At 36.7% G+C, this 72,089-nt stretch overlaps 1 protein-coding gene, 1 long non-coding RNA gene and 1 pseudogene across 3 annotated transcripts in view; 1 reads left to right on the top strand and 2 right to left on the bottom strand.

Moving 5' to 3' along the window:
* The window catches only part of LOC311070489 (uncharacterized protein), a 13,207-nt gene extending 5,046 nt beyond the window's left edge, over positions 1-8,161 (bottom strand). The window contains exons 1-3 of the mRNA XM_084094369.1: positions 8,099-8,161; positions 7,203-7,330; positions 1-3,258 (exon numbers count right to left, since the gene is read on the bottom strand). The exon at positions 1-3,258 is cut by the window's left edge and continues 5,046 nt beyond it. Coding sequence (XP_083950495.1) covers positions 1,478-3,258; positions 7,203-7,330; positions 8,099-8,142 — 1,953 coding nt within the window. The 5' untranslated portion in view covers positions 8,143-8,161 and the 3' untranslated portion in view covers positions 1-1,477. The remainder of the gene's footprint in view (positions 3,259-7,202; positions 7,331-8,098) is intronic.
* Positions 8,162-35,128: 26,967 nt separating this feature from the next.
* Positions 35,129-60,415, top strand: LOC311070493 (interferon-induced GTP-binding protein Mx2-like; annotated as a pseudogene). Its single transcript, XR_014609530.1, has 14 exons — positions 35,129-35,254; positions 46,106-46,302; positions 46,442-46,581; positions 47,969-48,123; positions 48,218-48,356; positions 48,441-48,639; positions 49,688-49,766; positions 58,500-58,622; positions 58,917-59,049; positions 59,186-59,341; positions 59,517-59,593; positions 59,683-59,925; positions 60,014-60,252; positions 60,352-60,415. The product of XR_014609530.1 is annotated as an interferon-induced GTP-binding protein Mx2-like (transcript).
* LOC311070495 lies at positions 39,213-42,015 on the bottom strand. Its single transcript, XR_014603675.1, has 6 exons — positions 41,877-42,015; positions 41,610-41,642; positions 41,358-41,425; positions 41,038-41,093; positions 40,726-40,807; positions 39,213-39,262 (listed from the first exon to the last, which is right to left on the bottom strand). It is a non-coding gene; the product is annotated as an uncharacterized lncRNA (long non-coding RNA).
* Positions 60,416-72,089: the final 11,674 nt, after the last annotated feature.

Raw genomic sequence — 72,089 nt, 5'->3', positions numbered from 1 at the left:
GTCGAAGACATGACAGCTACTCTGTGGCGGAGCAATAGAGAAGCTGTCGTCTTCGTCACCCTCCTCTTCCGGTCCGCCAAAGGAAAAGCTGATTGGTCTAGTTTTGGTTTGCGATCTCTAACCCAGAATAAAATCTGCTCTGGAGCAGGGGCATAGATGGGCATAGAAATGTGTGTATGTAATTTTCTACACACAGGGATTTATAAAGAAAAATTAACTAGGCATAAATATTTGCGGACTCTCTACAGTACACACACTCTTTTATTGATGGATTGAAGTAATATCGAAGAATAATTTTAAACTCAGTTTTCCATTTGAACCTTTCCATTTCCACATTTAGATGAAATATACCACTCTTATTAAAGGGGTTAAGCACTGAATTTTATGAAATAATTATCCAGAAGTTAAAAAAAATTTAAATGAACTTTAATGGAAGTATTTGTAGTGGATGCTTTTGAACACATTTCCTGTGGCATGCTGTGATTTAATGTTGTAACTACAGCGAGGACTGCTTGGTGCAATTCATTTCAAATGAGTTTTTGTTCATCGTGAGCTCATCACTGTATTATGAAAAGAAAAAGATTCACAATAGTGTGCCTTAGGACAAAAAAAGTTTCAGAGCCACTAACTGTATTAAAGGTGCAATGTGTGATATTTCTGAGGATCTATTGACAGAAATGCAATATAAGATCCATAACTATGTTTTCAGTGGTGTATAAAGGCCTTACTTAATGAACCGTTATGTTTGTATTACCTTAGAATGAGTCATTTATATCTACATAACCGCGGCCACCCCCTTCTATGAAGGTCGACATATCGTGACGTCATGTTTCTACCGTAGCCGACAGCGAACAAACAGCGCGTTTCGTCACTAACTTGAATGAGAAGCAGCAGAAAAAGACGCAGCAGAATACTCAGGTTGTCCCTTACTCTGCAAACGTGGAGAAAAACATGCTGTCTGAATGACACCTCGGACATCGTAACATTAGCTATTTCCCCTTACCTAGCTGCTTTGATGCTCTTATCTAACTAGCATGGAAACAGGCTATGGTAAAGTCAGTGAATAAAAGACTAACACAATGATGAACAAGTAAAAATAATCGCAATAACATGTGGTTTTACTGAATAATTAAGTAAATATAATTTCATATAAAATATAATATACAGAAACCTCATTGCTTGACTTGCTACTCTCTGCTGACTCAGACGACGACATCTTCCGATCCTACGTCGGCCACCGTAGCTTCTCATTCGAGTTTGCAATTTGAAGGATTGGCCTTGAGTGACTGACTGTTTGCAATTCGCAAATCTCACCACTAGATGCCGCTAAAAATCACACACTGCACCTTTAAAGCAGATGATGAGGTGCAGCCACGAGAGTTCATATATACATGACAAAAAAAGTCTCAAGGCAAAGTTATAAAGAGGTGAAGAATGCAAATGGTCATGAATGTACACTATTATATCTGTCCCTCATTCAGCTGTTACGTGAACGTAGCCTTAGTTTCACACAGATACGCGTTTTCTGGTGCCATTTTAAATGACCAAGCCATTTAAATCTCTTTCCACACAAAGAACAAAAATAACGTCTGACATCTGCATGACTTTTCAGATGTATCTGTAAGTGTGATGGCAAAATAATTTTTTTATTACACTTATCACATTCAAATGGTCTTTCTTCAGAGTGAATGTGCAGGTGATTTTTGAAATTGCTCCTTTTTGTAGACTTCAGACTTTTGTAGACTTTTGTAGACTTTTTGTCACATTTAGAGCCCTGTGATTTCTTTCTAGAATGAGTTTGCAAATGACGCTTCAGGTCTCTTCGATATGTGAAACTCTTCTTGCACTGAACACATGTAAAAGGTTTCTCTCCAGTGTGACGTCTCATGTGAACCTGAAGGCTTGTGTTCTGATTGAAACTCTTTCCACAGTAAGAGCATGTGAAAGGCTTCTCTCCAGTGTGAATTCTCATGTGAACCTTAAGGTATCCTTTAAATCTGAAAGTCTTTCCACACTGCTGGCACTTCTCACCAGTGTGAATTATTATGTGCTTGTCAAGGCGTTTCTTGTCTGGGAATCTCCTTCCACAATGAGAACATTGCTCTCCTGAGTGAATCTTCATATGTAAATTAAGGCCACAGTGACGTCTAAAACATTTTCCACACTCAACACACACGAATGGCTTCTCTCCTGTGTGAGTTGTCATGTGATTCTTAAGATTTCCTTTTTGTGTGAAGCTCTTCCCACACAGTTCGCAGGTGTAAGGCTTCTCTCCAGTGTGAACTCTCATGTGTGCATTAAGGGTTGATTTATTATTGAAACTCTTTCCACACTGATCACATGTGAATGGTGTTTCACCAGTGTGAACTATCATGTGTGAATGAAGAGATGATTTATGATTGAAACTCTTCCCACACTGATCACATGTGAATGGTGTTTCTCCAGTGTGAATTCTCATGTGAATCTGAAGAGTTCCTTTTCGTGCAAAGCTCTTCCCACACTGTTCGCAGGTGAACGGGCTTTCTCCAGTGTGTCTTCTCATGTGCGAAACAAGGAGTGCTTTATGTGTGAAACTTTTGCCACACTCTTTGCATTTGTAAGGCTTCTCTCCAGTGTGAAGTGTCATGTGTCTCGTGAGGCTATCTTTATTGCAGAAACTCTTTTCACACTGATTACATGTAAAACGGTTGTCCCCTGAGTGAATCCTCATGTGGTTTTTAAGGCTTACTTTAAGTTTGAAACTCTTTCCACACTGGTCACATGCGAAAGGCTTTTCTCCAGTGTGAATGTTTATGTGGGAATTAAGGACGTGCTTCTGTGAAAAACTCTTTCCACACTGGTCACATGCGAAAGGCTTCTCTCTAGTGTGGGTTCTCATGTGGGAATTAAGGCTTCCTTTGTGAATAAAACTTTTTTCACACTGTTCGCATTTGTAAGGCTTCTCTCCATTGTGAATTCTCATGTGGAGTCCAAGGTCATGTTTTTGATTGAAACTCTTTCCACACTGTTGGCAGGTGAAAAGCTTCTCTCCATTGTGAATTCCCATGTGGGCTCGAAGGCTGTCATGTTGTTTGAAACTCTTTCCACACTGAAAGCAGGTGAAAAAGCTTCCAGTTCCTGTCTTCGGAGCTCTTTTTCGTGAGAAACTTGTTTTAGTCTGTATGGATTTTTCTCTATTTCTGACATCATGCTTCTCATATCGTTCTTTCTCTTCGATTTCATTCAGTTCTTGACTCTCCTCTTTCAGTGTCATCAGGTCTAAAGCAAAAAAAGACAAGTTAACCCCAGTTTACCATCAAAACCAACAACATGCTGTTAGATCTTTTGAAAACAGACCACAACATTCTTTTGAATGAGAATTATGCTGGCATTTGTCGACAAACGTTAGCATGGTTTAGGTCTCATCTATCTGATCTTTACCAGCTTGCTTGTGTAAGCGGAGAGACATCTCATCGAACAAAAGTATGATTATTATATGAACATTATTAAATTTCATGCTATGCTTATGACACTCAGTTTTACAATTCCTCACAACATGACCAAACTGCACAACTTAGCAGTTTGCAGCGATTATTATTGATATTAGTGCTACATCAAGTAACTGTTAAAGCTACACTGTGTAGGATTTTCTCCCATCTAGCGGTGAAATTGTATATGACTACCAACTGAATATTACATTCTAGCCCCTCCCATTCCGAGGGCGTTTTAACTCCTACGGTGGCCGTATTATTTCAAATCTGCCGGCAGTCATGAGTAATCTCCCCCTCGCATTCGTCACGGTGCCACTGAGTGTAAAAACGCGAAATGCGAAGCTTGAATTTCCAGGTATGTCCCTCTTTGTCTAATGTATTTTCAAGATGGATGCGCAACATGGCTGCCGCCATTCGAGTGACTCGCTCGTATGTATTCTAAATTGCAGATTATACACTTACGAGAATACTTAATTAGTTGGTTGAAGTGATTACACATTAATGAGAATGTATAATTTATAATTATAAAATATGTTTTTTGCTAAAAATCAACTTAAAATATTACACAGTGTAGCTTTAATAGTTACTTGATAACTACAAATTTATTTTTAAAAAAATTTGATAATGAAAATAATCGCCAATACATTTTATTGTTGATTAATCATGTCTGCATGCAGTGCATGGGAAAATAATAATACTGCAATAATACAGACCAAAATAGACAGTTGAGATCCTAAGTTTACATACACCTGCCTATTTTAACAATAGACATCATAAATTTTTTTTTTAAAATTAGTCCTGCCCTGAATAAGATACTTCACATTACAGACAAAATAGTTAGTGAATTTACATAAATTACCCAGTTCAAAAGTTTAAATATGTTTGATTCTTAAAATTGTATGTTGTTAAATGGATGATCCATGACTGTTTGTATTTTTGTGATAGCTATTCTGGAGTCCCTTGTTTGTCCAGTGTAGTTAAACTGCCCACTGTTTTTTCAAAAAGTTTCTTAATATATGCTAAGGACTACTGTGGTTCATATTTTTACTTGCCCTGCCCAAATTTTCACTGGCCCCACCAGTGCTACCCAAAACAAGGTGATAAATAACTAAAACAAAACAGACATAGTTATTGTTTTAATTGTTTTTGATCAAGTAACCTTAATAAATAAGATTATGACACCAAAAACTACTAACCTAACTCATACATTTTACATTTTGTTAAAAGACGGTCAGTAATTAAATACAATAAATAATCAAATAACAAGCAATAACACAAATAAATAAAAACAAACATATAATTTAAATAAACAGTGCTTTTCAGATTAAACTAGATTTTCATTCACAGAAAATGGAAATGAAATGTAAAATGTTTATTTCTTGTTTACGTTCACCTAAAGGGATAGTTCACCCAAAAATGAAAATTAGCCCATTATTTACTCACCCTAAAGTCATCCTAGGTGTTATGACATTATTCTTTCAGACGAATACAATCGGAGTTATATTAAAAAATGTATTATACTAAATATAATATATTAAAAACGAAACACAAAAGAGAGTAATAAAAAATGACCCACTATTTTAACATTTACAGCGTGTGAGCTTGAGAGTGTGCGTAGTGTGCATGAGTGCAAGGCTGCATGCTTGTGAGTGCGTGCACGAGTCGAATGTGAGTGTGTGTGAACGTTATTGTAACTTAAGTACACTTGACAGTTTCAATGTCATTCTGAGTTACTAGTGTTTGTTCCATCTTAATGGTCCTGTCATCTGCGGTGTTCATACTTAAGTTTTGTTTGATGTTTGCTACATTCAGGAAGTGTACTTACTATATGTGAAATGCTTTTATCTTGTACAAAATGTTTTTTCTGCTTGTCTGTACATAGTATGCTTTATTAATGAGGTGTGTAATGTCATTGGAACTGGTTTTGTCTGGTTGTGTTAGAACATTAAGCCACGTTAAGCTTTTTTTTTTCATGTTAAGCATTTTAGAATTTAGAATTTATAATGACTTGAGAAAGCTTAAGATGCCCAAACGTTTTGATTTTTTGATAACAACATTGCTTCCATAGGAAAAACAAACTTTTTTTAAAAAAACATAAAAATGACATGTAATGTCTAGCATTTTTTCAGTTTCACAATCCATCTTAATGCCCAGGTATTCTTCATTTACTGCGTTCCTCTTCGTCTCACACACAGTTGTATCCACACAGCTTTCAAAAGAAAACTGTTTGAATGAGCATGGATGGACGAGTTCAACACATGCGCAGTACAACTGCTTTTTCAACATTCACCTTGTGCATACGCTGTTGTACACGCACCGTTGAACACGGACAGCCAAAGTATAATTTGGGCCTTATTTCGCAGAAATATACAGAATAGAAGCTATTTTCTGTGAAAGTGCATTAACTTCTGATTCATTAGAAAAATAGCCTAGGTAAACAACTGGAAGAATAACCAAATGCAGTAAATGGTAAAATAATTTGCACTACAAACCAGTGTGTTTATGATTACGATAATAATTTAAATATGAAAACAGTTTGTAATATCAATCAGCACAACGGACGGTTTTTGTACAGCTGTGGTTGAGACCAGAAGGCTTGACACATTTAAGTTACAAATGGCTGTATCTGCTCTTACGCTAAAAATCAGGGGGGTAATCGAGCTCTCGAATAGCGTACCACCCCCGGGGGCCCCCATTGGCTAACAAGCCATCACCTGCTGTTAGCATTCCATTGACTCCCATTCATTTTGCCGTCACTTTGACAGCGAATAACTTCACATCTGAGGCGTTTAAAGACTCCATTTGTCCATTGTTTATTTCTAAAGAAACACGACAATGCATAAAAGGCTCCATTACCTTGTATCTTACGTTATGGCCCCGTAGAAGCAGTTTTTGTAAAAGTAGGCTAACGATTGCATCATAACTACGCGACTCTCAGGAAATTACCGTATAGACAGGAAGAGAAGCTCGCAGTCAATCGGGGGGACGTGGAGCCATAAAGTCCGATAAAGTCAAGGGAGAAGCCCATAGAGAGTCATAAAGTTGCTCTTGCTCCTAGCTCATGTCTCTGCAAGATTCGGAAGGGAATGATTCAGATATCGCTTGGCACAGCTACTAGAAGACTTACAACTGTCAGACAGGTTGCTCACGTCACATCCACGTCGTCAAGCTCAGTTTGAGTCTGCGCAGTACGCTCAGCCATCAGGAAGTGAGTGCTTCTAATTTGCTTCACTTTTCTCCGCTGAATCCTATGGGGTCGCTGTGTCCACTTTATATACTGTCTATGCTAAAAATAAGGTAAATACAGACACGAGAAAAGCCCTCTAGCGTCTATTTGCCAACATTGCTTGTAACTCACTGCTTTCGATTAGAAACCTTTGTCATCAAAAGACATCTAAAGTGTTTTTCTCAAATTATCTTGATAATTTTGCACACCTAAGATGTATTGATATGATGTACTGATTTATGCATTTAATTATTTGTTATATATACGTTCCTGAATGTGAATTTTGTTAGCTTCCATGTGCATCACACAAAAAGGTGAAAAACATAAAAACAGCAGTCGCTGCATTTCCACATTTCATTTTATAGATGTCTCACCCACAATCACACTAATGCTTTTCAATCTTATTTCCTTCCAGGTGCGCGGGTGTTTTCAATCAGTCCGTCTGAAAACAAAGTTGAGTTTACAAGTCTGAGTTCTGTTTTTTCAGCTTTGAGAATGAAACCAACCTGTTTGTTCCTCAGTATCTTCTTGTTTCACTCTGAACGTTTCTTCAATCTTTATATCTTCACTCTCCTCTTTAATGAACGCCATGAACTTGAACTTCAACAGGAGTTTTTCTGTGTGTTTGGACAATCTGTCATGTTAAAGATGCGAATAATTAACAGCAAGAAAAATAAATCCAAACTAAACCTCTGGGTGCGTCTCAATCAGGTCCCTAGTTCAATATAGTCAGCGCACTGGTAAGGGAGTCAGTCAGAGTGAAACTAGCATTAACAATTAATAAAGACAAACTGTACAGACACTTAACTTTGTTCCTTATGATTTTCATTTGGTATTTAATGATTAGTGGATCACGTTTAATAGCTCGAATCATTTTTATTTTAGTTCTTTATTGGAAAATAAAATGGTATGTATTGCGACCAGCCATTATTCAAATGGTAATCAATCAGCCAAAAAAAAACACCAAAAAAAAAACAACAACAACTAAAAAAAATATATTTACAACACTTTTACTGTAATAAACCCATAGTTAATTTTAGTAAGGGTATGGCGTTCACACGGAACGCTTCTTTAATGCCATTAACACGGGACGATCCCGTGAAGGGTTGGCAACACTAGGAAAACAATTCATTCAACTAACTTGGAGTTTCAGAAGCTCTGTTGCTCCATCACTACTTGCCAGTGACTTGATTCACGTTCACGATAAGCTGATTCGGGATATAGAGAGCAAAATGAGACGCACCTTTTCTCTTATTGTGCCTATGCGCTTTACTAATAAAAAATAACGCTCAATAATGTTAAATATTTATTAATTCATTTAACAGTTATAGTAAAAACTACTAAATTGTCTGAGGGGGTTACACTGATTTAAAAACGTTTTAAAACCATAAAAGCCACAAACCTTTCTTCAGTTCGACTCACATCAGATGCAGAAACGTGGCGCATCCTTATGACGTCATATAGCCAATGCAAACACATACGGCTGCATAGACCGTGCATAGACATACAAATAATAATAAAAAAGAAATAAAAATAAAAACATGTGAGATGATTTCAGAGTTCAATACTTTGTGAGTGGAATTCGGTCTAAATGGCAAAATTAATGGGAGCGGAAACCACATCAGCAGTCAGGATCCTTTTCTTTCTTTTTTTAGTTTGATGCCGTTTTTATGAAAGATCCTTAGCAAAAAATATATATTTAGGCTACTTATGTAAAAAAAAAAAAAAAAAAGGGTTTGTCAAACTTAACTTTTATTAGGGCAAGTACTAGGTAATTCCTACCTTGGTCGTGCAAGTATCTGTGTTTTCTAAGTATCTGGGGGATATAGAAATAAAACCAACAATTAATAATTTCTTTAAAGTTCACTGTTGGTAGTTTGTAAGTTGAAATAAGTAAACCAACAAAGGGGTTAACACTTTTATTTTACTTTGTCATTTATCCATAATGGTTTAATGTTAAGTGTGATAACATAGCCTACTTATATTAGATTTATTATTTTTAAATATTTAAAATATTTTATTTTGTCATTTATATTTTTATTATCTTAAGTTGTTACAATTTTCCATTTTTATCATAATCTTTATATTTAATTGTACTGTATTTATAATATTTTATTTTGTCATTAATTCTTTTATATATGTTTTTGTTTTACCATTTTGTCTTATCTTAAGTTGTTAAAAATATATATATTTCTTAATAAAAGCTTTATATAAAAAAAATTCACAGCATTGTTAATGATATGCTAAAGCCCGCCCGAACGTTGACGTGACTGGTTACAAGGTAGTCTGTGACATAAGGAACACCGGAGGAGAGCCAAGATGGCGGTCGAGTAAGTTTGTTATTGCTGAGCTCCCGCACAAAAGTTCTAATTTGGTGGCATTTCAAGAAAAACTGCATTCCTATTATATCGGTCTATTTCTTATCACTTTGAGAACAACCTAATGTCACCGCCTGAAAGGAAAAGAATGCACAAGAACAAGAAGAAGCTCATCCCTGATGCGCAGCCAAATAACGCTCTGATAGCCTCGTGCCACGATTATGCTAGCTCTATGTCGACAGTAGGGGTCTCCATGTCGGAGGGAAACTTTTGCCCGCTACCTGTGACTCCTTGTGATTCCCCAGCGGCAAAAAAGGCTCTCTATAAAACAAAACACGAGCCCACATCTCAAGACAACATCGTCATTACTACCCTTTCCCAGCTTATTAAGGAGCAGGCTGACTCCATAAAAATTCTGGTGAGTGAAAACTCCAAGAAAATTGATGGAAACGCGTTGAAAATTGAAGGGCTAAAGAAAACTGTGGACTTTGTGTGCAGTGAAGTAAAAGAAGCACAACTGAGAGTCAAGAATGTTGATGGCCGTCTTAAAGAGGAAGAAAAAAAGTGGCGGCGCTCCTAACTCGTGTATGTGAACTTGAGACTTACTCAAGAAGGTGGAACTTGAAGGTCTATGGAGTAGCCGAAAACTCTGCAGAAAATGTGAAGGAAAAGGTTACAAAGCTTTGCCGGAGTATTCTGCCAGATGACAAACTGACACCAGCGATCGACGTCGCCCATTGCATTGGGAAACTAACACCAGCCAGCTCTCGGCCGAGAGCCATCATCATCAGATTCTTCCAGAGATCCTACAGAGATGCTCTATGGAAAGCGGCAAAAAATCACCCCGTCATGTGCGATAACAAGCTCCGCTTCGTTGAAGACCTCCCTCAACCTGTCAAGGAGGCCAGGCTGAAGATGTGGCCTTTGGTGAGTAAGGCACGTAGTAAATCTGCTTACTTCATTGGAGCACAGGCTTTTGTCGATGGGAAGGAAATCACGTGAAGAACTGAACTGACAATGGTCCGTAATCTCCAGAATAATGTACGAGACGACCTTCTAGATTCCCATATTTTTGGGTAAAATGTTCTTTTATTTTTTGACAAATAACCCAAGTGTTTTTCCAGGCTCTTGGCTTTTTTTACTATCTTGTTCTGAAGCCTGATCCTTAGTTTTGATTATTGAAGATCGTTTATGTGGGATGTAGCTTATTCCCTGAAAGACCAAATTACTGACCAGCAATTTAAAAGACTGTTATTCTTTTTTGATAAATACGTTGGTGGTCTTTATTTTTTCTGGGACACAATAAATATGGTCTTAAGTTTCCACCATATAACACTTTTTTTATTTTAAGGTGCAATTGGTGCTCAGTATAACATTGTTTGTTGATTGTTCCGTTGTTCTTAAGCCGTAGTAACATAAGCCTTTTCTATTCTAGAAAATAGTCTTTGTCTATATAGCTTCTTTAAACGCCATGGGGCTAAGAGATATAACTAAACGTAAAGCTTTATTTTTATTTGTTAAACAGCTGAACACAGATTTTTCGTTTTGTCAGGAATTTCACTCAAACTCAAATGACGAGAATTTTTGGAGATCTCAGTGTGGGAACGATTTATGGTTTTCTCACTGTTCAGAAAGATCAGCTGGAGTCTGTCACGGTTCATTTATCCGTGTGTTTGTTTTGTGTTTCTGTTGGTTGTTATGGGTGTGGGATCTGGGTGTGTGTTGCTTGTTTGTTGCTTAGAAACCAGCTGATCACTTAATCAGCCCGCAGCTGCAGCTAGTTAATTTTGTTTGTTAGCTGCCTATATCTAGCGGGAGTGATTATTACATGGTGTCGGTTCGTCACTTTTGTCACTCTTGTTTATGCTCTCTTACACAGTACTGGTGCCTGAGTTCCTGACGGAGTTTTCCTCGATCTCATCTGTATTCCCAGACTTCTGGAGATCGTTTGGAGTTTTCTTCAGTCTGGTTTCCGTTTGGCATCCGAACAGGATTATTCATATCACTCATCATCTCCGGTGTATTGTATCCTGGTCACCCGCCTGCTATATGTGGTGTTTTGAGTATTCATCTGTTCAACCTGCCTTTAATAAACTGTTTGCTTGCATTTGGATCTACGACTCTCATTGTGACAGAACGAACCGACCATCATTGGATCCAGCAAGCACAGTGGAATTTGCAGAACGAAGGACTCCATCACAATGATCAGATCCAGCAGTACTGGGTTTCGTATCCTTCCCCCTAACACGGAGAAGGAGAGGAGGGGACAGCTCCAAAAATTGATGGTCCTACGCCAGCAGGGCCAGACAGTTGGTTGTCTGGCTCAGACTTTTTGGACTCTCTCTAGTCTAGAGGTATGGACTACAATGATGCAGCATTGAAAGATTTTTTTTAATGTCTGCCTGGATGACCCATTGCCTAGGTGGGAAATGAAGGGGCTGGAGATCCTGGACTTTTGGGGGTTCATCAGATACCTTCATCATCGGAGCCAGTGGAATACACCAGTCACGCCAACCATCAAGCCAGCCACCGGATCGATCTATCGTCGTCCAGGACTGGTTTCCAGCATGGCCGATCCCCTGCTGATGTCGGTACGTGTTGCCAAGAGGGCCATCGTGCCTAAGTCTCGTCCCACTGAGACTGTTCTGCCTGAGTCTCATTCCGTCGAGACAGTCCTGCCTGAGCCTCGTTCTGCCGAGACCGTCCTGCCTGAGTATCTTCCAGCCGAGCCTGCACTTCATGTCATGTCCGACGAGCCAGGGTCTTGTGACAAGATGGCCGCCATGCCCTTGCCGGAGATTAAAGCGCCTCCAGAGGCGGTGGACTCGATGCCACCATCTTGCCATCGTAGGCGGAGGAGGAGGAGGAAGCAGGCGTCCACCGTCCCTCAAGACATGGAGGTGGTCACGTCTGCCGATCCAGAGACTGTTCTCGTCACGTCTGCCGATCCAGAGACTGTTCTCGTCACGTCTGCCGATCCAGAGACTGTTCTCGTCACGTCTGCAGATCCAGAGACTGTTCACGTCACGTCTGCCGATCCAGAGACTGTTCACGTCAGTGTCTCCGGACAAGATGGCTGCCGCCGAGCCGGTGTCTGTTCCTGCTCCTGAGCCGGTGTCTGTTCCTGTGCCATGGCCGCCCAAATGGTCGTCTCCACCATGGCCGCCCAAATGGATTCTATTATTGATGTAACACAATCAGGTTTTATGTCAAAGAGGCATATCTCCAACAACATTAGATTAGTCTTAGATTTAATTGACTATTCATATTTAATTTCAGATGACAGCTTCATATTTTTCTTAGACTTTTTCAAAGCTTTTGATACTGTCGAACATAATTTTCTTTATCATTCACTCAAGAAGTTTGGCTTTGGTGATTTCTTTTGTGATGCAATCAAAACCTTGTATAGTAATGCAAATGGCTCAGTTAAGCTTAAAAATGGGTCCTCACCCAGATTTGAAATCAGACGTGGAATTCGACAGGGATGCCCTATTTCTCCCTATCTTTTTTTACTTGCAGCCCAACTTTTATGTGAACATATTAAAAGTAGTAATTTGCAGGGCATTTCCATTGCTGGGAGGACAGTTATTATTAGTCAGTTGGCAGATGACACAACACTGTTTTTAAAAGACAGTTCTCAGGTTCCTATTGCTACTGACATAATAGAAGTCTTCAGTAAAGCCTCTGGTCTCCGTTTAAACCTTAAAAAATGTGAATTACTGGCTCTAAAAGATTGTGATGTTGAGTTAATTGCTAATATTCCTGTGAAAAGCTCTATTAATTATTTAGGTATTGTGATTGATAAAAATGAACCCCAAAGAAGAAAGAATAACCTCACTCCTATTGTTGAAAAAATTAAGAAGAAATTTAACCTGATGTGGCTATTATGTGATTTATCTTTGAAAGGCAGGATTTTACTCTCGAAGGCAGAAGGAATATCAAGGGTAACGTACGCTGCTCTATCTTTATATATAGATCAACAAATGTGTAAAACTATAGATAAAATCCTTTATGATTTTGTATGAAAAAATCGTAATCATTATCTGAAAAAGTCTTAAATTAAAAAAAGTTTTAATGAATGAGTACAGTAAAGGTGGCCTTCGTTTTCTCGACTTTATCACTTTAAATTACACTTTCCAGATTAATTGGATTAAGCGATACTTAAAGTACCCAACCAATCTATGGAATTTTATTACTCATTTTGTCTTCTCTTCAATTGGTGGGCTCCAGTTCTTGTTGGGCTCCAGTTCTTGTTGGTATGCTCCTATAATATTGAAAAAATTCCTCTTAAACTCTCTTCGTTTCATAAACAAATGCTACTGGCTTGGTCCCTAATTTACAAGCACAACTTCACTCCTCATAGGTTTTATATTTGGAACAACAGATATATTTTGTACAAAAACAAATCCATTTTCTTTCAACAGTGGTATGACAATAATATTTTGCTTGTAAATCAATTGTTTAACCAACGTGGTCAACTTTATAACTATTCTGAATTTATTCATCACTTTGGTATCCCTATTTCAACAAAGGACTTCTCTATCGTCTTTGATGCGATACCTTCAGCTGTCATCTCACTTTTTAAAGGTGTTAATGGACTCCCCCTGCACTGGTGGATGTGAAGGAAACAGCTGTTGGAAATATCTGTTTTACGCTGCAAACTAATAATAAGAATAAGTCAGTTCGTCAACTTTTTCAACAGGATATAAGGAGTACACCCGCTGCTGTATCTTATTGGTCCTCATATGTTGGAGAGATTTGTTGGGAAAAAGTTTGGCTTTTGCCACACAAGTTTTTTTTCTCAAGAGAGATCTCATTCAAAATACTTCACAGGTTTTACCCCACTAACTATTACCTGAAAAAAATGAAAAAAGACTTGGATATCAGCTGTACTTTTTGTGAAGAGCTAAGCGAAACTCTGGTGCATTTATTTTGGTCTTGTCCACATACCAAGAAACTTTGGAGTAAAGTGTTTCAATTTATTGTTGTCCATATTTACCCCCAATTTGCTTTGTGGTGGGAAAATGTATTGTTTGGTTTCACTCAACATGATAAAAATTTAGGGTCAGAGTATTATGTGGTAAATTTGATTATTATTTTAACCAAATTGTATTTGCACAAGTCAAAATTCTTACAAAAGAAACCAAGCTTTCTGGAGCTTGCTGCTAACATTAAGCACTATGTTCTCTCAATATCTGAGTGTACAAACAAAAAAGCTGTTAAATCATATGACCTCTGTAAGCTTTACAAGATATTTATTTATTTTTTTGTCTTTGTTTACGTTATAGGCTACTTTGTTTTTGATAACCCCTTGACCTCCCTGGCTTATTTGTGACTTGTCTATAGACTTTTGATGTACAGAAGATGTTGTTTTCCTGCTGTATGTCCTATCTTTGAATAAAAGTTATATAAATAAAAAATAAAAAATAAGGAACACCGGAAATTTCAAACCACGTTTTTGTCTTTTTTTGATTGCAGTTTTAAGGAGAAAATACTCGGCAATGGTGCTGACATGAATTTGCGCGTGGTTTGTCTTAAAGCACATTAAAAATAACACAAAGACATAAACAACACTAACCCTTTCACGCATAGTGGTCACTACAGTGGACAGCTATTAAAAAAGCATTTTCTTGAATTTGCATGGGTTTTTATGGCAAAGTTGCACATCAGCCTCTTCATTGGACCCTGGTGCATCATCCTATAAATTGCAACCAAGTGGCAAGCCTTTGTGTTTCGATTTTTTCCCCCTCCAAACCAAGATGGCCAGACAGACATGCCAAGTTGCTCCGGAATATCCACCCATTCCTTCTATCCTAGGAGACTCTTGTAGGTAAAAAAAATATTGCAGCATCAAGCAATATCTAATGAGTCATATCACAGTAAAATTTTCCAAGTTTTGATTTTAGATTGAGAGAAAACTCTGATTAATCACATGTCCACTGTAGTGGACGTCATGCATCAATTGCTATATTTCAGCTACAATTCATAATTATAATGTGAATATTGTTTTTGAAATTTAAAACTTAAAAACTTAATCTGCAGTGACTTTTTTTACTGTAAATAAATGTACTTGTATCATTAGAATGTAATTTTCATTGACATCGAAAAAAGTCATGTGATTACATAATGTATGACACTTGTAATGCATTACTTTACTTGTTAGATCAAAAAGTAATCTGAGTTCGTAATGCACATTATTGTAATGCGTTTTTTTACTCATAACATCAAAAAGTAATCTGATAATGTAATGCATGTTACTTGTAATGCTTTCTTTACTCATAACATCAAAAAGTAATCTGATTACGTAATGCATGTTACTTGTAATGTGTTTCTTTACTCATAACATCAAAAAGTAATCTGATTACGTAATGCATGTTACTTGTAATGTGTTTCTTTACTCATATCAAAAAGTAATCTGATAATGTAATGCATGTTACTTGTAATGCTTTCTTTACTCATAACATCAAAAAGTAATCTGATTACGTAATGCATGTTACTTGTAATGTGTTTCTTTACTCATAACATCAAAAAGTAATCTGATAATGTAATGCATGTTACTTGTAATGTGTTTCTTTACTCATAACATCAAAAAGTAATCTGATTACGTAATGCATGTTACTTGTAATGCGTTTCCTTACTCATAACATCAACAAGTAATCTGATTATGTAATGTGCATTATTGTAATGCGTTTCTTTACTCATAACATCAAAAAGTAATCTGATTACGTAATGCATGTTACTTGTAATGCGTTTTTTTACTCGTTACATCAAAAAGTAATCTGATTAGGTAATGCACATTACTTGTAGTTAATTACTTGTTAGATCAAAAAGTAATCTGATTAAGTAATGCATGTTACTTGTAACACATTACTTTACTTGTAACATCAAAAAAGTAATCTTAACCCTCTGAGGTCTGAGCTGTTTTCTGGGCCCTGGAGGTGTTCTGACATGCTCTGACATTTCTGGTTATTTCTGTTACTTGTGACATTTTCATGGCTAAAGTCTAATTACACTGTATTCAGCACAAACTCTGCTACAATAATATATCAGCAGCATGTATGTAAAAGTTTGTAGTTTTGAGATAATGACATTTATGCGTGGTTTTTGAAAATACAAAAAAAAATTCTCACTGAAATAAGGCCATGAAACCCATACTGATTATTTCTTCACAAGACTTTTGAAAATTGTATGACGTAGCCTAGAATATTTGCTGCAAAACTATGTGAAAATCACCCTGACTGCTCATTCAGATAAGACAATATATTGATTTAAAAATTTTACGACGTGTTTTGTGTGAAAAAGCCTTATGCGAGAGCTCATTAATATGTAAGCTTTTCTCACCTGAGAAAGACAAAGAACCTCCCCTAACGGCCCTATTAGGAGCTATCAGGCCCCTATCATTCTGAGCAACCTTGCACAATACTGTAAATGAGGAGATTTAAAAAATAATGGCTTTTAAATTGTTTGGATTTATTTACAACACAACATAATCCAAAGATACACAACAAATGCCAAAAAAGCACTTCAAAGACAGAGACCTTTGTGCCATTCCTAAAAACATTGTACATACCTTTCATTTCCAAGATTTTCACTTTACCATGTTCACGTACTGAGACTCATGTGAATGTTGAAGTCCTCAGTGGCATCTGGGACCTGAAAAAAAAAAAAGTGAACATACTGATATCAAGAGAAAGGCCTGCATGATTTTGGAAATAAATATTAGATTTTTCTGGTTAAAATTGCTTTTTAAAATTCCTTTTTAAAATTCACAGAATACACACACACACACACGTTTCCAACGATATATAATATAATGAACACCAGGTTTGTTGTGCCTTGTAGGCATAAGGTATATGCGCAGTGCGGATAAAATAATAATAACAATAAATAACCTATAGCAGCCTATAAATCTTCCAAAAGAAGCTAGAGAAAAATATATTGATTATCATGTTACTTCAAATGTTTCCATCCGTTATGATGATATGAAATGAGATAATAATAAAAACATGAAGCCGTTTGGTGCGTTTTGCTTTCATCCAAAATATGATACATTCAAACGCGATCGCTTGCAAAATATGATGCATTCAAACGCGATCGCTTGCAAAATATGATACATTCAAACGCGATCACTCTCAAATATAAAACATTATGGTTACCATAAACATATCTATGTTTGAGCAGATATCCACAAACACAGTAAACACATATGATACATTCAAACGCGATCGCTTGCAAAATATGATACATTCAAACGCGATCGCTTGCAAAATATGATACATTCAAACGCGATCACTCTCAAATATAAAACATTATGGTTACCATAAACATATCTATGTTTGAGCAGATATCCACAAACACAGTAAACACGGGTCTAAATATTATAATATTCCCCATATATCTAGCAACAGTTCAGCTGCAACGTGACATTTATGCAACAATAACAAACTAGGCTATGTAAGAATTTCTTACCTTATCTTTCTTGTCTTCAAATCGCGTTCTTCTTCTTCTGAGGTAGCCTAAATCCAATGTAAGCTCAGGCACGTCTTTCAAACTCGACGAAAAGTGAAGTGAAGTGTTTTGTTGTTGAGGTAACGAGCGCGTTCGCGTTCCATGTGGAGATTTGCATGTGAATATCTTTTGCGCGAGTAGGCGTGGCCAAATTAACTGTAATGAGCAAGCGTTTGAGAAGCTGGACATCTTGTTGGTTTTATACAAATTACTTAAACAGAGAATATTTGTTTTCGTTTTGAATCCGATCATTTAAAAGTACACACTTAAATGTTTATAAAGGTATATGGCTCATAAATGTGTGACAAGTATTCGCTGAGTTTTGTTTCAGTTTATAGACGTGCTCAAGAAAAAAAAGTTCACCGCGACAGAGAGGCAGAACGCACACCCTGTTTATTTTCTTTATTTTACAAAAGCACAATGTTTTGATTTGATTGTAAGTGGACACATACAAAAGGAGAAATATCACAGATTCTTTTTTTATATTTCTTTTTTCTGTATGACCATAAATGATGGAGTAATTTAAGTTTATAGTGCTACAATGTGGAGAAAATCCGGCAAAACGCGTCGGCGCGTTTGTCGACCTCAGAGGGTTAATGTGTTATGCATGTTATTTGTAGTGCGTTACTCCCAACACTGATCATTTCAGATGAGATTGAAAAAAACGTATCGCTAGGTTTTCTCAGAGGAGGGCTATGATAGAAATGTGCATGTCCATCTTGAACATAATCAGAATTATCAGCTAATAAGGGTAAATCTCCATACTCTGGTGCACTGGAGGGAGCATCTGAGTGGTTTCCACAGTTGTACCTTGACAGACTGTAGAAAATTCTGATGGAATCACATCCTCATGTTCTGATATCAAAGATACGCAAAGTGCAACTTGTATGAAGTTGTATAAAGCCTTTGCAATATTTTGCATTTATATTTTTTGTATATATTTTACAGTTTTCACATGATTTGATATAATTGTATTGATTAGTTTGTTAAATTCACATACTTTATCTGTTTGATTATTGTCTTATATTTAATACAGTATATCTTAAGTTTAAACCATAACCGCATGCTGTCCACTCAAGTGGACATCTGAAGATCTCTTTGAAAAATTTGTAAAAAAAATTAAATAAAAATCAATTCTTGTTTTTCATGCCCTAAGAGCAATAAAAACACATAGGAAAAAAATCCTGACTGAGGTTATCATAATTCATGCATGAAAGGGTTAAAAACTGGATTTTCACCACAGGGGGTCTTTAACATATTGAAGTACCGGTAGCCTTCTTCTTTGGCTAACTTCTAGAGGACAGCGCCCCCTATTGACCAGCCGCCACTGGCAAAAAGCCTGCCGCCCAATCCCAAAAGAAGTCCTCGCTGCAGCCTGTAGCACGATGACGTAGCTGGATGATCCCATACGTACTGGAGGCGCATGCGCGGTGGTGTGTTTTCGTCTGTAAAAAAAAAACTGAAATAAATTATATATAAATTATCACTTGAGTGACAACTGCGTGATCTAACTGCTGTGATCAGTTTGTATATTAAACTTAAATTAATTTTTATTTTATTTTTTTATGTATGTACATCATGGCATGTATAACAAGTTACATAAAAATCCGTCGCTATAGAAACAAAGACGCTAAAATGCAATCATGCAATGAGCTTCTCTACTACTTATTGTGAAATGTATTTCTTTATATTTGCTATTAGTATTATCCATACTGCAAAATCCTTATGTTTGTATTCAACTATGTGTGGGCCTAATGAAAAATACGGAACAAATCCCGTCCCTTATTGATTTGATACGGACGCATCATCTTACTTGTAAATATGGGACGATTCCGTATTTCAAGTGACGGGTACATGAACCTTATGTACAGATCACTGTGGAAAAATTAGTATAGCCATTAAAGAAGGAACTCTTACCAGGCAAAATATCATTAAGCACTTTTTTTTCTGACAAGATTTAGTTTCTTGATGCTATTATTATTTTTGCATTTTCCCTTGAATGTGTAGGCCTACTGATACTGGTCCATAATAATTTGACTTTTGGCTCGATTTTTTGACAGTTTTCAGTGGTTATGAGGAGCAATATATGAGAGAGAAATTTGGTAATCATTGTTTTGGTACATTAAACCACGTCATGTCATATTGTCAACATGGTGAAGCAGAATAGTGGGTCATAGTCTAATGCTTTTTGAAAACTTAAGGCTTTCTTCTTGATAAAACGAGTCGGACATCATCACATTTTTGTATACATTTTTATTTATTTACATTAGTAAGCTACAGGACATCGTCATTCAAAACCTGCGCGAAAGAGAAAAAAAAATGAATGCGTCATTGTACCCAGCGCATTTCAAACCCAAGCGGCAACCTCCCCGTCTCTCTCTTGAAACCAACACGGAAGTGAGTTAAACTGCAATTCATTAACTGGCCGCTTGGCCTGGCTGCAGAAGTGAGTCAAATCTGTATCTCCCCCATGTTAAAATTACCAACTTTACAGCAGAAAAAAACATGTTTACAGCCTGGTTCTCTCTGTGGCTTTGGTCTATACAGCTAATTTTGCCCTTCATAACAACTGTGAGGGGGGTGAATTTTTTTATAACTCATCCGTTTAGTTGATTAATATTTAAATTTAAGGGTGTGGCCACTTGAGTGACAGGTGGATTCCCGCTGATGTCAATGCTAGCCGTTTGTCTGCTGTTACTAGCCGTCACTTCACCTCAGCAAATGTTAGCTGCTGAACTTGCCTTCTCTGCAGTGTTTTTGCTTTTTTTCGGGATTATTTCATACAATTTAATACTTGGGTACAAAGCCCACGTCTTTGGATTCAGTCATTGTCGTCGAGTATCGTTTGAGAGAACAACCAGCGCTGTATTTCAGTTGTTTTCCTCTGTGAACAGGCACTAATGGATGTCTGACAATTTCGTTGCTTTTTGGGGTTTTCAAATTTAAAACGTCAATAAAGGCTCGTTCGTTCTGCTCTCACGGAACAGATGGATTATATGCTTATGTACCGTCAGATGAAATCATGCAGGCGTCGGCGCTTTCTCCGTTCATGCAATAAATGCACATCCATGAATGAGCGCGGATTTTCTAGCGCATTTAACGTTACTTGCACTTCAAAGGCAATATATCTATGGTTTAACGGTTTAACCCAAGCGTGCCGCACAAGCCCTGAAAAGTGAAGCCAAAACGTCTCGATCGCCCCCCGGTGACTGGTCCTAGTATAGGTCATAAGCCCCGCCTCCCCATGTTATTCAACGGGACGTGAGACCAACTAAACAATTAAATTACACTTCAAATATCTTTTTTCCAAAGGTGGTTTCTTTCATTTGCTGTCGTTTTTATCACGCTGATGTTAGTTCAAGTGTCTGTTTCAAAAATAAGTTGTTTTTTAGTTAGTTACGTGATGCGGTGGTGTAACGTCATGACTGACAGCTGTGATTGACAGGTTCTCTGAGCGAAGTAGTCACTGAAGCACCAACGGACATTTTTTCGGGATCTTCGGAGGACTGAGGAGATTGTATTTACTTTATTTTAACAAGCCTCTTGACGTACTGCAATCAATTTTTAAAAAAGTGTGCAGAATCCTCTCTCCCTGAGTGCATTCTGCGAGAGTGAGGGCGGAGCGTTGATTTCGCGGCTTTACTTCCTGCTCACTACTGCGCAGGTCTGGTCCCGAGATCGCTACTGCGCAGACTCAAGTTCCAATATGTCAGCGCCATATCGGGACTCTGGCGGCTTCAGTTCTCATCAATGGAAGAGAGCGAAGGGGCGTCGTCCATCTTTTTTTACAGTCTATGGTTTAACCCATTTGAGAGGCGGCCGAAATCAGAATTTAAAATGGACTGAATAAGCTCTCTACGAACTTGAGCGATGCCGCGCTGACGGACCATGAAAGAGTGACTGACATGTATGCACATAAATCACTGTCACACACAAACACTCTCGAAGTAATACACAGTCTCACTTGTAGCCATGTATTTTAACTATTATAATATTTCGAAGGGCAAAAACAGGAACTTTTAATTGGCTTTACATCAACAGCTAACTCGATCACGTCGAGCTAGGTGATTTCAGATAGCCAGGCTCATATCTATGGCCAGGCTCCTCAGCTCCACTCACGCACTGTTTGCCTATTTTCTGTTATCCGGGAGTGACGCAAGGCCAAGATGGCGACGGACGGCTCCGCCCACTTTAGGCTTCAAAAATGCTCTTCAGAAACCTACGGGTGACGTCACGGACACTACGTCCATATTTTTTTACAGTCAATAGGTGTGTTCGACATCGGCTGCGGCTGGATGCAACTGATCGGCGAGAGTAGCCGCGTGCAGGCGGGGAGGAGCTGCAAACGGAGACGTGAAGTCGGACACTTTCTGGTTCCCGTAGTGACCGCTCACGTGGTGTTTGCATACTTTACCACAGCTGAAGTGAAATAAATGCAATATTTGCCAAATAATACACAGATGTTTCAGAGACATTTTCATTATGTACTGCTTCATACAGCGTCTGTTTGAACAAGAATAAAGTTCAACATAAGCTACTATCAATTAAGTGGAGTCTACGTTTTTTAATCAGTTTTAATTTGATAAACATGACACAATATACCATCACAACTACATGAAAGAGTGTTTACTGTTATACAAAACTGATTTGTGAGCTTTAGAGGAACTAAAGGTCTTCGAATAAACACGAAACACACGTGATCGTTGTCATGCGGTGAATCCGGCCAATCGTGGAACAGCTGTGTCGTCATCAGAGCTCGTGCAGCCCAGTGCAGCTGCTCTTGAGAAGCTGCGCTGGCTGAGTTCTCCGGCTACTCTCGATTCGCTCTCGCGGTACTTTGATGGCACACGTCACAGTCACGTGGTGTCGGCGCTGTATCAAGTCGGACAAAATTTCTAACCAGCATGCACTGCTTCAAGTCAGCCGCCGATCGGTCTGCGCAGAGCTGCATGAAGTCGAACAAGCCTTATGTTTCAAACCAAACTGACGCCCATGATAAACGCATTAAATCCATCACATTTAGGTTTAAAATCATGTTATTTAAAATGCTGTAAAATTAACTATTTTGCATGTAGGTAGAGAGAAACTAGGATCACATTTATGTAAATAATTACTTATTCATCAATAATTACTTACTATTTATCAGTAGGCTACTACTACTACACAGGTTAGATCTCACTTAAGACCAGCGCATCCGAATTATGAAAGTGACAAATGAACGAAAGACTCGGAAGGTAGGCCTAAAGTAAATTATGTATGTTCCCTGTAAATTATTTTTGACTGCATTATTTATAATGATTTCTTAATTCAGAATATGATCCAGATTGCGTAGGTGGATGTGTTCGGGGAATTTGCCAGTTAAAAGTAGCCTATAACATTTAAAGCCCCTTAAATGAACGAAATGACTCGAAAAAAGATTCGTTCATTTTGAAGAACGAGATCGAACAAGAGAGTCAGCAAAATGATCCAAACTTTCCCATCCAGTACGTATTGGATCATCCAACTACGTCATCGTGCTATTAGTGATGGGAAACCGAGGCTTTCTGAAGCGTTTGAGGCTTTCATCGAATTGTGCTGAAAACGGTTTGTTTCTCGAAGCTTTTATTAGTGATGGTGAAATGAAGCTTTGTGAAGCACTGGGGCTTTCCCCCTCGACTGTATCATAAAATGGTTCATTACTCGAAGCTTTTCAACACGTTGCACACTAACAACATCTTGTACAGAAGCAATTCTTATGAATCTGCTTTGATCTACAAATGCAGCCTTATTCACAAAAACTTTAGCCTCAGTCCTAATCCTACGAGTTCATTGGCAATGTAGGCATATCATCAAAATAAAAGAAAATTGTTGTGGAATGGTGAAGTGCTTGTGAACTGGGGAGCTGACATTTTATATTGTGGGTAATTAAATAAATGAAAGTTTTTTTATAACAGGACTTGTTCAACAATGTGAGGGCTAAGTCTATTTCTTTTTTTTATTTTCTACTGCCGAAGGGCATGACACTCCAAACCTGCTCAAGGGGTTCGCGCTATTTTTGAATCTGATTCTGAATACGAAGCAGTCACGTGACCGTGTGTGGAAACGAAGCTTCGGACGTCACAGATCACGTGGTTATGGCAAAACGAATCAAGCTCCGATACTCAATGTGTGATGTTTTGTTTTTTTGATAAGAGGCTTGTTCGACTTCATGCAGTTCTGCGCAGACCGATCGGCGGCTGACTTGAAGCAGTGCATGCCGGTTAGAAATTTTGTCCGACTTGATACAGCGCCGACGCCACGTGACTGTGACGTATGCCATCAAAGTACCGCGAGAGCAATTCGAGAGTAGCCGGAGAACTCAGCCAGCGCAGCTTCTCAAGAGCGGCTGCACTGGGCTGCACGTGGGCTGATGACGACACAGCTGTTCCACGATTGGCCGGATTCACCGCATGATAACGATCACGTGTGTTTCGTGTTTATTCGAACACCTTAGTTCCTCTAAAGTTCACAAATCAGTTTTTTTTTATAACAGTAAACACTCTTTTCATGTCGTTGTCATGTTATATTGTGTCATGTTTATCAAATTAAAACTGCTTAAAAAACGTAGACTCCACTTCATTGATAGTATAGCTTATGTTGAACTTTATTCTTGTTCAAACAGACGCTGTATGAAGCAGTCTGCCTAAAGTATTGAATGAAAATGTCTCAGAAACATCTGTGTATTATTTGGCAAATATTGCATTTATTTCACTTCAGCTGTGGTAAAGTATGCAAACACCACGTGAGCGGTCACTACGGGAACCAGAAAGTGTCCGACTTCACGTCTCCGTTTGCAGCTCCTCCCCGCCTGCACGCGGCTACTCTCGCTGATCGGTTGCATCCAGCCGCAGCCGATGTCGAACACACCTACAAGCTTCAAGCCAGACTTACATCAAGATGTAATACATTTTGCTGTCGCTAGGGTGCGTCTAGATTTCTAGACGAACGTCACATCACTAGCTTTTAACACAATGCGCATTAGCGACTGCGACATCTGGTGGTCAGACATGTTTTCTCCACCATATACAAATCATCGCTGAGCAGAGGATATACAGTTTGAAAAAGCACATGACCAAACAGCTTCGGAAGTCCAGAAATACAAGAGTGGAATCAATCTGGGATCAGTACAGTTCTATCTAATCTGATCTAATCACTGTGCCAATGAGACCACAAATCATGTCATGTTTAACCTGGTCAAAGGATTCACATATTGATCAATAATCAGTTTCTGTTGGGTGTTGGTTACAGTTGACTCAAAACTTTTTTCAAGTCAAAACCAAAAGTTCAAGTCAAGGGTTTGACTTGAACTTTTGGTCCCCCCCCCCCCACCCACACACACACACACACACACACACACCCACACACCCACACACAACCAAGTCAATGTAAAGTCAAGAGTTGAGTAAGTGAGTGAGTAAGTCTGAAATACATATTTTACATATTTTAGTAGGATGTTTGAGGGATGAGTCTTGTGCAGCAGTGCAAAGGTGATTAATGGACTTTCATAATATAGCCTATGAATAATGGACTCTCTCTCTAAATACAGTCGTTTGCACGTCTTACCCTCGAAGTGACGGGATAATCATTTCCCTTTTATTCATCACACTCTAAAAAGAGATGGTATTTTGACACATGTTGTGTAGATTTTTAACACACAATGTGTGTTAAAATGTAACTCTGGATAGAATAGCACTGGTTGGAGCGCAGTTTGTGTTTATGAAAACAATTATAGGTATATTTTATATGGTATCCCATAAAATGCTCTAAAATAAATAAAACAATACATTAAAATAAATAAATAAAATCTTAATTCATAAAAACAAAACTTGCTTTTTTCACTTGTTATTAATAACCAGATTAACTTTATTTCTGTCAGACGTCTACAGAAGCTCTTATTGAGAATTAACAGGTTTTGGTGTTGACGATTCATTGAATGTTTCATTTGAAGTCACCAGAATCGTGATTAGTGTCAGCTTTATTTGGGCTCTTGACCCTTGACTCTTCAACATTAGAATCTCTGATTGCTGTATCTGTGTATTTATTTTGCACATTTAAAACAGCAGAAATAAGTGTGAGAGAAACATGACCAGATGATAATATTATCATAATGTAGTTTTGTTAAGCTCAGCAAGCATTTAATATCTGAAAGATGACTTGTAAAAGGTTTAGCAAGATCAGCATATCACAATTAGCTTAAAATTTGTTTTTAAATGCACTGTGCGTATGGGATGTAACAGTCTGCGTTATCAAACAGACACCAAGAATCAGCACATTAATCTCAACAATGGTGACAAACGAAAAGCTTCATGCCGCAGTGCATGCTGGGTGTCACCATAGTATAAAACTCATCCATGACTCCCAGCATGCATTGCGACATGAAGCTTTTTGCTTGTCACCATTGTTGAGATTCATGTGCTGATTCTTGAAGTCTGTGTTTGACTCATTTCTGCTGCAGCTCAAAACTTTCTGAAAACGTTTTTTTTTTTAAGAAACCATTCTGCACTGTTGGATAACATTATGTAGTTTTACAAGACCGTTATAACTAACAGCACATAAATAAAATAAATGCACACCATCCATATACTCAAAAACTTGATCAGATCAGTACTTGCTGATTATGACATCATCAACATCTGATCATATTTTTCTCTGCTGTAACTGTATTTATTAAAATACAGTTACAGCAGCCAGAGAAAAACTAAAAGAAGAGCAAAGGGTCAAGAGCTCAAATAAAGGAGCCATTAATCACGATTCTGGTGACTTCAAATAAAATATTCAATGAAACATCAAACCTCTGTTAATTCTCAATAAAAGCTTGTCTGTAGATTCATGATGTCTAAAACATCCAAATGTTCAAACAAACTCTTTATTAAACATCACTGGACTACATAAAACAAGTTAACCATACGTTTCAGTGTTCATCCAAACACTCAGTTGTAAAACCACAGGAAGTAACTGGCAAAAACACACCGACTACAGTCACATGTAACACATCTCTGACACAGGTTGTGTTATACATGTAAAAGGTTTCAACACACTTCTGTGTAAGTGGAATAACACATTAGTTGTGTTAAAGTAACACAAAATGTGTAGTCCTTATATAAACACAGAGATGTGTTAAGAAATGACATAGGTTGTGTGTTAAATTTGACACATGTGCTGTCCCTGAGCACACACACTACATGTGTTAAAATCTACACAACATGATCCACATTGATGGTGAGTGTCAGCGCGCTCTTATGAAATTATGTGTTGAAACCAAGACAACCTGTTAAAAATGACACATGTTGTGTAGATTTTAACACATGTAGTGTGTGTGCTCAGGGACAACACATGTTGTGTAGATTTTAACACATACAGTGTGTGTGCTCAGGGACAACACATGTTGTGTAGATTTTAACACATGTAGTGTGTGTGCTCAGGGACAACACATGTTGTGTAGATTTTAACACATGTAGTGTGTGTGCTCAGGGCCAACACATGTTGTGTAGATTTTAACACATACAGTGTGTGTGCTCAGGGACAACACATGTTGTGTAGATTTTAACACATGTAGTGTGTGTGCTCAGGGACAACACATGTTGTGTAGATTTTAACACATACAGTGTGTGTGCTCAGGGACAACACATGTTGTGTAGATTTTAACACATGTAGTGTGTGTGCTCAGGGACAACACATGTTGTGTAGATTTTAACACACGTAGTGTGTGTGCTCAGGGACAACACATGTGTAGATTTTAACAGGTTGTGTAGATTTTAACACATGTTGTGTAGATTTTAATACATGTAGTGAGTGTGCTCAGGGACAACACATGTTGTGTAGATTTTAACACAGGTTGTGTAGATTTTAACACATGTTGTGTAGATTTTAATACATGTAGTGTGTGTGCTCAGGGACAACACATGTTGTGTAGATTTTAACACAGGTTGTGTAGATTTTAACACATGTTGTGTAGATTTTAATACATGTAGTGAGTGTGCTCAGGGACAACACATATGCAGTGTTAATGTTCTCAAACAAACAGGCCAGTGTAAATAAAAGTTATTTATATACAATATTTTGTCAGTTGCTACATTTTAATTTAATTCAAAGTGCAAACTTGGTTGACTGTTACCTCTTCATGAACTTAGTAGTTTTCATTGCTTTACCCCGGTCTTAAAGTAAAAAGATGACTGTGAAAAAAACCCAAAAAACCTCTAAGTCTAACCTGTTAACATGGGTACGGAAAAAAATACACACATGGTGTGAAACGGGCGTTATTCATGCGCAATTGAGCACCCACATCAAAGAGCAGGGCCTCGCACCCCTCCTGCGATGGCACTGTGGTAAAAACCCCTTGTTACTTTCATTCTGATTATCAGGCAGGCATGTGATACAAATCCAGTCTGAAATCTTTTTAGTTTTCAGAAACACTGTGTTTAAGTGAAATGTTCTATTTATAACAGACACCCAAAAACACAATCTGTTATAACTTTGCTTTCATTTTCCCTTTTTGTTCTCTCCCGTTCCAAAATGTCCAGTTCAAGTCAAGGCTTGTTGTTACTGATAAGAATGTAAATGTGTACCTTGAAATGCAGTGTAAGTCGCTTTGGATAAAAGCGTCTGCCAAATGCATTAATGTAAATGTTATAAAGTGCTGCAGAAACTATGCAGTTATTTTGGCCAACCCAGAAGTTAGTATTATCCTGGTTACCTCGATGAAAAGCCAATCATATTTTTTCATTGGCTTTTGGAAATAAACTCTGTGACCAACAAATTTCTGAAACTTACAGGTTTTATTTATCAAGATATTCTCCACAAAAGATCACAACTTTTATAAATTCTGAAGCATAAATACAAAAAGCAGATGTAAAAAGCTAACGTTAGGCTATATAAACAACCTGCACGGTCGCGCTACATCATCATCACCACCACTAAAGCTTTCAATATCTAAAATCTAATATTTAAAATCTAAGTTGGAAGAAAGTTTTGTTTAGTTTGGAAGATCATGAACACAACTAAACGAGCTTGGCATGATGATGTTTAATTTCCCCAACAGTTTCTGTTTTCCGTGCAGCCATTTGTTAGCTTTTTCAAAATATGTAACAAAGTTATGTGGTAGAGCTGCATTAACACTGTGGACTTAATTCCCAGTGTTTTTTTCCGTTGCCCAATTCCGGTCTTTTTCCTTTTCTTTTTTTGACGACCAGCTTACATCTTCTTTTAACCCTTTGATGCGCAAGCTATGGAAACCCCTTCTAATGCACAACATGGGTCTAAAAAGACCTGTATTCATTTCCTATGTTATTTCATGCATGGCTGGACTTTTTTTTTTTTTTTTTTTTTGAGATCAGTTTATTTAAGCATTTAATATTCCATGATCTATAAATTCCATGATTTATAAATATGAAAAATTTCTTGTTTTCAATTACCAAAAATTATTTTAATTTTTTCTAGGTTTTGTGTTACTATTATAAAATTTACTTATCAAGCATGATAAAACAAAAGAATAAAGACAACATTTTGTCAAATTAATCATTTTAGCAGTCATTTAGACAACACATTAACACTTGAAATGTTTATTTGCCACTTTGTCTCACATAGCATTCACATATCACAGATAACTGATAACACTGAAATTTAACTGTGTAACTGTATTGAATTGTGGTGAATGTGATCAAATAAAAGAAAATACAACAAACAAAATAAAATCACACTGGTACAGCGGCATCTCAAATTGCCATCTTAGTGCTTACATAGGTTTCGCTCAGACAGCTAAGATATATATTAATATTAGTTTCTTCACAGTTTCAGTGTGTCTCTTCTATTTGTGTATGTAAAAAGAAATTACGCTTTTGAAGGCCAAAATTAGCATAAATGGACAGTATGTGAGCCCTTTACAATGTTAAAAGAAAAAAGGGATATAAAGTCATGGGAATTTATTTATTTATTTTTTTTTTTTGTGACATACATTATATTTATCTGTTAGCCTACTTAGTGGAGTAGAGAAAAGTGTCCTTAACTGAAGAGAGCTGCTCACACTTGTAACTTGCTGCTCACACTTGTCACACAATGTAAACTAAAAAAAAGGTAATGACTAGCAGGAAACCACTAACAACTTGAAAGTTTAAAAAAGATTTACAAAGATTAAAAAGATATTAAGAAATAAATAATTTACCTGTTGAGGGTGTCTTGACAATCTGTGTAATTGGATGACAGTTACAGTTCGAAAATCAAAAAGGCGGATAAAAAAAACCCTAAACTCTTAAAACATTGAATCATTTCAGCATATGAAGGATTATGAACTGTTAGGCCTTCTACATGTAAATAAGCTTTAAAATACAATCGTTTTTTTAGTGTAACTAACATTAGCTAGCTAGAATATGTCACCAGCTAGCTAGCTAATAGTATTGGACATGTTTCTCCTTCTCACAAGTAATTTCTCACTAGGATTACAAGGTCAAGGTAACCATAGCCTAATATTCAAATATTATGTCCATCTTTTACAAAATATAAAATATTTTCTGTGGTTAAAATAAAATAAGACTTGCAGCAAATATACAAAAGCAGTCATGTTGAGTTGTGAAATGTGTGGCAGGTGAATAGTATTCTGCAGTAAATGTTCCTATTTGCAAAAATGTGCAAATATCAAAGGTTTCTATATGGGTCATTTTTGACCCATGTATGTAAAGTAGATGTAGAAATAAAAAAAACTGAGTTTGTTTATAAAGTAAGAAAGGAAACATTAACATAATGATTTGTGGAAATCAAAAACAAAATATTTAATGAATACCTGGAATAAGAAAACAACAACAACAACAACAACAAAAAACATATCTTTTAAAGATTCAGCAAAGAAACACTCAGCCATCACTGAAATAACATAGGAAGTGAATACGGGTCTTTTTAGACCCATGTATATAAAAAAATTTAGAAATACAAAAACTGTGTTTGTTTATAAATTAAGAAAGGAAACATAAACATAATGATTTGTGGAAATCAAAAACAAGATATTTAATGAATACCTGGAATAACAAATAATAAAATACATATATTTTAAAGATTCAGCAAAGAAACACTCAGCCATCACTGAAATAGGAAATGAATACGGGTCTTTTTAGACCCATGTTGCGCATTAGAAGGGTTGCGATACAAAAACGATTTTTATTCGAAAAAGTAAGAAATGGAAAAATTCAATTAGGTTTTTTAATTATATAAAACAAGTTAATTGAGGAATACCTGGAATACTGAATCAAGTATCAAGTATCAAGTATATTTGTATAGCGCTTTTCACAATACAGATTGTATCAAAGCAGCTTCACAGTATTAAATTAAAATAAAATAATACAACAAGGTTTGTTTCTAGTGGAATTTATTGATTGATAAAATAAAATTAAATATCCCCAATGAATGATGAAATCATTTTCTTGCAAAGATATAGGGGAGCGCGGGGCACAACCTAACGCGGGGCTAGTTGTAACACGCTTGTTTTAAATACTTCCGCACATATGCTAGGATGACGAAACTTTGTGTATTAACTAGTTGCCATATCAACACTATATAGAAAAAAAAATTCCGCCAAAATTATTATTTTTTTGGAAGATATCCATAGACATTTATTAAACCATAGCTAAAGTAAATTTCTAACTTAAGTTAATTTTTCATCTCTATTTTTTGTGTTTATTTAAAATAAGACAAATCTGATATTATTTTAATCTCCAAGATGTTATTTAACAGTTGAGTTAAATCGATCAATCAATCAATCAATCAATCAATCAATCAATCAATCCTTTATTTATAGAGCACATTTAAGACACAACCGAGGTTGACCAAAGTGCTTTACAAAGAATAAAAGACACACGTTTAAGCATGCATTTATAAATACAAACAAAAATAAATAATCAATAAAAATAAAAAGCGGAAGGTAGCTATATAGTGTTAAAAGCCAAAGAGAAAAAATAAGTCTTAAGCTGAGTTTTAAAAGTGCAGATAGATGGGGCATGCCTGATAGACAGGGGAAGGCTGTTCAATGTGCCCTATTAGAAATATGTTATTATATTCTATACTTTTATTAATTTTATTGAGAAAACGTGAGAAAAAGGTGAATAAAGACTGAGAGTCAATGTTCAGAAATGACTAATTATTTATTTGTTTTGAACTATGTTGTATAGCTGTGTTTTCATGTGTTCGTAGTCAAAACTCAAAAATGAGTTTATATTTAATTATTAAAAATTGCCATTATTTTATATGAAAAAGTTTTTTAATTGTATTTTATTTAGAAAATATTTGTTTTTGTATATATTTTTTATTAGATCAGATAACATTTTAAGCTGCCATATGTTGTGTTACAATGTGCCCCACACATGTTACAATGTTCCCCACCTATGGGGCATGTTGTCACATTTCACTTCCATTCTTTCGGGGTATGTCAAGAAAAAAGTATATACTGTATTAATAAAAAAATAAAAATAAAAAAATAATTGTACTAGACATGTGGGAAATTAATGTGGGAAAAAATAAATACTCTGAACCATAAGAAGATTTACACAAACTGAGAAAGTCAAAAAGCGTTACTTTGTGCCCCGCTCTCCCCTAGAAAATGAAAACTAATGGTGAAACCCAAGGTATAGGGATGTCCATTTCGTTGTTTCCGCCCATTAACAGATCATTAAAACTAGGTGCGCGCGGCAAAAATTATGTCATTGGGGTGTGGGCGGTCGTGCGCGTTGGGTGCAAGACCCCATTTCGCTTGGCCGTGTGCGCGGCTTTTTTTGTAACAGCGCGCGCGGCTCCGCATCCAAAGATGAAGACTTCGAGCCGAATCTGGCCGAGCTCGAACTTTTCACCACACCGGCACCCAGTTTGCACGTCTAAATTAGTTGCTTACATTTAAAAAATGAGCATACAATAGCATAAAAAGTATTTTTAATGAACATAAAGGTCCATGTTTAAAGGCACACTGTGGAGAAATTGTGTTTTTGTCAAACAGCGACCCCTAGAGTCGCTGTGGAATACTTGCACTGTCGTAAATACCCCTCGACCCCCCCACCTCCCACCCTGTACACCGGTACCTGCGTCGGGCATGGAACAGGCACAGATAGACACCGAAGACATGATTATTGCAATTTATCATAATAGTTTGAAAATTGTGCTCGTTTACACTATTTACAACCTCTACATTAGGCTTATTTATGTCCTGATAATTATATGAGATATTGAAAACTGTTCTCATGATAATCGCAAAAATCAACGTCAACAGCGTCGTCTGATATCCATCAGGACTACGTGATAAATACACCTCACAACACCTGAGTTCAGCTGGCAAACTAGTTCGTGAGGCAAGGCAAGCTATAAAACATAACGCAAAAAACACGTAAGAGAAACGAGTGTTTGTAAGCAAGTCTGTTAACAGCTTTGATTATCGAAAGCTAGCTAGACATATGTGGAAATGATTGGACTGGTCTGATTATCAGCAATGGATGAATGGACAGCATGTAAAAAAAATGACATAGCCTACTACAAGCAAGCGCAACAACATACAACATAGAATGCAAACAAGTTTACAAATACGACATTTATTTACTGGCCACTTCATGCGTTTTCTCAGATCGGATAGCTGTCTGATTTATCAAAAAGATTCCATTTACACCTGATCACATAAATGTGTTTTTGCGAAACGGATTTAAATCCGATCTTCAATTCCCACACTATATGCAGATTTAATGGAGTGCACATCACCGAAAGCAACAGATATGAGCTGCATTATTGATCATCAGCTAAAATTTCAAAATCAAAGACCGCAATAAGAGAAAGCAGTAACAGCCCTGGTAAGATCATTTCGTTTCTTTACTTTTAATGATGATGATTTTGTGTTAAGCGTCTGCGACCTACTTTCACTTTGATTTGCGATAGTTTGCACGTTCTCTTGATGAATATGCAGTTGCTCATCTGCGGTGATGCGTGTTCCAGTAGCGTCGTCATATCTGGACATAACATATAGCCTATAACACGCTCTCACTCGTCACTTTTGGCATTTTTGGGAGGAGTACAACTTACATATGTGGTTTCAACAACCAGATGCATTTACACTTGTCCAGTTTCGTCTGGAATGCGGCACAGACCTCCTCCTGAAGTGGTTTGAGCATCCGTCTCGAATGCGTTTCGGAGGGCATTTACACCTGGTCTTTTCACGATCGGATAGCTATCCGATCTGAGAAACCGCATGAAGTGGCCAGGTGTAAACAGCCCCCATGAGGGCACGAAAGCCGAAAACAAACGCTGGTTGGCTTCTCACGTCCAAATTTGAGGAAGTGGTGGGGGAAGTGACGTATGCTGTAAAGCAGTCGAATTTTGTAGTTCTTTTTGTGCTCGGGTTACTACCCGAACTCCGAAGTTACGTAGTGCCAGTAAAAGCGATACAGACCCCGTCAGGCTATGGCAGACGTGTCATTCAACCTATTGTAAGTCGATGTACCATCACAAGGGTCTTGGAAATATATTATGAAGGTTGAAAAGATACATAGTGTTCCTTTAATAAAAATGTTCACGAAACTTAATAAAATGTTTAGTGAAATTAGAAAATATGTAAGAGATCGTTAATTTAGTTATGTTGTAGCCTATACACATTCTCATATCCATATATTTTGTTTTATTGTCATGAGTAATAATCTCAGGGTTTACTGGGTTTTACACAATTCTTTTTGTAGTGTGGTATTGGTGGTGGTGTACTAAAATAAACATTGTCACGTGTATATAGATTTCTTCTTCTCACCGCTGATTCCTGATGGTTTAGACTAGAGGACAATTACTCGAGTCGCCCCCTGTCGTTTCAAAGAACAGTACAACGGCGAGCGCGTCAAGTATGAACGCCTCGTCCGTTTGGGGAGGTGCGCGCGCAGTCTTCGGAGACTCGCGCTGCGGAGCCAGGCGAAAGTATAAACAAGGCTTAACAGATAGGCTAACCAACAGAATCTGTCTGGATCTTTGACCCCTTAAAAATAACAAAATTAGTTGTCCTGGGGTTTTTTTCCCAGAAAGCAGGTTGTGACATAGCCTATGTTTTGACATAGCCTATGATTGAAAAATTATTGCTCAAACACCAAATAGGTGGCGATATGCAATTATGTAAATCAGCATTTAACAAAAGAAGAAGAAAGAAGTAGTATCTCTGGTAGTATGGCGCACTTTTTCTTAGCGCCCTTTTCCATTGTGACTCGTCGATTCGTCGCTCTGAGAATGTCTTGTGTGTTAACCACAGTCTATGGTGTTAAGTATGAACTATGAACGTACTCCAAGTTTGACTTACTCACAGACGCGTTTTGGAACCAGAGTAGGCTACCTCGATTAAGCAAAGGTTTGGTTTAATCAACCGAGAGTTCAGGGTATGTGTTACCATTACAGTTTCCATTATGTCTCACTCTTATCTGCTTGACCATGTGCTTTTTTCACTGTCTTATAAAAATACAAGGCAGCCGCCCATCCCCACAACACCCCCTGGTATTTTTCCAGAAACTCTCAAAACTCCTCGTGTTTGATGTAGGCTACTTTTATTTTCGTTCTTGTCAAGGGGGTGTGATGCCCTAGCCTATAAATTGCATGGTTTCTATTTACCATCGCCACAAACACTTTGGATTAAAACTAACATATTTGAGAGGCATTAAAATCTTTTTTGTTTCAAGACAAGGTAACGTTATGTATATTTTTTCAAACGGAAGTGCTCATTACGATAATGACAGGTTAGTATATAATGTACGTTTATCTCGTCAATAACCTTTGAGATACATATTTTAAATGCTTTTATATGCCTAGTTTATTTTTAGTAGGCTATGTGCGCTGTAGTAAAATAACAAATGATTATTTATACACATACCCGTAAAACTTCAAATAAAGACGCCTGTCTCTTTTACACGCCTGGTGTGGCTACAGGTTTGGATAAATAAAGGCCGGTCTCAAATAGAGGCCCGGTCGGTTTTGTAGTTTCGAGTTTTATTTAATCTTCTAAAACCGTTAGATCGTCTGTTTAAGCCAGTTCTATGAGTTCAAGAGAGCCATGCGCATCTGGGCGGGAGCTGTTAGCGCAAGCAAGGCAGGCAGAGTTGCGGGTGCTGTACCGAAATCTGACTCCCCAGTTTTGTTTTGATAGCTGGTAGCTTTATTCCTCACCCGTCGAAGTTTATAGTTTGAATCGATCTGCCATGTTTTTTGTTTTTGTTTGTTTGTTTGTGTTTGTTTTTTGCATCTTTTATCCACACTAGTTCACTTTCTGTTAATTTATTTAAGTGTAGACAAAGATTCCATGCAGGATCTGGGTGCTTGATGTGTGAAAAATCGATCGATAAACGGATATAAGGAAGTGCATTTAAACTCGCTTTTGCGTGCACGCGAAGGGGAGTGCGATTTGTCCGGGGAGTCGGTACAACACCGGAGAGGGAGAAGTGAAGAAGGAGAGCGACGAGGAGGAGGAATTCGCCAATGAACTTGTAGTTGAGGATCGCGGTGGTGGTGGTGATGATGATGATAGTGATGAATAGGGTCCTTTTGTATCACATTGCAGTTGTTTTACAGGGTATAGCCTTCATTCTTTCTTGTTGATGTGTTTCTGGCAAGTAAGTTAGTTTATAGGCTCGATGGATATTACCGGTAACTTGTATTGTTCAGCCCATGGCTGACACATCGTTTCGTTTTTTTATGCTGCCAATAATAAAGGGACTTCTTCAGCACACCGGACGAGAAGCGCAGCGCCGCGTCTATGACAACCCTGCTGAAAAAAACAATAGAAACCATTACAGAATTGCTAATGGTTTCCACTACAAAACCATTACAAACCATCAGCCGTTAACCATTACAAAGTGGAGTCCATTACGTAGTGTGTTTTGGGCCATATTCCATTAGGATTTATTGGTTTTAAGGGTTTCCATTACAAATTTGTATTGGTCTGAATTTTAATGGTTTCCATTACAGTTTTGTATTGGTTCTGATGGTTTCATTACAAATTTGTATTGGTCTTGAATTGCACATATTTAATGGTTTCCATTACAGTTTTGTATTGGTTCTGATGGTTTCATTACAAATTTGTATTGGTCTTGAATTGCACATATTTAATGGTTTCCATTACAGTTTTGTATTGGTTCTGATGGTTTCATTACAAATTTGTATTGGTCTTGATGTGCACATTTAATGGTTTCCATTACAGTTTTGTATTGGTTAAGATTTGTAGGTTTAATGCTTTTAGCTGTTAATAATTAGGACATTAATTATGTTTTTAATAAATTAATTTGAATGATAACTACTATTATTATACACAATTGATATAAACTTCACACCAACTTTTCAATAGCTTACAGCTCAGGTTTTGTTTAGCAAAGAATGAAGAACTTGCACCTGAAATAAAAATTATAGTATTAAGACCTGCTTTTTTACTCAACCCAGCTGGAAATAAACATCTGACACAAAACATTAATATTACATTTTTATTATTTGATTCAGTTATTATTTTACATTGTGTGGCTTCACTGGGGCTGACTGATTAGACCTGCAAAAAGAAGGAGAATTCATTAGGACAATGTACCTCTTAAACCACATTACCAGTACATAAGATTATCCATACATTATATATTTAAATGTATTCATCCAACATCTTTGGGCATACTTTGATACCCATTTTTCTGTGGGTATCATGACTCCATGTCCTAGATCCTTAAAAAAAAAAAAAAAACATTAATATGCAGAATAAGACCATTTTAGCTAATTTAAAAGTAGAGGTCGACCATTATATTGGTTTTACTGATTACTTGGCACCAACAGGTAGCAGGCAGGCTCGGCAGAGTTACTTTAAAAATGTATTCCGTTAGTTACAAATTACTTTTAAAAAAAGTATTCAGTAACATAATCCAACTACCACAATATGAAAGTAATGTAATCTGGTTAATTTTGGATTACTTTAAGGTCACATATATAAATGAAGTCAAGCAAGAAGAAATATTATATAAAAAAAAATGCTTTTATTTATTAAGAATTTGGTCCAGTGTACAATATTTGCAAAATATAAACTATTTAAGAAAATGTCATATAGCTAACTATGTTGTAGCTAAATGCTGAGTTAATATGAAACCATAATTTACACAGAAAACAGAAATGTTTCTTCAGCAGGAACTGAACTGCACTGACTCGCTGCACATAAAATTATTGCAGCCTTTGCTAAATCGCGTGTTGTTTCATTTTGATTAATCGTGCAGCCCTAGTTTTTCCTCTTTGTCGCCATCTCTGTTCGAAATCTGCAATTGCAGTTATTCGCGGAATTATCAACTGTATTATCAGTGTGTTGTGTTAGTTTGACAGAATCCTGGTCTATGAGGACACCGTTTTACTGGGACACTGGTAACTGGATACATTTGGATGGCACCCTGAGTTCAAGTGTGTGTATGTATGAGAGTGATACGAGACATTGCGCCTGTGCTAGATGTACAGTAGGTGATTGTGACTTACTGATTTACACACACAATCCTAATTCAGTGACTGATAACTGTGGCAAATAATCTGTTTCTGAGGAACACTGAAATCTGTTCTATTCTTTAAGGAATAACTCAATTATTACATTAACTTCTTAGATACCTTTAGAGTTGCTGTATCTTGTTCAGGTTTCATCTGATTATTTTCAGTTATCATCTGTAAAAAAAGAAAGAAGAGCAAATAAAAAATATATAAAAAAGACAAATAAATACTAATTTTAGTATACTTATTGAAAACCAATTTCAACAGAGGTTACTAATTTTTACCAACTTCTTCAATGATTATATTTAATCTAACAAGCACAAATAGTTTTCGATATTGGTATTAGCAACAATGAGCTGTGAATTATGGGTTATCAGGATCGATCCTCCTAATATTCCATATGTGTGTCCCCGTAAAACGGTGTCCTCATAGACCAGGATTCTGTCAAACTAACACAACACACTGAGATTCTCTAGTCAAGTTAAACATCAGGAACATGTTCTTATGATGTCCCCAAAATGTGTCCTCATAAAACAGATGTTAGACACACACAACCTGACATAATAAACACGCATATTATGTGATGCATTAAAGGCCTGAAAACATATTGTTTTATCATTCATACCCTGTGGTAGTGACATTGCAGTATAGGCCTCTGTGAAGCCAGGCTATGTAAAGACTATGCCGTGTTATTTTACAGTTGTTTACTCAATTTCTGTACCTAAATTAGACTTACCTGGAATATATGAGGCAAAGTTTATTTCACATCTTTGTTACATTTTTTTACCTATGCTTGCAATTTATTATTTTCTATGCAGATGCAAACCCCTACAAAATCACACCAATCATTCTAGAATGATTAATTATTTCCAAATAGAGCTATTTAAGTCATTTGATGAAATAGTTTTTATTGAAATATTGCATTATATATTGCAGAAAAATGAAATATTGCAATATCGTGCAGGTCTATTACCGTGGGTCATTTTTAACCTTTAATATTACCTTATAATAATAAAACAAGTAAAATCATCACTGTAAATAACACATAATGTACCTCCTTTATTAAACAGTGTCACTGAAGCATGGAAACACTGAACTCACCTTTATAATGATTGCTGAATCTGCCCTGGAGATCTTTGGGGCAGAAAGATCTGCCATCTTTGTCTTTCTCCCGAAGTCGAAACTGTATGTCCTCCTCCAGATCTTGATCTTCTCCTTCACTGACTCACTTCAGGCATTATCTCATGTGTCTGCTGTCATAGAAAAAGGCTCTAAATAATCCAGACCATTGCATTTCTTTTGACATATTATTCAACAAGCTTAAACTTAAGACATAAACTGTGTTTAAGTGAATACTCTCCAAGCTCCGAGGAATATATCGTAAATGAAATTCGGGAGAACAGACCACAAATGTGCAGCATATGTTGTCCTTTTTCATACTCTTACAGCGGATTGCAAAGGAAAAAAAAAGAAAATGATCACGAGGAAAAGAAAGCAGCGACTGAAAAGAGCTCTTGCCATAGATATTCTTGTTATAACATGTCAGGTTAAAATACCAAGTATAACGTTATTCTCATGATGTCTGAAAATAAATCATGAAGGAAAATTGACAGCTCATCCAGTCAAACTGACGGATCAGCTTTATCTGTAGGGCTACCTCATGATTTGAAGTGATTCGTTTCAGCCTTTTTGAATGAAAGTTCCCCAAACAAAATAAAATAAAATGAATATTATAATGTTTTTTTGTTGGGTCAGACAATGATCATTGTGTCCATAGTTGATGTTTCTAAGAGTGACACAAGGTACACATCTTGCTTTTGGAAACATTGGACCCGAAGCCTGTATATGTTTTAATGATGCCTCATCTGCATCATTCTTAAATGTCTTGTATTGTTTTGTACTTATGTATATATCTGTACTGTGTTGTCTCTATGGACCTCTGTGTCTTGAATAAAAGTTGATGATGATTACCAAATTTCTCTCTCATATTGCTCCTCATAACCACTGAAAACGGTCAAAAAAATCGAACCAAAAGTCAAATTAATATGGGTTAATTTGTGTTTCATACCATGTAAAGGGAAACATGACAATATAAAAAATTACTGTACAGTAATGCAGAAAAACGCATTACAACCATGTTAAAGCTATTAAAAACGTTCAGATGCAAAAAGGAACTAAATGTAAAATTAGATAAACTAGTTAATGATATTGCGCAAATGCTCGGTCTCTTCAAAGGTCTTCGCGAATTATTGTGTTATAAGACTCAGTTATCAGAGCAGAAATGAATGAGAAACACGTCAAATGTGTAAGTAAGGGTCTTTCCTTGCTATTAATTTTTTGGAATGACTTATCGTGAGAGGAAAAAATGACGCTGTAGTCGCATAACATCGGTTAATGGAAACACCGTCATTTCGCAATAGTTTTTTATCGATATTTTAAAAAAATCACAAAAGTTTTGCGCAAATCTGTAATGGAAACGCGCCTAGTATGGCCTACATGAAACACGACTGCCATCTACAGGTTTTAGTTATTCCTGCGTCCAACACCTAATCCACCCTTCTGCAGGATCCCGCAGAATTTCGGAAGTGCTCCAGCATTCTTCTCTCTGAGACGCGATTTTTTAAAGGCCACATCTGTATGGGTGTGTTCATATGGATGAAAGCCTGTTGTGTTTGGTCTCTTGATTTGTGATAGTGGCAGCTATTGTGAAACTCACCTTCTTCATCTACTGAGTGTAGATGGCATCAAGGTCTTGTCCTGAAGAATCACAGGGCCAAACGCTAGGGATTATGTCTCATCTGATAACAAGAGCATAGCCATAAGTTTAAGAACTCTAATGGTATCTTTACCCCCTGATATTGCATTGGGGATATAAATTCAAACATTTTTGATGGCTAAGGCTAAGAGTATGAGTCACAGCTGGCCAGATATCTGTGAAAAATAACTTGCGTGCCTGAACCACATTTAGCATTTAAAAGTAAAAAGAATTTCAGTATTTATCAGTAAAAAATACATACAAAATAAATACCCCTGAGTTGGACAGTATGGTGTCAGTCTCATTAGCCAACATAATTCAAAACAGACCTAGAGAAATAAAATAAAATATACCAATGACCATGATATCCTGTTATCATAATAGTTAAATTAATTATTATAACTACGACCATTATAACATTATATTTGTCGCCTATTATTTAGCTGATTATTTAGCCTACAGGCTTCTCAAGGACAATCTGACATGGGGTTAATGATTTTAAAATGTGAGACTTCTTTCAAAAGCATAAATCTTACAGATCCCAGACTTTTGAACAGTAGTTCATTTGAGTTGTTTGAGGTGGTTTTGCTTACTAGTCATATGGTTCATAGCTGTGGAGATTTTCTTGGACGGAGGTGCAGCAGGCCTTCAGCATGATGATCTAGATAGAACATAACATGCAATTTGTCACAGAGCCAACAATGTTACATAGGATTTACAATAGAACATTTACAAGCTAGAGCAGAGGTGAAATGCAGAAAAGAGAAAGAATTGTATATATAATTCTTAATGTATTGTGAAATAAATGCATATGAAATTAGTATCATGATTAATCAATAATTCACCCTTTGTTGTAGAGGTTTTTTTTTCTGATGCTCCTGAAATCACATTTTTTATCACTATTTGTAAGTGACGTCACTGATTAACAGTACAGTACATTCTTTCAGGTTAAATAAATTAGCTTACTTCCAATCACCCATTGACAAATTACCAGCAAAACAAAACTATCAAAAATTGTTATCTACACAAAGATGAGGTTAAAACCCCAAATTTTCATAAACAAGAGCTCCAGTCTATAGTTAGCCTTAACATAAATTAGGCCTTTAACTTACCTCTTCTGAAAACGGTTGAGATGCTAACGGACTTTTTTGAAGACACAAAACCATTTCTATAAAGTAAATATTCAACAGAAGCGTGTCAATTACACGTAATAAAGGTGTCAGGGACGTTTGTATGTATTATTTGTGTGAATTTGTTGACTAAACTCACCTGAAAGCAGTGGAAACAACAGCGAGAGACGCGAGTTTTGCTGTTTGTCAGTTGATGACGTTTCCCCGTTTCCATCTGCTCTCGCGCAGCGCGCTCGCCTCGCTCCAGTGTTTGAACTATGGTTTGAATGCGACATGCGACTCGAATGTTCACGCGCACGCGCATTAAAACACTTAAAAGTCACGCAGCACTTAAATAAACATCTAGAATTAAAACATATAACATCATTTAAAATACTATTAATATTAAATCATGAATTTTAAACTCATTGTATATATATATATATATATATATATATATATATATATATATATATGTATATATGTGTATATATATATATATATATATATATATATATATATATATATATATATATGTGTATATATGTGTATATATATGTATATATATATACACATATATACACATATATACACATATATATATATATATATATATATATATATATGTATATATGTGTATATATATATATATATATATATATATATATATATATATATACTGTATATATACTGTATATATACTGTATACCGGTGTAAGATGTTCATCAGCTTGGCCAGGCTGGGAGACCAGCTAAAACCAGCTGACCACCAAATTGTCCTGGTTGATCATATGTGCCAGGCTGGGAGACCAACTAAAGCCAGTTACTTCCATCTTAAACCAGCTTAGACCAGCCAAACAGCTTAGGCTGGTTTTAGCTGGATTTTTCAGCAGGGAGGCCAGGTGTTGATGTTGACAAGGAAGAGAGCCAAACAGCCAATGTAACGGGTAACGTTAGGCTATCGAGCTTATTATACAGTAGGATTGTCTCGATTATTTGAATAAATTTGATTATTAAAAAAGAAAAAGAAAAACTTTAGTAGCCTACATACGGCAGAGGTGATCCAGCAAAGTCTGACATATTTATTGAAGAATAAAGTTAGAGAAATAAATAAAAACCCAGAGAAAATGAGACGAATTCTCATTGGATATCAATATAAAAGTCTTCACACAACATATACCTGTTAAATAAAAGTATTACAGTGAAACAGATGAGACAGTGGTCATAAGTTTCATATTTCTTTGTCATTTTATTTTTTGTAGAGCCTATTTTTAAAAGGTTATTTAAAACCTTTAAGAAAAGCATTTTGAATAGCTTGTAGCAGTGTGCTACATATACTGTTGTTAAACTGCCTAGTGTTCAAAGATACATTTCAATATTATAAAATACATTATTTGTGATATATATACCTATGTGAATATGTGTATGAGCAGACACACAACCATACCTTAAACAGAGATGTTGCTTTTTTAAAGACATGCATGCAGTGGAACAGAGTCAGAGTCTGAGATAGACCATAGGACAGGCAGCATGAAGCAGAACACTCCTGATCCACTGTCAGTGATTGACCTACAGCCTGACATGGACACTGCTTTGACTGCCACAGGAACTACCACAAAAGCTGAGGCAATGCGCATGATTATGAGCCATGCAGCAAAGCATAAAATAACTGGCTGCCAGTTACATGATTTACTGCAGTTGATAAATAAATTGTTTGGGCAAGAGGTTGTACCTCGATCCAAGTATCTTTTTAACAGAGTGTTTAAAAACAGTTGTGAGAAAGTAGAATTTCAGTTCTACTGTGAAAGTTTTCACTTAAACATGAACAGTCCAGGAAATCAGTGACAAACAAAGTAAATATTAATATCATCCAACCAAAGAAAACACTAAATTTGTTGGAGACTTAATGGTTCATATTGGTGTCCAGTAGATACCAACATGTAACCTATAAGTTGCCAAAGGTGTTCTATTGGTCCTTAATGGTATCCAATAGAAAAAACATGCCACCAATAGAAAAAAGCAAATTACCAATAGAGACATACTAGGACCATTACAGTTTCCATTAAAACCAATACAGACAGATAGACAAAACATGCCACCAATAGAAGAAAACAAATTACCAATAGAGACCCACTAGAACCATTACGGTTTCCATCAAACCCAATACAGTTTCCAATACAACCATTAAAACCATTAGCAATTCTGTAATGGTTTCTATTGTTTTTTTCAGCAGGGAACTCGAGGTATCGCACACCGGACGCGCACTTTGTCAGTTTATGGCCAGCAATATAGTTCAGGATATTATGGAATTAAGATAATGTCTGTACTATGTTATGGTTGTACTGTACAATTAAATACAATCGTTGCGTAGTCTGCAGTCTGAATTCACTTTACCTCAGAGCGTCCGTTAACTGAATGCAGGGCCGTTTCTAGCCTTTTTGGTACCCTATAGGCGAGATTCCTATTGAGATCCCCCCCCCCCCCGGTTGTAATTTGGCATTAACAGTTTTACTCACTTAAAAAGGACTTTGTAGCACTATGCTGGAGTAAAGTTAATAAATGATCGTTCTCTCCCATATGATTTTGTGAAACTATGTTGGGTGGACCTAGGGGGTTTCGGGGGCATGCTCCCCGCAAGAAAATTGTTTACATTTTAAGGTTAAATTAATGCATCAATCTGGTGCACTTTGAGAGCTCAAAATGAAGAGCTTCAACCTATGAACTGTGCACATTGAACAAAGAAAAACCATTGACTTGTACCTGGACACTAAAGAGGGCTCAAACATCTTATTAGTTATGATATAGAGTCTCAGGCTACATTACATTATCACTGGTGTTTATGATTTATATAAGTATTCATGACGTAAAATCCATATAGCCAATAATATGTAATGTATAAATTAAAATGAATATTTCAAAAGTATATTTTACATTACACTATAGTATAGGAACATTACAATACTTTTGTCCTAATTTCTTCACTTGCAAGAAATAAACCCTTGAGTTTTTATTTTGGAGAAAAACACCAGATCACATGAGCAAAGTGCGCACTTTTCTTTAAATCACGCAGCACAAACAGAATGCCTATATAGGCTACTTAATTAAAGTCTTGTGCTGTTTTATAAAGGCACAAAGCCATATCACGATTTCGATTTTAGTTCGTTGACAAAATATAACGCTAGAGACCTTTATGTTAGATTATAAATTTTACATCAGGGAGAAGAGCGAGTTCGGCAAAAGGCGGATTCGAACTCGGGTCAAACGCATCAAAAGCTACTTTCAAGCACCTCACGCCTTACGACCTATGCCACTGTAGATATTTAGTGGTGAGCGTCTTTTTGCTAAAAAGACAGGCACTTAGTGCAAATATACGCTCCATTATCGGAAATGTAAAAAAAAGAAGGATTTTTCTTCCACTCGCTTGGGCGAGAAAAAAATCTCTTGGTGTGGTGCGGGTTCTCACTGGCGCCTCCCAGCTGTTTGCGCCCTAGGCGACCGCCTTGCCTATGCCTAGAAACGGCCCTGACTGAATGAATTGAGAATATCACCTGAAAATCCGATAACATCAGCAATTTTCATTCAAGCAGCTGATTTCTGTTAATGAATGTAAAACTGAATGTATATTGCAGCACAGGGTGAAGTATAGGCTAAATAGCCTACATTAACGACGATTTGAGACAATATGTAGCCTACACTAATGTGTTCGAATTTTAAAGACGTGGTTTCAACTAAGTAGTTTCGCCCGGACTGTTTGACTACGTGTTTTCGACTGATCATCTAAGATACCACATGTTTTCAAATGATAATCTAAGACAGGATAAGTCTGTTATACATGCTAAAATAACGGAGAAAAGCAAATCATGTTCATTATTATCTCAAATAAATTTAAAGAGTTTTACATATTCCATCAAGATGTTGAAGATCGACCTATTTTCAACGTTGAAAAGTCGTAATTAGACATTAAAGATTTACGTCTATTCAACATCTAATAGGTGACTTTTTGCTAGCTGGGCTGTCTCATATAGACGCCTGTCTCAAATACAAGCCAGTGCAGTTCGGCGATTTGGGAAAATAAAAGCCCGGGCTATTATTTGAAGTTTTACGGTAGTTTAATTAGGCTATAGCAAATCAAAGTAAAAATACTAGGCTAAATACATTTAAAAAAAAATATAAAAAAAATACAGTGCAATCAGTGGGATTTTAGAAATAAAATGTACATTTTTATATTTACAGCCAAAAAATGAAGGGAGCAGTTCACAATCTTTTAGAAGAGAAAATTCGTCCATACATTGATCTGATCGACACTCTGCGGTCAGTTGGCATTCACAAGGACTTGGCATTACCGACTATTGCAGTGATTGGAGATCAGAGTTCTGGGAAAAGCTCTGTGTTGGAAGCAATTTCTGGGATTGAATTACCAAGAGGAAGTGGTGAGAGCTGGTTTTACTCTCCTTTTCTTATATCAATATTCATATATATTCAAAATTGAATACAAATAATAAGAGTGATATCTTTTGTCAGTACCAGTTTTGGTATTAATTAACTGTAATTGCTAACTGTTTGCTATAGGAATTGTCACCAGATGTCCAGTAGAGCACTGAGGCTGAAGAAGGTGACAGGTGGAGTCAGCTGGAAGGCTGTTCTATCTTACCGTGATAAGAAAACCGAATTTGTGGATTCATCATTAGTTGGAAAGTACATTGAAGCAGGTTAGGAAAAATGCCTGGAATCTGTTTTGTTTAAAGCATGTAAAAAATACTATAATATACCTATTAATGTATCTATTTTTATGCTAGTGTTATGCTTTTATGCTTTATGTTATTTTTAGACAGTATTTTCCATTAGCTACTTATTCATTAGCTACTAGTGCTTATTCTTTAGGTACTAGTACCTTTTTAAAGATACTACATATTAATTAGATAGGCTACTAGTTCTTATTTATTAACAGTACTATTTCTAGTATAACTAGTACTTATTCCAATAGTGTCTAGAATTTAATTATACTTAAGAAAAATTAGAATTAGTACTTATTTTTTAGTTACTAGTAACTTTTTAGACCAAAGATCTTAATAGGTACTAGTACTTTTTAAATGTGCATTTCTGCTTAGTATGCTATAATACATTGAATATCAATGAACCAACAACATAGAAGAGAGAGATTAGACAGGAAACTGAAATAAGGAGATGGCCCCAGAGGTGATATGAAATATTGATCTTTTTTAAATTCATATACAGTAAAATCAGGGGTGCACATAAGTTTATCCGTCTGGTTCTCACAAGAGCACCTAGAGATTCGGGTTGGTGCTCACATTGCACATAGTGTGACCCATTAAATAAAACTATAAAAATAATTATTAAAAGTAAAATAATTAATAATACAAATAATTAATAATAGTATTACTGCATTTTATTTAGTGTTTTTGTTATAAAATAGACAAAATAATAAATTAAGTGTGATAATACTATTTTTTATTTTTATTATTCAATAAAAATACACTTATTTTATAATACACTTAAAAAATACAATGCGAATATTTACATTTTGATTTTTTTGATTTTTACTTTTATATATTAGAATTCCCACAATTTTCAGACCTTATATCAGCAAGCTTTTATTTTGGCAGGAAATACGTACTTCAGTTCCAGTTTTATCCATGGATTTAGCACTGATAAATGAAGCGAGTCAGTGAATGTCACAGTTTCGCATTTTTCTCTGAAATCTGCAGATTTATGTATTCAGTTCAAATGGATATCTTATACAGTATTACAGTGTCGATCTAAAACGGTGTTTGTTTATTAACAGCTGTCAACCATGTCTGTGCGCAAATGAGCGGTCTGAACTGATTTACCCAGCACATTTTTTATTTTCGCCGCGCACCTGCGCACCACTTTTGTGCACCCCTGTATATAATCCTTTAGGACTGTCAAAATTGAACACATGCAATAAATTTTTTCAGTTTAACGGGTTAAAATATTTAACGCAATTAACGTAGCATCAGGTGTTTTTTGTCATCCTTTGGCTGCTCTACAGTTTGAATGCATTGATTTGCATTGTTGAATGAATTGATTTAATTATGCGGTATGTCTGTTCTACAGCCCAGGATGAGCTGGCAGGAAAAGGGGTAGGAATATGTGATGACCTCATCACTTTAGAGGTCATGTCACCAGATGTGTGTGACCTCACACTGATTGATCTACCTGGAATTGCCCGAGTCCCAGTAAAAGGACAACCAGATGATATTGACGACCAGGTGGAAAGTATAATCTGATTTATTATTGTCTTGCGTGCCACATGCAGAACCTTAGTTCAGTTCAGTTTTTAAACTATTTCTTCATGTCTTGTAGATCAAACGTCTGATAATGAAATTTATTGGGAAGCAAGAGACTATAAACATGGTGGTGGTCCCTTGTAACATTGACATTGCAACAACAGAAGCATTACAAATGGCACAAAAAGTAGATCCTGAAGGCAAAAGAACTGTTGGTAAGATGATCCACACATCATCTATCAACAAATAGTTTAAAGCACTTCTGTAAGCAAATGTGCATCTTTTTTTTTTTTTCACAGCCATTTTGACCAAGCCAGATCTCATAGACAGGGGAACAGAGAAGGACATTCTGGCCATTGTCCACAACAAAGTGATTCCTCTCCGCAAAGGTTACATCATTGTGAAGTGTAGAGGACAACAGCAGATCAATGAGAAAATTCCTCTGGAGCAGGCAACACAAATAGAGAGAGATTTCTTCCAAAAGCATGACTGTTTCAGGTTAGAATTTGAAAAGAATATTTCACCTTTTAACCAGTATTTAACATTTTGTTCTCTAAAATGTATGTCAATGGGACTTGATTTGAACTGTTTAGATAAGGCCATGGTTCGAATTACGTGGGAGCCAATGGGAGCTGAGCTCCCATAGAGAGAGGATGAGCTCCCATGAAAGCAGTAAAATCATACACCTGTGGGGGTCTCTAAAAATCATCAGCACCATTATTTTAAATTACAAATAAAGCACTTTTTCCTTCAGACTACTGTAGCATGACTTAAAAGATAGGACAAGATGCCAAACACATGGATCTCGCGGGATCTCGGATCGTCATCACACTACGGTACATCCTTATGCTTAAATCAAGTGATAAAAGTGCCGCTGCGATCATTGGCGTGGATACTGTGTTTGTGGCTCGAGCACAGTCTTCACTCGGGCGCGCTTCAATCCGTTGTGGAGACTCTCTATTCGTTCCAGTAAAATTACAAAACAAAATGCACACAAACGTGTCTCTGCCTGATATAGAACCACTTATAAACATAATCGGATTTGATGGAAAAAAAAAACTTATAGGAGTGCGGATTCGAACCTATAACCTCTGACGCGTTTGACAAATGTTCTACTACTGAACCCTTAAAACGACAAACCAAATGTACTATTTAAATTGAATTGTGTTACCAACGCTTTTTTATTAAATTTGTATTATATTTACAAATTTTTATATTTTTATATTACATTATTAAGCTACCGCGCCTGCTCATAGGCTACTTTTTTCTTCTTTTTTTAAAGAGACCCCCACAAAGATGAAATCATAATTCGAACCCTGGATAAGGCTACTTTTTTCCCTATTCCAACCAGTTTTCTAGCATAGTATTTCTGAACTGAAGTTAGCACATTCAGCAAATGGTATCCTATACTTTTAATAATTTTAGTTTGTTAGCTAATGTTAGTAATGTTCACCTTGGCCAAAGCAGTTATGAGTTTTTGAAATACCAGGTTATCAAGCTATATAGCATACCAACTTTTCAAAAAGTGTCTTTTATTTTTCTACAGAGACCTCTTGAAAGAAGATAAAGCGACTATTAAATGTCTTGCCGCCAAACTGACTCAGCATCTCGTTGATCACATCAAAGTAAGTTACTAATGGTCAGGGATACAAACTTCATTTTGAAATAGGAATTCACTGCTTTAAAAGGAGGTAATGGCATTCTCAACAATATTTTTATTTATTTATTTTTGTTTTGTTGCGGCAAACACATTTGACAGTGTTCATTCGACTACAATGGCTGCTAATTGTGTGGCTGACTCCAGCAGCATCCAGGGTAAACCCTGCATAAACCATGTCTATATCAATAGGAATCCACAGAATCAAGAATTTCATTTGAAAGTGAAAGATTTTCTCATGTAAATATCGGAATCGGTTCAAATTGGATACATGATTCGCCGCGTTGACCAATAGAAAGCTGCATGTTTTGAAAGTTACTTCTGTGAGCTGTGCTTTAGGCCTACATTACAATATTGACAATGGACCTTTTTCTCCACAATTTAGCCAAAACTGCGCTAATGTGCAGGGACGGACTGACAATCTGTGCGTTCTGGAAAAGTCCAGAACGGCTGTCCAACCGAGGGCCGTCGGCACTAAAAAAAGTCTAATAAAGCAATATGAACAGCCAACAGCATGCAGGGGCACTAATACAATCACTTATATGCTACGTGTAAAAAAAACAACTGAGGAAGAAGAGTCGGCCTACTAGCCACTGACATAATAGTTTTATAAGGCTTACCTAGATAATGTACTTTTAAATTTGCTTACATTATATTTGAATAGTTATAAGTTATAGTAGGCTATATAGCAGTGGTCTCCAACCACATGCAAACGTAAAAATATATGCATATTTTTAGGAACACAAAATAATTTAAAATCCACATCAGTTTATTTGTGCCCACGCGCCACGCCCTCCCAGGATCTATAACGTTACCTAGGTTACTTTCACTTTTAAAAATTCCTCATTTAAAAAAATAGGTACGACTCGACTCGCTTTAGCTCGGTTGCTTTTCCACTGCAGTTAGTACCGCTTCAAAGTGGAAAAGCAACCGAGCTAAAGCGAGTCGAGTCGTACCTATTTTTTTACAGTCTATGGTCGTACCACGCAGTGGAAAAGCGAAGCGAGTCAAACCGTACCGAGCCGTACCATGCAGTGGAAAAGCGCCATAATATCTCTGTTGTTTAAGTTAATCAAAGAACAAAGGGAACAGAGAAAAACACTCACTGCTCTTGACTAAAGAACTTTTGTAACTTTAATAAGGATTAGTCTATATATAATTTATAATTAATGCAGCACAGACTGTTTGATAACTTTATTCAATTTCTGCATATGTCCTACCTGTTAGAAAGGAAGGGCACGGGTAAATAATTATGATTCTGTTTTAATGTACCCAAGTGTACCTAAAATAAAAAGAGTTTAATATACAGGTTTGTAGCTCTTAATTTCTTTTTATTAATTAACCACTTGTAAACTTATGTTCACTTTTCTTTTTTTCTTTTTTTTTTATAAAGGATTTGTATTAAATATATATTCATTGAGTCGAATTGAAATTGAATTTAGAATCAAAATCGAAAATCGAATTGAGAATCAAAATAGAATCGAATTGAGAGCTTGCAAATCAAAATCAAATCGAATTGTAACATCTGAATCGATACCCAGCCCTACTAAATATACAACCAAGAAGAAAAATAGTAAATAACTAAATTATCATAGTGTAGGGCAGGGTTCCTCAAATGCAGCCCTGGAGGGCCACTGCCCTGCAAAGTTTAGCACCAGCTCTAATCGAAGACACCTGAACAAGCTAATAAAGGTCTTCAGAGTTACAGGTAGGTGAGTTTGATGAGGGTTTGAGCTAAACTCTGTATGGTAGATTTTAGGAACCCTTGTGTAGGGTTGTAGCAGGGATACAAACTCATGATAGATGAATAAGGCAAGCAATTACAGATCTGATATTTTTGTGAAAGAATACACTTCAAGTTCACTTTTCAATCTGTTTTATATGATTCAATGAGTTATATGTGCCCACAGTAAGTTTCACTGGCTCTTATTCTTTTTCACACTAGAAAGAAAAAAACAAACAAACAAATAAATTATTTACAAATATCAACTCTTTTCCTGCCATTGAGGAATTTTTCGACACCCCATGTTTTCACTGTTATACAGTAGGGAGTAGTGATGTATGTCTCGAGACCACTTTTACGTGGTCTCGGTCTTGTCACGGCCTTGACGGTCTTTGGTCTTGGTCTTGTCTAGGTCTCGGACCTCTCGGTCTTGTCTAGGTCTCGCTGTCTCAGACCAACATAGTGGTCGGGGGATTTAGCAATACAATACTACAATATCCACGACGACACAACGTTCGATAATGCAACATTATTATCCGCAACGGAACGGATTGAAGCGCGCGTCCGAGTGCTGACAGTGCGGCGTGTGCTCGAGCCACACGAGAAAACACTGTATGCGGCCACTGATCGCAGCGGCAATGAGCACTTTGATCACTTGGTTTAAAAAACACATATCAGTAACATAATGGGTTTTAACTTCATTCAGGAGTCATTCATTTTGGGTAACTGCACAACTACACAACTGACAGATGACTTTGAGCGCACCGCCAACGGTGTGTGTGTGTGTGTAACTATAGCGACAAAACGACCAACTTTCGGATCCCGCACTTAAGCCTATAATTTCGTTTTTAAAAATGTAATTAAGTATTTAAAAGTTGCAGAATGGGTTCATTTGGAGTCTAAGACTCCGAAATCGGCAGAGATAGGCAGGCATTTGCTTAGATGAATTTGTGTCTTTGATATCTGTGTGTGTGTGTATGTTGTGTTGTTGGTGTTAGACTAAATAAATGGTCTTTTAAATATCATCTGCATATCTCCGTTGTGTTGACTAAACATTAGGCCTAATCTAAGTTTATGATTGTGTATCTTTAATTTGATGTTATACGTTTTCATCTACACATTAATTATAATTTCAGTTGGTTACATATTTCTCATTCTTTAGACAGTTGTTGGAGGAGCAAGATGGTGTTGGAGGTGTTTGATGTTTTGTCAGATGAACCAGTCAGTACCAGTCATGTCAGTCCTCAACAGTAGGCCTACACAAAAGTTAAGGGAGTCTCAATCCTCTAATAGTGCAGTAACAGCCGTCATGCAATTGCTACACATAGTTGATCTCATCCAATCTGCAAAAACATTTACAGTGAGCTCACAGTCACACACATGACATGGTCTGTCTCTGTATTGTTCTGCCTGTGTAGTTGAAGTAATACCATCTAATATGCATTGAATGTAAACTGCGGCTGAACCCTATGCTGCTGTTCTTGAATTCATACAAGTTATTGCTTAGCTTCAACACTAGTCTGTTTTTTTCCCCTCCGGTCTCGACTTGGTCTCGGTCTTGGTCTCGACTTGGTCTTGGTCTTGACTTGGTCTGTCTTGGTCTTGGTCTTGGTCTTGTCTTGGTCTCGATACCCTCTGGTCTTGGTAGTGTCTTGGTCTCGGTTTAGGCGGTCTTGACTACAAGTCTAGTAGGGAGTGCTATTACACATATTCTGAAAGAGTAGGCTACACAGAATCAGATCAAAACACAAGCGAAGAAGAAACAAGCGATAAAAGCATTGCTTATCCAAGTTGTAGGTTTTGATAAAACCGTAATTTCTTTTCTTTCTTTTTTTTTACTTACCTGTTAATAATCTTGTATTGCGCAAAAGTATTAATATGAAAGGCTCCAATTTAGAGCGGCAAAGTACTTATGCGCATTCCACGTGCAGAATGATGCGCTTTAAGCGACATGGAGTCACAGCGCGCAGCTCTCTGCATTGAAAAGTACAAAGCAAAAAGGAAAGAGGAAAAAAGGAAAGCCTTTTCTTTTAACAGTTACATTTCTGTTACTGTGAAGTTAAAAAAGTTAACCGTGAAGAACCATTATTAGTGCTCTCTACTCCAGCGTTGTGATCTAACAGACACCCGGTACGGTAGAAAGATTACATGACTAAGAAACAGCAACAATCTCCAGCAAGATAAAGTAAATTTATGCAAAACCATAGACCTTTATCTACAAATTAAAGTATAATAATGGAAACATTGATCTTGGAGTGATTCACCGTAACTGAACGTGATGCGCTGTTTGAATGCTGAATGGAGAATGACTGAGGAGAGATGAGTTTCCTAACTTAAAGACTTAAATATTAATTTACCTCACATTTTGCCCGTCACTGAAAATGTTCCAGAAACACATGATTTTATTTTGTTTTGGCAAGTATTTCATTATTTTACCCAAAGAAAAACGTTGAATTACAGATATTAGCCTATACAGCTCAGTGCCTTCACGCAGTTAATTAATAAACCGGTTTGTTAAATCGGCATTTTTCATGCTATAGCCGATATGCCGATGGCTGTGAATTGATAAAAAAATCCTACATTGGTGCATCTCTAGTAGAATTTTTATAATATCTAAAAAAAGAACGAACCTCTGCTTAAAAAAAAATTCTACTAGAGATGCACCAATGTATGATTTTTGCATGTATAATTAGTCCAGTCATTTTATGAAAAAAGGTTGAACAAACTGCAACAGAATCAAACTCAACTGATTTTGTATCCTCAATATGTCCTGAGTAAGGGGGAAAAAAGCCCCGAAGAATCCCCTTAGGGGAAAGTTTCAAAAAAGACCCAAATATAGCCTATTCATACGCCTATTCATTCTTTTTCTCACATGAATAGGGTAAAAAATTTAACCTTTAGTTCCCTTTCAAGGCGGTAACTCAACATTACGTCAGCTATGACGTATATGGGAACTCCTCCCTTCTCCACTTTCGCTGAAATCTTATGGGCTAACGCGGGCAGTATAAATTGCATGGGCGCAAAAATTACCCCAGAATCTCTTTCTTCACCTAGAAGTCTTATCTAAGTCATCGTGGAAGTTGCAATAGAGGACTACTCACCCCTGTTTTTCCTCTCCGTATCTGATGGCTGCTACATGCCAGATTTGTGTGGGTCCCATTGACCCGCCCGACCTTCACCAGTTCTGTGTCACCTGCTTGGGCCTCGCCCATGCCGAGGCGGCACTCACGGACGACACGTGCGCCCACTGCGCCAAGCTGCCAGTGCTCGCCCTCAGAGCCAGAAGAGAAGTGGCTCGGGCAACAGCGGGGATGAGGCCCAATGCCGCCAGCGAGCCGCTGGTGGGCCCTCCCCTGCCCGAAGACGAGTTCGACGCTGTCAACTTCGCGGACGATAGCTTCCACCGAAGACGATAGCTTCTTTCCAGACGTGAACGAGCACGTGGTGAAGTCGTGGGCTGCACCCCAATCGGTGCGCACCCACTCTGCCACTCAGGGTTCACGGCCCACCAGGCAGACAAAGCCTATGCTTCTGCAGGGGAGGCAGCTTCTGCTCTTCACGCCATGGCAATACTCCAGGTGTTCCAGGGAAAACTGCTTCAATCCCTCGACGGCGGTGCAGCTGACGCTGACGTCATCAGGGATCTGCGCGCGGCAACTGATCTCGCACTGATGGCTACTAAGCGCTCTGCTTAAGCCATCGGCCGTTCCAGTGGAGTTCATGGTCGTCCTTAACAGGCACCTATGGCTTACCCTAGCTGACCTGAAGGACGCGGACCGCAAGACGCTCTTAAATGTTCCAGTCACTCCCTCCGGCCTCTTTGGTGACGCTGTGGAGTCGGTCACGGAGCGTTTCTCCGAGACGCAGAATCGCACCAAGGCGATGAGCCACGTGATGCCTCGTCGCTCACTCCAGGCATCATCTGCGAGGTCCCGCTCTTCTTCTGCTTCTCGCCAGGCTCAAGGACCGGCTAGACAGCCCGCCGTGGCGCCCCGCCCTGAACCGGACACTCGTTCCGACCGAAACAAGCAGTGGTCAGGGCCTGGAAGGAAACGTCAGGGTCAGAAGAGGAGCCCGCGCCACGAGAGAGCCATCCTCGGCTACCAAGCCGCCTTCCCGACGGACCGATAAAGAGGAAGAGAGAGCTCGCTGGAGGCCCCGCCCCCAAGCGTCATGTTCAAATGCATCATGTCCCCCATGTTCCTATGGGCGACGATTGCTATGTGTGTTTAAATGCTGTTTGTGTGAGTTCCATTCACAAAAAGAGCTTTTTCTTCCTCTTGCACCCAACACTGTGTCACTCGCCCTTTCTCAGAGCAGCGCAGAGCCACAACCCATGATTATAATGGCCTCTCGAGGGCGCCAGAGTGCCAACACCACACAATGCCCACCACGAGCCGCCCTCCCGCCAGTGCTTCTAGCCTTGCGTGGACGGTCAAAACACGCCATTAGTGCTTACGGTGGCCGTAGAGCTAACGCGTCCGCTGTGTCACTTCCTGGACACGTGGAGGGCTATCCCGGGCGTTTCACCGTGGATACTGGGAATAATTCAGCACGGATATTCTCTCCAGTTCAAACGCAGACCTCCCCGCTTCAATGGCATGGTCCCGTCACTGGCTTTGCCCCAAAACCTTCCCGTTCTGAGACAGGAAGTTCTCAGTCTGCTCGAGAAAGGAGCGCTAGAGCGTGTCCCTCCGAGCGAGCAGGAAAGCGGGTTTTACAGCCGCTACTTCGTGGTGCCAAAGAAGGATGGAGGACTCCGTCCTATTCTGGACCTGAGACCCATCAACTGAGCACTTCACAAGCGCGCGTTCAGAATGACAACACTGAAACAGATCTTGACACAGATACGTCCCGGGGACTGGTTCGCCTCAGTGGATCTAAAAGACGCGTACTTTCACATTCAAATAGCGACGTGCCACAGGCGCTTCCTGAGATTTGCTTTCGAAGGCATGGCTTATCAGTATTCAGTGCTTCCATTCGGCCTGGCCCTGGCCACCCGCACCTTTTCAAAGAGTGTGGACGCAGCACTTTCTCCCCTCAGATCGAGCGGAATGCGCATCTTGAATTATCTGGACAATTGGCTGATTTTAGCCCAGTCAAAAGATGTGCTAATCAGTCACGGGGAAACACTGCTTCGCCATTTGGATACGCTGGGACTGTGTGTGAATATGCAGAAGAGCGTGTTTTTACAGAGTCAGACTATAACATATCTGGGAGTATGTTTGGACTCGATGGCGATGCGAGCCCATCTCTCTCAAGAGCGCATAGAGGCAATTTCATCGACTCTGCGCCGTTTCAGACCGGGCAGGTCTGTTTCACTGAGGGAATTTCAGAGGCTTCTGGGACTGATGGCGGCGGCTTCTTCAGTGTGCCATCTGGGTCTGCTGCATATGCGGCCGCTGCAGTTTTGGCTGAAAACTCGAGTTCCGCCGAGGGCGTGGTCTTCAGGCCACAAGCGCATTACGGTCACTCACAGTTGCGTCAGCACTCTGAGACCGTAGACAGGTTCAGCCCAGGAGTTCCTTTGGGTATAGTGACGCAGCGCTAGTCTCGACGGACGCGTCAACTTCAGGCTGGGGAGCAGTGTGCCTGGGTGTACCTGCCTCAGGCCTGTGGTCAGAGTCACAGTCTCAGAGAAGGTGGCACATAAACCGTTTGAATAATGGAGTGGTGTCCTTAGCCCTACAAGCCTTTCGGTCGAAACTGGAGCGGCAACATGTACTGATTCGAACCGACAACACGTCTGTGGTCTCAGGCAGCGAGTTTGAAAATGTCTTGTTGAATGTTGTTGACATATAACAGTAAAATACTTAATGTTAATGGCCTTAACATTAAGTACTTTACTATTATATGTCAACAAGATTCAACAAGACATTTTCACCTGGCTTTACCCAATGTTTAGATCTGTTGTGGTATTTATGCAAATTAGCACATACGTAATTAGACTATGCACCGTTTGACCATGTTAACAAACAATTTAAAAAAACTTGTAATACATTTTTTGTTTGTCTTGATGTAAGTAATCAACTCAGTAATTTTCATGGTGATATCTAAAGGTAAAATGTGTTACCCTATTCACGTAAGAAAAAGAATGAATAGGTGTATGAATAGGCTATATTTGGGTCTTTTTCGAAACTTTCCCCTAAGGGGATTCTTCTGGGCTTTTTTTCCCCTTACTCAGGACATATTGAGGATACAAAATCAGTTGAGTTTGCTTCTGTTGCAATTTGTTCAAGGTTGACCCCCACTTTGGCTTAAAATGACTGGATTGCTTTTTCAGATAGTCATACAACAAAATATTCTGGGGGCCATGAAAGTTTTGTGAAAATGATCTAAAATGCTGGCGGTGGCTGGCAAATAAAAAAAACGCTGGTGGGGAAAGAGTTAACTATAAGTAGACTAGCTACTATATTGTAATGTATAGGCCTAAAGCACAGCTCACAGAAGTAACTTTCAAAACATGCAGCTTTCTATTGGTCAACGCGGCGAATCATGTATCCAATTTGAACCGATTCCGATATTTACATGAGAAAATCTTTCACTTTCACATGAAATTCTTGATTCTGTGGATTCCTATTGATATAGACATGGTTTATGCAGGTTTTACCCTGGATGCTGCTGGAGTCAGCCACATAATTAGCAGCCATTGTAGTCGAATGAACACTGTCAAATGTGTTTGCCGCAACAAAACAAAAATAAATAAATAAAAATATTGTTGAGATTGCTAAAGGATGACAAAAATTAACAGATGCTGCATTAATTGCGTTAACAGCCCAAATTTGATTTAAAAATCAAATAGTATTTCATACACCTCATTAGCAGCATGAACAAGGCCCAAATGGTAAAAATGGAAATTAGGCAGCTCATTGGTGTTGAGACTAATGCTCTGTTCATATTTTTCTATTACTATATCTATTGAACATAGTGTGTTCCAAATGCATTGTGTGATTTTTTTTTTTTACTCATTTTTGTCAGAAAACTCTGCCACACCTCAATGAGCAGATAAAAAAGCAGATGTGGGACCTGAGGAATGAGCTCAAAGAGTGTGAGGCTGGACCACCACAGGATCCTAAGGGGGCCAAACTATTCCTCACTGAAGTAACAATTTAATCTTAATTTCATTTCCTTGCTTCTTAAAATTATTATTTGGGGTCCAAGCAACTGATGTGTACCAAATTTTGTGAGACACAGCCATTTAATGCTAAATTACATTTCTCCCAATAATTGTGTAACCGTAATGGCTATAATAAATTATTAAAATACTGACTATACTAAATCCTCTAGTGTTGCCAAAAGAAACAATTTATGTCAGTTTATATTGTATTTCTCTTTGATTAATGTTATTATGTGATGTAACATTTTAGGTAACAAATGTTATTTTTGTTCTCACAGACTTTAACAAGATTCAATAATCAAATCAAGTCCTTATCATCAGGAGAGCTGATCATTGAGGGCAATTTGTTTGTCCAACTTCGGGCTGAATATAAGAAGTGGAATGATCATCTTAACGACACAAAGAAAACTTGTTAGTATTTTTTTTTTTATTTAAGAAATATAAATACGTATGCTTTAATTGACTAATTGGCTTTAATTGATGTTTGTGCTCTTCAAATGAAAAAGTCAAATAATTTCAAAACAAATCTGCCTTGTTCCCAAACAAGTTAAAAATTCGACAAAAGAGATGATATCAACTATCCAGAATTACAGAGGGAGGGAACTGCTTGGCTTCTGCAACTACAACATGTTTGAGGTGGTTCTGCAAAAGAATGTGGCCACACTTAAAGAACCTGCCATGGACTTACTCAACACCGTCAAAGGTACCATCACTCCATGCTAAAGGTCTTTCTGCAAACTGGGGACATTTTTCATTATAAAACCAAAAGATGAGATTACAACTGAATAACACCCGGGAATGTTTTTGTAGTTTTAGCACATCTGAATTGTGAGACATTGTGGCTATTAGTCATCTTGATTTTTGTATTTTTCTTGAAGACATCATCATCGAGCAGTTTACTAAAGTAGTAAATCAATGTTTCCAGAAATACCCTGTTCTTCTGGATATCACTACGGTAAATATTGCTCCTTATTAGTGGTAAACAAAACTAAGCAATCATCCATTTTTAATCAAGCTTCCTCTGTACATCACTTGATTCTACAGGACAAAATTCACAACATTCAGTCAAACCAGCAAGAGAAGGCAGAGCAGAGGATCTTAGAGCAGTTTGAAATGGAAAACATGGTCTACACTCAAGATCCCATCCACTTTAAGGCCTTAAAAGAGATTCCTGAAGAGAATCCTGAAGAGATGTTTTCAGATACCAAAGTGACGTTTTCAGAAGAGCAGTTACCTATCTTTCACCAAAAAAGCAAGTACAGTGACATACTACAGGGATATTATGAGGTAAATCTTCATAGTTTTCAGTTACAAATATGAAGCTTTGTTCAGAGACTGAATGGACTGCAGTGCTTAGTACCTGATTTTCTTTCAGATTGTGGTGCAGCGAATGGCTGACCAACTGCCCTTGATGATCTCCCTTTTCATGCGGAAGCAGACTGCTGAGCTCCTGTCTATTGACATGTTGAGTTTACTGGATGAGGCAAATGTGAGCGAGCTCCTGTTTGAGGACTCTGAAGTTGGTAGAAAGCGCAAAGACCTACAGGCCCGACTGGATCGTTTGAGTATCGGTCAGGAAAAAATTAGCAATGTTATCTGAACAATCTACTGACTAAATCAGGGGGTCATCTTATATTTGGAACAACACAATATATATATATAAGCTTGCGCTCAATCGGCCCAAAGCCGGGATCCGACCAGCGCGGAAGGTCTTAACATGTTACTGTCTTTTCTCGAGGCAAAGTATTTTTTGATTAAATGCAATACATTTTAATATTAATTCTCTCGTTATTTCATTTGACTTCATAAATGAAAAGGTTTTAATGATATCTGTAGATCATTAATTATGAGCGAATGTTTGACTATTCCTTTTTACTCTTTAATGAAAGTAATGTCAAAGATAATCGATACAAAACATCAAATACTCTGGAATAAAGAGAAGAGATGCAACCCAACATTAAGAAATACATGAGGCTGAGAGGTCTCACTCTCAGCCTCACGGGCTAATCTGAGATACAGAAAAGGCCCTGAACCCTTTGCTACATTCCATTATATAGACAGACCTCTTTCACATGGAAACATGTACTAACAAAAGAAATTTGCATTCAGAGGTTACACCTTTTGGGGGGGTGAGACCATTTGCCAGGAGACCACCTTCCTTTGTGTGCCAGTTATTTCTAAACTCTTAAAAACCTTATTACCTTTTGTTTTACTTATTTGGAAATGAGACATTTGTACCAGTCGCAATGAGACATTTCAAATGATACTAAATATGTACAATACTTGATGTCAATCATTCACATCAAACTGTACATTTTCTTGGGTGAATTCAGATGATCTGACCATGAGAGAGAGGGGGTGAGAGAAGGGGGAAAGAGATGTAGATTAGGATGACTCGGAGGTGAGACTTTTCTTCTCGATAGTGCACGAGGGCTAGTTCAAATGTTAATTTCCAGAGAGGTCCTTTTGTCCTCTCAGGGTCTATATATATATATATATATATATATATATATATATATATATATATTGTGTTGTTCCAAATATAAGGGAGATCACATAGCACCGAAAAGACAGCTGTTTCTCCCTTACGTCGGAGGGCAAGCACGGGGCGCTGATTCATTACACTGCATCAAAGCGGCCGTTTCTGACACAAAGTCTTGATTTTGTTTTTGGGGTGTACTAGAATATTTTTTCAACTTTTCATGCTTGATTGTTAAAAAAAACCCGCAATGAAGCCCCTCCTTCTGAGATAAGTAATGTGCTGTGATTGTTTAGCTGACCAAGTCAGGGGTGGATTAAAGGGTTAGTTCACCCAAAAATGAAAATTCTGTCAGTAATCACTCACCCTCATGTTGTTCCAACCCCCGTAAGACTGTGTTCATCTTCGGAACACAAATTAAGAAATGTTTGATGAAATCTGAGAGCGTAGTGTAACAGCGCAGCACTTCTGAGCCTACGTTCTGGCGTACAACCCAGAAGCGCTGCGCTGTTACACTATACGCTCTCAGATTTCATCAAAAATATCTTAATTTGTGTTCCAAAGATGAACGAATGTCTTACGGGGTTGGAAGGAACAACATGAGGGTGAGTGATTACTGACAGAATTTTCATTTTTGGGTGAACTAACCCTTTAAGTTATTTTGGGAAGACTTAAAACAAGCGTTTGAGATTATCCCCATCTTCTTCTTCATTGCGACGAGCCGTGACACAATTTCTAGATAAAAGCTGAATTTTTTTTCTGAATTTTGATTTCATCTGGAGAAAGAAATATTTACATTTGGAAAAAATGATATAATAAAAGAATACGAGGAAGGTGGACTAAAGGAAATAGATTTTGATATCATGAATGGGGTTCTTAAACTTAAATGGCTGCAATCTTTTATCAAGAATGAACATTCATTTTGGTTTGCAATTCCATCAAGTCTTTTAAAAAAATGTGCAGGTATAAAACATTTTTTTACAATGTGACTTACAGATTTCTAAAGGTCCATTGAAACTATCAGTTTTTCATAAACAAGTCCTCTTTTACTGAAAGATGTTGTTCAAAGTCAAACACAATTTCAGTCCACATAATATTTAATAACTGTTGTTACTGTTGTACCCCAGTTATTGGTTATCTCCCTTGGTAGTTTTGGTTTGAACTTTGGGTGTTTGAAGTGTGAACTGTTTAACAGCATCCCGGGCATTTCATTTGTTGGTTTGTTTTTTGCAAAATGGTCCAAACATGCAAATTGGTTGATAACATAACTGCAATAAAGTATCCTATACTTAACAATCACTTGTTTACAAAGTGCAATGGGTAGTCAAATTATCTTTACTTCAAATTTTCTGTCATCTCTTGGAATATCTGAAAGCAGGTTTTTCCTAATATCCGTCATAATTAGCAGAACACATTTTACATTTAAGGGGAAAGTCAATTGTTTAGTCGATAATTCAAGAATGTCAGAATTTTAAAGTTTTTCCTAACTTGTGCTCAAAGTAACATCTTATAATTGTTTAACTATAGCATTTGTTAAAATAAGGATTTAATTGATGACTCCTCATTAGCTTATATGCTTAGGCCAATGTTCACTTTTTTCTTTCTTTTTTTATCTATAGCATTTATTATGAAAAATAGCAAGCTGCATTTAGAAACTAGCCTAGCTACAACATGCCACAGTTGTAACATAAATCTTTAGTGGAAAATCTGTTGCCCCAAAAGAGATGATCTATTATAAATTCTACAACTAGTCAAATGTTTCCACAATACAATAGAAAAAGCTAATGTATGTTGGAGCAGGATGATGTTTTCCCTTTTTTCATCAGTCTTTTTAGTGGCTGTTTTAGATCATGTTTGACTTTCTCTGAATCGTTTTACTACATTCTCTATATTTCAAAAAGGATTGCACATTTTATCATTAGCGTCGCATAGAAACGGCTCGTGCAAATTTTAATCACACTTTTTTGGAGCGCGCTGGTGAACGCGCCTGCGATGATTCGCGCGCCCAGGGCCGGCGCTCCGCACACGCACATCACGCACTGCGCGTAGGGCACCAAGTGCTTGGGGGGGCACCAAAAAATCTGGGTCGTGAAAAATCTTCACAATAGGCTACTAGTATAAATAACAAATAAAATATGTCTAAAGCATGTTAATATACAAAAGCAATACAAAACTAATATAGGCCTAGACCAAATTAGTCGAGAAAAAGGTGAATCTCCTGTGCCAGTCTCCCTCTGGTGCCCCCCCTCCCCACCTCCCAGTGGTCTGTTCGATTATGCGATTATGGGATGGGGGAGGGTGGGCGGGGACGGACGCAATGCTTAATCATAAAACAGATATAACACTACCATCGATTTAAATAGTACATTGATTGGGTTTAAGTGGTCGTTCAATGAGGCCTATTATATGTTGATCCGACGAAAATTAAGCGTGTATTTAAGTGGTCCAGGGGTAGAATTTTTGCCAAGCGTATCAGAGGTTCTGAGTTCTAATCCGCACTCATAGTTTTTTTTTCTTTTTTTTTCTTCAAAACCGATTATGTTTTTCAGTGGTTGTATATCAGGCAGGGACACTTTTTTGTGCTTTTTGTTTTCTAATTGCACCGGAACGAATAGAGAGTCTCCACAACGGATTGAAACGCGCGTCTGAGTGAAGGCTGTGCGCGAGCCAGAAACAAACATATAGTATCCGCGCCACTGATCGCAGCGGCAACGAGCACTTTGATCAGTTGATTTAAAAAAACAACACATTTCAGCGTTAGATCGCCTCTTATTTAAAAAAAGAATGAAATGAATGCTCTGCTGGTTAACTGGAGATGTTTTGTTTGTTTGTATTGGTACATTCGTGCCGCGAGATGTTTCAAAAGTGGTGGGGACAATATCGACCTTAGAAAATAGTGGTGGGGACATGATCCTACCCGCAAATTACGCCTATGCGTGTATGCCTGTCCAGGGGCGTCGCTAGTAGTGCAAAAGATCCGGGGCTTTAGCCCTGCATGTTGATTCTTTTTAAAAAAAAAAAAACTTTGAAACTGCAATTAGAAGAACCCCCCCCCCCCCCCCCCCCCCCCCACAATCTCAGTGTTTGTATATTTTCATATTCACAGAGTTGTCAAATTATGTACAGAATTATTATATTGTGCCTCATCAGACCTTTGCACTTTTAACTTTCTGTGTTTACATTGTTCAGTTCCAAATCTGTGTTTTTAGTAATTGTGGTGGTATTTGGTATTTATAATTTTAACCTTTATATTATTTATTTCTTTTCATGTTTGGTGCCATTGTTAATGTAAAATTATTTCTTTGCAGCAGTTATTTTGGAAGTAAAGAGAACCTAACTAAGAAAATCGGAATGGTTGTTATTCCTTTGGTGTTTGTTGGTTGGGGGAGCGGGGGCATCGCCAAGCATTTGTGCTTAGGGCACCCAAATGGCTAGCGCCGGCCCTGCGCGCGCCACTCATGCTAAATCAATATTAGGCTTCATTCACAGTCACAGTCATGCTCATACAGCTTACAAAAGCTCCCTAATAGCCTGATGTAGGCCTACGTTTCGGTGTGTGCGCTCAGAGTAGCGGCAACATGTGAGAAGTGCCGATTCTCAAGAAAAAGTGAGGGTACGGTTTATATACAAAAAGTACTTTAATTTAGTATCATTTGGAAATTGGAATATATTTTTATGCAATTTGGGATATTTTTTAATATATGTCAGACAGTTTATGTTTACTCTTTGTACAATATGAGAAAAATGCAACAAAAAAATTAGAGCATGTAATTTCAGTTTAGTAATTATGCATTTATTAGTAGTGTATTTATTATTGCCTATTTATTTATTTATTTATTTATTTATTTATTTATTTATTTATTTATTTATTTATTTATAACTATTTTAATCTATTTTACCAGATGCCACTGCCAAGCGAAAAAATTCTGACCCTGCAGCAAGAGCGGAGTACCTTGATAGGAGAAGAGTGAAATATTATTACAGTTTAAAAAAAAACTGTTTTCTATGTGAATATATAGTAAACTGTAATCCTGTGATCAAAGCTGAATTTTCAGCATCATTAATCCAGTCTTCAGTGTCACATGATCCTTCAGAAATCATTCTAATATGTAGGCTAACCCTGGACCACAAAACCAGTCACATGGGTCAGTTTTTTGAAATTGAGATTTATACGAAAGCTGAATAAATAAGCTTTCCATTGATGTATGATTTGTTAAGATAGAACAATATTTGGCCGATACAACATCGAAACATTGAGAAAATCACCTTTAAAGTTGTCCATTTATGTTTGCGATATTTCTATATTCACTCACAAAAATAAATGTTTTATATATTTACGGTAGGACATTTACAAAATATGAAACATGATCTTTATTTAATATCCTAATGATTTTTGGAATAAAAGAAAAATCAATAATTTTGATCCATAAAATGTATTGTTGGCTATTGCCACAAATACCCTGTCCAAGTCGTGACTGGTTTTATGATCCAGGGTCACTAATGATTTGCTGCTCAATAAACATTCCTGATTATTATCAATGTTCATATTTTTGTGGAAACTGTGATACATTTTATATGTCAGGATTATTTGATGAAGTTCAAAAGAACAGCATTTATTTGAAATATAATCTTTCGTAACATTATAGCCTAAATATCTTTACTGTCACTTTTTATCAACTGAATGTGTCCTTGATTAATAAAAGTATTAATTACTTTAAAAAAAACTATTGACCCCAAAAGTTACCTGTATACAATACTATTATGAAATAATTTATATCTATAACATTATTATTAGTAGTTAGAAAGAAATTCTAAGTCAAGTTAAATGAAATGGTGCACTTGTGTTTGTGATGTGATTTTTATAAAAAAAATAAAAATAAAAAAAAAGTTTATAAAATGCTTATGTTCAGGAAAATTCTGTGAAATTTATATAAAATATGGTTTAAATCAATTTTTTATGTATAAAATGTATTGTTCATTGATCTCTTTAAATAGATTTTTAACTGGTCTTCGTGTCATTTGGAGCGAAGACTCATCTTGTGGTGCGACCAATAAAAGCAATCACTGTATTAAATTTAAAATAAAATATCTTATTTCTGTGGCTGAAATATGAATCACTGATACAGTATGCTTTAGTAAATGATATTTTTAAAACATTTGTATCAGTTTTATGTGATCTACAGGAAAAATAATTCTGTTAACTAGATATAAGAAGGCAACTCAGAAATTATATAACTATAACAAAAAATGCAAAATACAAAAACTCAAAAGAAATGCAAATACTTGGTTTCTAAACACTTTAATTACTAAGAACTTGAACTTGTAAAAAATTGTTAAGCATGTTAAGGAAATTAAGGTCGCACCACATGACATTTTTTAAGGCTACGGACAATTCATCTATAGATGAAGAAACATTAAAATCACTTAAATGTTTTTAATGAATTTAGGTGTTTTTTTTTTGTTTGTTTTTTTTGTTGTTTTTTTTAAAATTGGCCTGTCGAAAATCCTTATTGACCCAAAAGCAACAACAAGGTATTTTCAACAGACCAAATAACTCCAAAAGCGTTAGTTAATTCCACAGCAATAACGGACGGGTTAAATATCACTGTAGTAATATGTATTATTTATGTTGCCTTAATCAAAAATGTTCATTAACTTCAGCATTACGTGATACTACACTGTAAAAAATTTCTAACCCTCCCAAATCAAAAATTTCAAGTGACCGATAACATCTAAATTTTTCAATTGGCCCAAGTGAAATTCTTGTTGCAATAGTCTGTTAACATTGGCTCAATGAGAAATAATACGTCAGACTAATTGAAAAATTTAGATGTTATCGGTCACTTGAAATTTTTGACTTGGGGATGTAATTTTTTTTTTACAGTGTATTTCAAAGTGATTTCCGTCATTTTGACAGATTATAAATTGAATTTAGGCTACCTGTGAAAACAAACCTGGAAAGAGACGTGAGGAGAATAACGAGAGATTCTTCGTGCATTCCAGTGAATTATTAATGGAATATATAGTAAATTAAATTCGGGAGAACAGACCACAAATGTGCACTATATGTTGTCCTTTTTCATACTTTAACTGCGGACTGCAAAGGGAAAAAAGAAAATAATCACGAGGAAAAGAAAGCAGCGATTGAAAAGAGCTCGCCATAGATAATATTGTTATAACATGTCACGTTAAAATAGGCTACTAAGTGTTACGTTATGTTATTCTTAAATAAAACATGAAAGACAACTGATAGCTCATTGAGTCAAACTGACGGATAAGCTTTATTTGTATGGCAACCTTATGATTTGAAATGATTCGTTTCAGCCTTTTTGAATGGAAGTTCCCCAACCCATAATTCAAAACGCAGTATATGGTCGTCAGGAATAAGGTGGATATGTTTTTGTTTGACCATTTTGTCTTATCTTAAGTTGTTAAAAAAAATTGTTTCAAGATGTAAACACACTTATTTAAAAAAATAAAAAAGATGTTAAATTGTTATTTTCTTTGAATTTGTTTATACTACATTGCATTTTTTTTATAAGGTGCTGTTTTTGTTTTATATGCTGCTAAGAAGACAAGACACCCGAAGGTGGGTCAAGTAGCTCCATCATGTTCAAAGTAAAAAAGATCATACTTTCTGATGTTAGTTTTAATAAATAAAAATAAAATAAAATAAAAAATCAAGGAAATTTCTCTGGCATTTCTTTCTTTCTGCTGTATCGAAAATGTCCCTTATGAAAAAAACCTGCATGTTCATATACTGTACAGCAACCATATATCTTCCTTACTTTAATCGGCCAGAATTACCTTCTGTGTTTCATGTAAGGCCAATACATGTCCTATACAAAATCAGACCGATTATGGCCCCTTTCATACTAAATAGCACACATACAACTTGTAGGGGATTTTTGCGTTATATATGGATACTGTAAAAAGTCTTATATGAGTTTTAGATGACAAAAGTATGCAAATGTGTATGGAAATAGTAGAAAATATCTGATATTCATAAGTTTTTATATTGAATCATATCCTAGTCAAATTAAAGTCATATAGAATTTATACACATTTTGTGTCATTTGTTTATGTGTTTCATACAGATTTCATGTTTTGATGACCAACATCTGATTCACTTATATGCAGTTGGCAAATTTTGAAATTGTATACAGTGCAGAAGCCGGTTCGAGGATTACTGTCAGAATATCACTGACCTTTATGAGGACTGTTCATTTTCCTACAGGATTTGAAAGAGCAGTTGAAAAGCAATGACATTGTAAGACTGTGTATTTACATTTATTGTGAACTGTCTGGGCCTGTTGTTTGTGAGCAAATCATAACATATTATTGCAAATGAACAAAGTTGAGTCAAATATGTTTCTAGAACAGTGATTAAAATGTTGAAAATTGGCTGGGATATGTTTTTGTATATGTGATGAACTCTGGTGGTTTTTTTCGTGAAACATTTTTACACTTAGAATATTGATTAAATTTTTAAGCAGTGAAATCAATTACATACACTGTATTAACTGAGTAAATGTAAGTAAAACAAATTAAATAGATCTGAGTAACTGCATTTGGTACATTAACAAATACAATTGAGTAGAAATAATTGGGGGGGGGAAACATTTAAAAACAAATATTTATGATTAATATTAACTGTGTTTATATGCGAGTAATATTAACTTTTTTATTTCCTCTAAACCTTTGTAAAAATATTCCATACAACCACCCGTATAACTACATGACATTGGCCTTTATTGTCGATGAGATTAAACAGCAATGCAGCATATTTTATACTATTTTTAACACGTACAGTATACAATATTGCCTACATTTAAACTCATGTAACAAACATTTTCGAAGTAAAAATTAAACATTTAGGCCTAAACATTCAAGTAATTCAAGTGTAATCAACCGGTCTGTTATCCAATATCCACCGGATCAGCGCTGGTTCCCGTGCCAAAGATGGACTCGCCTCTGCGGGGGAACCTCTAACTTTACACCGCCGTCCTACATCACTCACAGCCGAAATAGAGACTAGGCTTTCAGAAAAAATAAAATAAATAAATAAATGAAAAACTTATTAAACATAAAATTAAATAAATCATGTTATTGCATGGGTTTACCACTAGATGCCTGTATAGCTCTAAATGGAGATGCTTGTGAATTCTAGTTGTTTTTGGACCAAATTACTTACTTTTAAGATGTGGATTGAATGTATTTTTTTTAGAAATTCTCAAATAATACATTTTGCCAAGGTTTATAACATTTTATTAATTATTATTTTAATAATTTTAATAATTATTATATTAATTATATATATATATAAATTATAATGATTAATTATGTTATGTTTTTCACTCTTGATGTTTTAGTGTTTCACCCCTTCATTGCTGAGCACTTTTTTTCTGCATCGTGGCCGATTTGTAGCGAATTTTTGTGTTTTTGTCAATTTCCCATTCATTTCCTATGGGGGTCATTTTTGACCGAAGACCAAAATCTTGACTAATTTTTTTACGACCACTTAGCATGCTCGGATCATGAACTCAATTTTTTTGTGTGTTCACATACCTATATAATTTCGTAACCTTCCGATGAAGCTGTGATTTTTAAAAATTCAAAACAGATTTGTAATCTGAATTTATTGGTGTGTATGTGTATAAAAGTGTGTTTGTATGTGTGTGTGTGTCGGTGGGTGTGTGAATTTTTTGCACTCTTGATGTTGTGTCACCCCTTTACTGCAGTGTACTTTTTTTTAGAATCGTGGCCGATTTGTAGATTGTACAGACAAAAATTCAGAGAAAAATTCAGAGAATTTTTGTGTTTTTGTAAATTTCCCATTCATTTCCTATGGGTCGGTCATTTTTGACCGAAGACCACGAGTGTGACTTTTTTTTACGACCACTTAGCATGCTCGGATCATGACCTCAATTTTTTTTGGTATTCACATACCTAATGCCATAAAAGTCACCAAGTATCATAACCTTCCGATGAAGCTGTGATTTTTTAAAATTCAAAACAGAAACTTATTCGGTCAGAAGTGACCGAGGACCATCAGAGGGTTAATTATCCATTCTCAAATAGTGTGATGGAAATTTCACAAGTATATTAGCTAAGTGTATTTTAAATTTAAACATAAAAAATATAACAAACTTAAATATAACTAAATTTCAGACAAAATTAACTGTTGGAGTTTTAGTCAATTATTTCGGTATGTTCAACTCAAACTATCAAGTAAATGATATTCAGAGATTTTATTAAGTTAATAAAGTTAATGTGATATAATATATAAGATTCTTATGCTTATATAAGCATAAGAATCACTTCGACATTTAGGAAAGTTTTATGTTTGTAACTGGTTAAGAATAGAACTGTTGTATACCATAGTAGTATGTGATAAAGTTTAGAGAAATTGTCACAAATGAAAATTAAATCTGGTGATGCAGGATTTAAAATGAAAACTAGTGATATGTGAAATATGCAACTGTATCTTGTAGAATACACTCTAATAAATAATTTTGTAATTAAAATGTGTGCTTGTGTGTGTAGTTTAAATGTTGTGTCCCTTACAATATTCTGTTGGAACATATAAGAATCACAGGTGTTTTTAGCAAACCTTTTCCATATGGGGTACCAAACCGTGACATCACTGTGTCGTATCAAACCAAAACATATATATATATATATATATATATATATATATGTCACAGTTGTGTTGTTTAGTTTGTTTTCATTGGACTTGTCTGCCTGTCTTCATGTCACGTGTCATCTTCATTATCAGTGTTCATCTGTGTTAGTATTTAAGTTCCTTCAGTTCAGTCAGTCTTTGTCCGTTCTCCATTGTATTTTGGTGTGTGTGAACCTTCTGCTCGTCTGTACCTATTTGAATTATAAGTAAAAGTTTGTATTGGAACTTCTGACTCATCTTCTTCTGCCTGCACCGCACCCTGACTATATATTATATATATATATATATATATATATATATATATATATATATATATATATATATATATTTTTTTTTTTATAAACAAAGACGTGCACACACAATCGCGAAAGACTGAACAGCACACATCATATATTTATATATATATATATATATATATATAGATAGATAGATAGATAGATAGATAGATAGATAGATAGATAGATAGATAGATAGTATATAGGCTACTGTTTTATGCAAAGACTGAAATTTTAAGGGTTTTCTGTGTGTTTAAAATTGTCTCTTCAAATATTTATGAATCTAGAACTTTTCCAGGTACTTCTCCATGCAGATAAATGAATAATAAAACCCTTTGTGTTTAATCTACTTTCATTCTGATTATCTGGCAGGTGTGTGATACAAATCCAGTCTGAAATTTTATCTTTTTGATTTCTCAGAAACACTGTGTTTAAGTGAAATGTTATAACAGACACCCCAAAACACAATCTGTTATAACTTGCGTTATATTATGCTTTCATTTTCCCTTTTTGTTCTCTCCCATTCCAAAATGTCCAGTTCAAGTCAAGGCTTGTTGTTACTGAATGTAAATGTGTACCTTGAAATGCAATGTAAGTCGCTTTGGATAAAAGCATCTGCCAAATGCATAAATGTAAATGTAGGCCTAAATGTTATAAAGTGCTGCAAAAACTATGCAATTTTGTAGGCCAACCCAGAAGCATTATCCTGGTTACCTCTATGAAAAGCCAATACGATTTTATCATTGGCTTTTGGAAATAAACTCTGTGACCAACCAGTTTCTGAAACTTACAGGTTTTTATTCAGCAAGATATTCTTCACAAAAGATCTATGGAAGTAAAATAATGTCAAATGTTTTTGGCATTTAAAAAAAAAATTGCCATTATGCTTGCATTTTTAATGCATTGTATTTTTAGGGCTTGCATTTTTATGGGCTGAAATTCAACATGGTTGAATATTTAAGCTGTGAATATTTCAAATAAAAACATTTCAAACACATTTTCATTATTAAAA

This window comes from Abramis brama, assembly GCF_963993115.1.
Source record: "Abramis brama genome assembly, chromosome: 20".
In the NCBI taxonomy this organism is placed as follows: Eukaryota; Metazoa; Chordata; class Actinopteri; order Cypriniformes; family Leuciscidae; genus Abramis; species Abramis brama.
The sequence above is the reverse complement of the archived record's forward strand: the minus strand, read 5'-3'. Positions and strand labels throughout refer to the sequence as shown.